This window comes from Vigna angularis, chromosome 11, assembly GCF_016808095.1.
Source record: "Vigna angularis cultivar LongXiaoDou No.4 chromosome 11, ASM1680809v1, whole genome shotgun sequence".
In the NCBI taxonomy this organism is placed as follows: domain Eukaryota; kingdom Viridiplantae; phylum Streptophyta; class Magnoliopsida; order Fabales; family Fabaceae; genus Vigna; species Vigna angularis.
Window position 1 is genome coordinate 22974705 of NC_068980.1, and position 72089 is coordinate 23046793.

General features: G+C 31.4%; 2 protein-coding genes and 1 pseudogene across 5 annotated transcripts; 2 read left to right on the forward strand and 1 right to left on the reverse strand.

Annotated features, from left to right (window-relative positions):
• Positions 1–21990: 21990 nt before the first annotated feature.
• On the reverse strand, positions 21991–27726 carry LOC108332618 (protein argonaute 4-like; annotated as a pseudogene).
• Positions 27727–30013: 2287 nt separating this feature from the next.
• LOC108333228 (uncharacterized) lies at positions 30014–33705 on the forward strand. The gene is made up of 3 exons (XM_017568616.2): positions 30014–30539; positions 30936–31283; positions 32518–33705. Exons 1-3 carry the CDS (start codon positions 30225–30227, stop codon positions 33010–33012), a joined length of 1158 nt encoding a protein of 385 aa, XP_017424105.1. The 5' UTR covers positions 30014–30224; the 3' UTR covers positions 33013–33705.
• A 23872-nt stretch (positions 33706–57577) lies between these two features.
• On the forward strand, positions 57578–60321 carry LOC108333065 (myb family transcription factor IPN2). Of its 4 annotated transcripts, none has more exons than XM_017568391.2 (6): positions 57578–58095; positions 58275–58351; positions 58515–58581; positions 58695–58761; positions 58938–59007; positions 59215–60321. In XM_017568391.2, exons 1-6 carry the CDS (start codon positions 57918–57920, stop codon positions 59899–59901), a joined length of 1146 nt encoding a protein of 381 aa, XP_017423880.1. In that variant the 5' UTR covers positions 57578–57917; the 3' UTR covers positions 59902–60321. The 4 variants fall into 4 exon arrangements, with proteins under 4 accessions (XP_017423880.1, XP_017423883.1, XP_017423881.1 ...); XM_017568394.2 differs by having other exon boundaries at positions 58965–59007; XM_017568392.2 differs by having other exon boundaries at positions 58515–58572.
• The last annotated feature ends 11768 nt before the right edge of the window (positions 60322–72089 follow it).

Consider the following 72089-nt stretch of genomic DNA (forward strand, 5'->3'; position numbering starts at 1 on the left):
GTGATTCAATAAATTTAATATTGGATAGTACGAGATATACACATAAGCTTTGATATCACATTAAAAGATGAAGTTAAGTCTAATTTATTTTTACAAAACTAATTTGTAAATTAATTTTATCTCAAGTTGAAAACTACAATAGATTAAATGAAAATAAAATTGATTGTATGAGTTGAGTGATCGAGAATGAGGTCCCCAATCTAAACCCTAGTTCATTAGAACCCTTTTTGTTGTTTAATGCATCGTGCAAAGCAAGTTTCCTTAATCAGCGTTAGAGGAAATTGATGGGCGGAGGAGAATCTTCTAAGAGTTTTTGCAAAGAGAGTTTTAGTAAAAAGAACATAAAGTTTGACATGAGAAGAATGTGGCGATATCAGTGTTAGGGATGGAATTATTGCCCTGCCATAATGGGGGTGGACATAAGGAATTATAATGATAATGCTGAGGAATGGTTCTCCCTATATAACATGCTCCTCATAACTTTCTCCACATCATCATTGCCATATTTAAGACAATGTCCTTACAAAATAAAGTAACATTATTTTTACTTTTATAACTATATTTCTTGTCTTATATAATCATCTTTATCATACTCTTCTTTTGCATTCAACCTATTAATGCAATACTAATTTCTCCTATCAGATCTCTGTTTTGTTTATATATGCGAAAACGTAAAATAATTTTGATGTCCATTTGTTTGATGCTACTATCCATTCTCACAAGCTAAACAAAATTTGAAGATTGCAATCCATCTATCTGAAAAGTTCGATTAAATAATGATACGTATTTCTTCGATAACGGTATGTTTGAACCAATTTTTCTTAAGCGTTTAAAAGTAAGAAAATAAAAAGATAATTTATTTTTATTTGACTAAATAATTTTCTGAAGAGTTAGAATTTTATCATATTTGATTGAAGAAATTGAAAGAAGCGAGAAGCAAAAGTTAATCAATTGGAAGGATATTGAAATTGTTGAAAAAGACAATGTTATGGATTGATTGAGAATAAGATGTGATGTTATGTATGAGGAAGGACAGTAGAAAGAGAGAGAAAGAAAAAATTGTCTCAGTAAAAAAGAGGGTCTATGGGTAATATTACTTTTTTGTGCTTTTTTAAATTAATGGTCTGAAAGATTAAGACATGATAAATGAAAAGAAATAAATTACTGATCCACTATGGATCAAATTTCCAATGAAAAATCTAATTAATTAAATTATAACATATTTTTAATTTAATTTTAGTTAAAAAGTTCAATTTCTTTTGTAGTAAAATTAATTAAAAAAACTCATAGTCAATTTATAAATATTTTAATATTATAAGAGTATTAATATTTTAAAAATATAATTAATATTAAAATAAAAAATAAAATAAATAGAAGAAAAGATGGAATCTTATATAGGTTTGTCTATTTAAATAATTTAAATGATACATATTTTTTATAAAATTTAACTATTTTTTTTATTTAAGATTATTATTCGGTAGGATTAATAAAAACAAAAAAAATATTTAAACTAAAAATATATTAAAATTTAAATATCCAAAAATTATAAGTCAAGCTAAATCAAATATATAATAATATTAACTTAAATAATTTAAAATTATATATTTTTTTAATAAAACTTAACTAAAAAAGTCATTAAAGGTCCTTATTTGATAAGATTAATAAAAAATATTTAAACTGAAAATATTTAAATTTTAATATCCAAAATTATAAGTCAACTTTAACACATAATGTAAATAATTTAACATAATATAAATTTTAATAATCGTTATATTTAATAAGATTAGTAAAAACAAACAAAATATTTACACTGAAAATATTTAAATTTAAATATCCAAAATTATAAGTGAACTAAATCACATACATAATAATAGTGCTTTAAGCCATAAAAAATCCAAGTTCTTAAGCCTTGGTTTTACTTATTTCAGTTATAAAACCATATACCTTAAAGATAGATATAAAGATAATAAAATATAAATAGAAGTTATCTTTTATTTAAAATAATCTTTCCTAAATTAGAAAAAAAATGTTAATTAAATCCAAATGTCTAAGATTTGAGCTCATATCATGTATTAGGTGAAGGTGCGAGAAAACACTAGAAGGAAGTTGTATAATGTTTTTTTAACTTTTTCGCAACTTGCAATCTAATTATGATGTATGTAACACTTTGTGAGTTAGCATATCTTAATTAGTAAACGATATCTTAGAGATATCATTTACATGACTAACTCAATGTGTCTATATAGGTAGTAATCTTAAATGGGGTGAAGCTTATTGTTAGAGAGAGAACATAAGAAAGTTTTAACTAAACTACATTGTTTATCAGTAGACTAAACACACACAAAATGTTTTATACTGGTTCACCTATTAAGACTACATCTAGTTCTCTTCTAAGTTAACTTAGAGGGTTCCATTAGATATTCAATGAAGTAGAGTTGAGTGTTTTAAACCACTCTTGGTGTTCCTAGTCCTATCGAGTAACCATTGTTACTTTTGACTAGTTGAATTCAACTAACTCTTGATTGCATAGTATTATTCACCACTCCTGGTATCCCTAGACGCTTCTAGTATCATTATGATACATCATCTAGTTGAGTATCATCTATTTCTGATTTTGAAGTATTTTTCCCCACTCCTAATATCCCTGGTCAGTGAATAACATTTAGTTATCCTAGACCAATTGAGTATTCGCACCACTTCTAGTTTCTGAATCAATAAGTAGTTGTTAAATACCCTTGACTGGATGAGTATTCGCACCACTCCTAGTACTAAACTATCGCGCCTAGATTTTCCTTGAGTAGTACTAGACTACCGCGCCTAGATTTCCTTAAGTATTCTCACTGCTCCTGGTATCCCTAGGCATTATAGTATCCATTATACCTTCTAGTTATGTTTCACCCACTCCTGGTTGTGAAATATTTTTCACCACTCCTAATATCCATGATCAACGAATAACCTCTAGTTACCTTAGATCAGTTGAGTATTCACACTACTCATAGTACTAGACGACATTGCCTAGATTTCCTCAACTCAAAAAGAGTTCAGTTGTAAGTGTTTTTATTCTCTCCAGAATTGAAATCAAAGATTGCTTACAAGTCATTTAGATTATTACTCTCATAAAGAGGATATGATTACAGTACAAAATAATCTAAACACTCGTAGGTGTTTCTCTCATCATTCCCCCCCCCCCCCCCCCCCCCCCCCCCCCCCCCCCCCCTCTTACATAAGTAAGCAAATAATGCAATGACGCACTAGATGATGCCTTTCTTTGCTTCTCTCTCTCTTCTCTCCTATTACAAATACAAGTAGATATTGCAATGAGACTTGAGAGATCTTTTTTCAGTGTTTGACTCTTTTACTCTCTCTTCTTTCTTCAAGTGGATATTCTAATGAAACTTGAAAGTATTCTTCTTTTCTTGAACTCTTTTCTTTTTCTCTTTCCTTTGATTTAAGGAATTTAGCTTTAATAGCTTAAAGAAATTGTCTTGCTCAACGGATTATGAAATATCTTCATATTTTCATGTTTTCATATTTTCTCTTTCCTTGCTCAAAACATTTCAAGAAACTCGTTTATGTTCATGAATAATCCTCTCCTAAAATTGCAAAGACTTTGGAAATATTTCGCTGTGTAAAAAAAAATACATCATGAGTTATATAGATTTAAATTGTCCATTTTAATAGATTAAAAGTTCATTTTTATATGTTTAATTTCACTTACTCACAAAATTAATAATTAAAACTAAGTTTTAACATATTAAAATAAAGTAGTCTAAAACCTCTAAAAGCACACAAATTTAAACTTTAATTTATTAAAAATTAGTTTTAACATATTATAAACTTTTCTTCAAAATTGATCATGGTTATAAGTAATTTTAATCCATTAAAATGTTCATTGTCAAACATCTAAAAACATTTTAATTGATTAAAATCATTTTTTAATCGCTTAAAATATTTTTATTACGTTAAGCTTAAAAACAATTTCAAGTGGTTATCTAAAGTTATTTACCCAATTAAATCATAAAAGTGAAACTTATAAAAGAAATACTTTATCTAAACAAAAATACATTATTTAAATATCTAAGTAGTTAGTCTTCACTCTTCAAGAAATATATGTTTTGACAAGGTTTGATTCATCAAATTTTCGTCGAATTAGCGTCGACTTAACCTACACTAATAAAGTCTACTTAATGTTAAATGCTAATAAAGTCAGTTAAGTTAACTCTAACACGACAAAAAAGGTTAACTTTAAAAAAAAGTTAAAAATTATAAAGTTATTTTTAAAATTTTTAATACATAAAGATTTGTGTTAGTATTAACTTAACAAATGTTAAGATAAATATGAAAAGTAAATAATATTAAGGCCGACTTAGAGAACTTTAACTAAAATAAACATTAAAAATAAATAATTAATGTCAATTTAGTAAACATAAACTAAAAGTAAATATTAAATATGAAGGTATTGTAGGAGAAATCCTTTTTTAAATTATTGTAATTAGTGTTAGTCAAAATGACACAAATTAAACTAATATTAAAATAAAATTTTGTTTAACATTAGCTTAAGCGATTTAATATAAATAAATTGTAAAATAAAATTACATTAATCTTATAATCAAGTTAACTCTAGACTACTTTAATTTAAAAATTAGTGATGGATCCACAATACTACTTAAACTTAGCCTTCAAAAGTCTGATACTTAATGTTGGCTTTCAAAAGTTGATGCTAACAAATTAATATCCACAAATCTAACTCTAATAACTATTTGGTGTTAATTTTTATTGGGAATTCAAGTGTGAGTCTAAGTCCCATATTAGATTCAAATGAGAAAGTAGAGCACCTTATAAAGGTGAAAGACCCATTAACTCATTGTCTTAAGGTTTTTGGTAAAGAGTGGTGTCGATCCCTTATATGATTGGGCTCAGATGTTATTGGTGTTTGTGTCTTCTTGGTGAAACTTTTCCTCGATAAAATCAACAATTTTTGCATGTTAAGATTGATTTTTAATATACGTTTTCTTATAGTGAATAACTGACAAGTTAGATATGCATTTATAATGATGTAATCAATATTTTAAAATGTTTGACACAATGAAATGAAGTTGACTATTAATAAAACTATTTTTATTTCGGGGTAATTTCACAATGAAATAAAGCTAACTAATAAATAAAAGTCATTTTTATTTTTTTTGTGTGATTTATCGTAAAACTTCTATTCTTAATCAAAATTCCAAGTCTAGCACGAACTGAAAAAAAAATCCATTGTAAAATGGAATGTGTAGATTAATTCTACTAAGCTCATGTTATTTCATGAATCCTTTGACAAAGTCATTGATATATTATTGTTATGGGGACATTTCTACAAGAAACTATAGTGGGGTCCTAGTTTAACTATTCCAATAGTTTCTTAATTACTATCTCCATATTAGGTGACCCAAGTTTGACATAAACCCTCTCCCACTACAGTCAATGCACTTATTATAACTATATGGCCATGGCCTTTCATGTTTTCTTGTCTGGCCGATCTTTTTTTTCTTGGGACAATCATTATCAAAGATGCTAAGTAATTCGCTTTCCGAAACCCATTCATGGATTCTTTTAATATTTTATGCAATTTCTTCTTCAATAAAATACGTGTTTGACTCTTTTTTATTGAAACTAAAGTCCAGAAGATTAAATAACATATACAATAAGCTAAAATTAGTGAAATTTAATGGGCAAGTTATCTAGTATTATTACCAGAGCAGTTGAAAGCTTCACATACACTATAGATATAGATTCAGAAAAGTTGAATAAAGAAACAGTTTTTTCAACCTTTAAAATAACTAGAAGGCTATGGATTAAGCTAGATGATGAAGTGCCCTACTGAATAACCAATCTTGCATATACAAAATAGTGATGGTATTCTAATTGGAGCACATAAATAAATAAATAAATAATATTAGAGTAAAATCTCAAAATTGACTTAAGCAAAACCCTAACTAATCCTTCTTATGTGTTCATGTCATGCCATGACTTTCGAGAATGTTGTCTCCAAGAATTCTCCACACTCACACCCCACGTCCCGCTTATATATTACTGTTTCATAACATGCACCAATATGAATAACTTGTGCTTATTTTTCATCCAAGCATTACTTATAAGTATTGGCATACATAAATTATTGAGATAAAAAATAATAAGAAAATTATATTTGTTTTACTAAAACTGAGAAAGTTTATTGCATTTATTTTTACATAAAAAAAACTCAATAAGGAAATAGAAAGAAATGTATGAACACTCTTTCTAACGGCAAAAAAATATATTAAAATGGGAAACATTTGAGTGTTTCAACTCTTTTACAAAAACATAGAAAAACTATTAAAATTAAAGAATAAATATGTTCTTGTTTCTAAACTTTGACACGAACATTTATATATTTACTTTTTAAATTTAAGGGTAAAAATATATATAATTTTAATTTTACGTCCAAATTCAGAAAACACAAATATATTTAATTCAAAAAAAAAATCGTGGTAAAAAGAATCGTGTTCCTCTCATGTTCTATCATGTTAACAAATTCCTACACAACTTCCTTAGTCACTCTTTAAAACCTCTTTAAACCTATAAAACTCAATATTTGAGCCACAACGTGTAAGGTTTTGTTGTCCCTGATGTGTTTTTGCTTGTTCTGTTTCTAAATTCAGACGGAAAGAAAAAATCAGGTTCAATATGTTCTACAATCTGTACACCAGTGGTGGATCTTCAACAACATATTTTAAAGATATAAAATTTTTATGTAGATGTATAGAATTTTAAGAAAGTGCCAAATATGTAAAATATATTAAAAATATATTAAAGTTTTAAGGTTTGAAGTTTAGTTGTCTACACTAACAATATATTTTGAGAGTGTCAAAATCTTTATATAAATATATAAATTTTTAAAAGAATCAAATATATAAAATATATTAAATTTTTCTAAAAAATATTGTAAATTATATATTGATTTATATTCTATAAATATATTTATTTATTTGGGATTCAGATCCCCTACTCAGCCATCATTATTGTTGTACATTACATTCTGACCTCATAAAAATTAAATATGTAATATAATTTTCTAACAGATTAGTTTTGTAAAAGATATTACTGTTATATATATATATATATATATATATATATATATATATATATATATATATATATATATATATATATATATATATATATATATATATATATATATATATATATTCGTAATTTTGTATAAATAGAATATTTTTTCTTACCTATAAGAAATCATTTTCCTTGTATATGCTTCTTGGAATACGCTTATATGGAATAAGTTGTCCCACACTATGCATGATTGGAACTGGTTACGTTTTCAAATGCCAAATTTAGTGGTCTTTTAGTTTCGCGTCTTCAAAATTCTTAGACCAAAAGGAAAATAAACAATTTAAATTTGCTGCACGTTTTTTCTTTCACACATCTTTTTACGGGTTATTTCAAGTTAGTTTTAAATTACACAACACTATCATTTCCAATCAAACAAGCCCTACCCTAACCCAGAGTCTATCCATGTTGTAGTACATTTAAGAGGGAATATTTTGAAGGACCACATCAATAATCATTTTCCTCATATTTCCACTCCAAATCTGACAATCCTTTATCGTCATGATCATGACATTTAACACTAACATTATCACGGTCATCATCACTGTCATAAAGACTTTCTACTTCTACTTCTACTTCCACATGACCATCTACATCACCATCTATATCACATTCAACACTCACATCTACTAGGCCCTCTAAGCACTCATTATTTCCATGTACATCACCTTCTTCAGTAGATGTACTCCAACTACAAAGATAAACTTCATCCTCCACAACTTCTTCACACACATTCAACTCTTGCTCTTTTTCAACCTCATGCAACTCTTGTACGTGACCATGACCTTCAACCTCTACTTCAACAGCACCACCATCTTCTTCACCCTCGTTCACCTCTTCTAAGTCACCATCAACTACACCATTTACTTCAACACCGTCACCATCTTCTTCACAAACATTCACCTCTTGTAAGTCACCATCACCTTCACCATTTACTTGAACAGAATCACCATCTTCTTCACCCTCTTTTTGTACTGTACCATTACCTTCAACTTCTCCTTCATCATTAGTAATGTCTTCAAGCATATGAATGACTTCGGGATCAGAAACTACATGGACAACGTATAAATGAACTTCACCATTAAGCCTAGCTAAGTTAGCCATATGCATGACACCTCTGTCATCAATCAATTGTTCCAACCTATTTTCCAACACTAAACCCCCTCCTAAACAGTACCATAAATCTTTAAAATTCTCATATCCTAAACTTTTCACTACACTGACAACCACAAAAAAACTCCACATGTCAGGGTCAAAGGACAAAGTTGTTGTCTCCCCTTCATACTTTAGGGTACTATCATTAATGAACTTTCCTCCATGGTGGAAAACACACACAATAGCGTCTTCCATTACGCACAACACAACATAAATATATCTACAGACCTATTATGAAAACATATGACGACAAAAAAATATATATTAAAACAGGCACAGAGATCAAATAACTTTAAACATACGCACTCAGACAAAGTCAAATAACTTTAAACATACATGGGGGACCGCCGAAATGCAATCAAAACCAGAGACCAAACCATACATCAATGGGGGACCACCATCGAATATTGTAGTTTCGATTCAATAAAAACAAAGACAATAAAGCACAAACACTGACCTTCCTTGAGATTAACCTCCACTCACCACGTGCTTCAGCTTCTTGCTTCCAACAACAAAAGGACGCACACCTGACCTACCGAGACACGAACCCCTGCATGCACTCTGTCGCGATTTTTCTTCCCTCATGCGAACCCTAATAATAAAAACCCCCAATTTGTTTCCCCAATCTCAGTTGCATTCCTCAATTAAAACGTCTTGCCCTTTAACTTTTTTCTTTTTTCCTACTATACCCTTACCTAAATCTGATTATACTTTTGTTCCTTCTTCTTTATTTAATACAAAATTGCTTTTAAATGCCACGTCTGATTAGTAACTGCACTGACCATGCCACGTAACCAATATTGTAATGGCCGTTTGTCCAATTTAACGGCAGGCCTGTAATTGATTCAATTTTACAAAAACAAGGACTCAATTGATATGCCGAAAAGAAAGAAGACCTATTTGAAATTCATGACCGAAATAGAGACCTACGGAGACATTAAACCTTTAATATTTTTATATTATTCTGGAAGTATTTTGGGTGTGTGTGTGTGTGAAGAAGTTAAAATGTGACAATCAAATTGGGCTTAATACCGCATGTCTACAAAAATAGATTGGGCCTAGAAAAAATAATTCCGTGAGCTAGTAAATATGGTTTGGATTATTATGTAACTAAAAACAATGTTTTTTCTATCTGCATTTCACAAAACTCCTAGACACTCATATTTATTTCGGAAAGGGCTTTTCAGTTCCAAAATAAATGGAAGATACTAATTTTTTTTTATGAAATGTAGGAAAAACACCAAAAGAATAGAACAGAAGCTTTGGACCATATGGGGACAAAACAAAACTATAACCATTAAAAACACAAAATGAGTTATCTCTTCCTACATCCTAGTAACATCAATTTATAAACTTTTAAAATTCAAATAAGGTAATCTGAAATGTAAAACTATTTTTCTAAAATAACGTTTCCTAGTAAAAGGAAGCGCATCTTGTAAATTCTGGATTAACATATTTTCGATTAAGAAATCCATAATGAAGATTTTACACTTTGAGTTAATCTTTTTGTAATGAAGAACGGTGGGCTTTTTCTTTCAGCACCCGATGATTAATAACTGCACCCTCATTCTTTAAACAGAAAGACTAAAATAACTTTCCTGCATCTAATTATCGATGTTGTCTGCATTTTTTGGGATAAAGAAGAGAGAGAGAGAGAGAGTAAAACGGAGGTTTTGGTTGGATGCTTGTTCAGGAAATTAGTTTTGAAAAGTGTCATATTAATACAACACAGTAACTTAAAGTTTCCTTTTATGAACCATACGTTTAGGCTCAATAAGGAAATTATTATATGTAATCAAGCTGTTTGGCCTAAGTTGTATCCCTATTTAGGATTGGTATCTTTATGAGATGAGAAAGATAGATATTTTAGCCATAAATATCCTGGATAATAGTGATAAAAATAATAAAACAGAATTAAATTGAAAAAAAAAAGAGAAAACAAAAAGTAAAAAAAATAAGTTTATTAATTTGAGGAAAAATATGTATTTATTTTTTATTACTTTATTTGAAGAAAAACGAAATTGAAATCAAGTTGGAAGAAAGAGGTCATTGAGAAACCTTTATGAAGGTAAAATGGTTGTTTTCAAAATCATGTGGGTGCGGTTAGAAATCGTGTGGTGCAGGAAGAAAAAAGCGATCGTTGTGAATGACATTTTACTGTGCATGTGGATTCTATATGAAGTAAAAAATGATGATAGGAAAAGATAGATAAGGTTACTATGTCCATAACATTTGATCTAACTTGAGGGTGATTGAGTAGCAACCTTCAGTCCCTTAAAACAAATATGACAAGTAGACATATATTTGTATGGAAGGACTCTTCAACCATTATGAAAATCTCCCTTCATCCATTAAAGCTAAGAGCTTAACTTTCAAGACCAGCTTCTCAGCAACACCATCTCTCACCAATCACCATATCACTTCATCATGATCTCTACCTACCACTCACTACTTCTCTACCTGCCTTAAATTGTATGAGTCAAGCTAAATATGTACCACTGCTCATCGAATTATGCATCCAAACGTAACCTATTAAAACATCAATAACACATTTTTGTCATAAAAGAATCAATAAGATACATACATTCTTTTTCAATTAGTAATGATATCATGACACACTTACACAAATGTAAAGATAAAATATTTATAAAAGTGTAAAATTTTATATTTTTTTAAGAAAAAAAAAGAATAAAAAATAAATAAAGATAATGTCAAATAAATGTAAAAAATTTAAGTATATAAGAAATATTTTTTATTTTTCAATTTATATTGTTGCGTCTTACCCAACTATTTTTAACAAGAAAAGTTAAATTTGTATTGGGATTTATAGAAATAAATAAGAGAGAGAAAGATAAGGGTTTTATATGATATGTCAAGAGTAAGCTGGATTTCCGTCCACTTTGTAAGATGGTGTTTTACACTTATTAAAAATTAGTGTTTTTATCTCTATCTTCTCCTTGCTACCGTTACAAATTTAATTGAATAAGATATGTAAAAAAGGTCATTTAAAGCAAAATAAAATAATAAAAAAACAAAAATGACTTGGCAAAAATGTATTGTGTCCATTATTCAATAAAAAAAATGCAAAAATCGATTAAGTACCATTTTTAATATGTTCAAAAGAGTTCTAATTCATTCTAATAATGAATACTTAATTCAATAAATAATTACTTTAGTGAAGTAGTTATTGTGAGAAAGTGAGTTTAAATATTACCCCCTCCCACATAGTGATGATCATTTTTACAAAGTGAGATCATTTTTACTTTTGTATTGTACTTATTTTATTTTTAATTAATGTGAGATTTTCAATGCATTCTTTTAATTCATATATATATATATATATATATATATATATATATATATATATATATATATTAATTTCATGTGTGAGACTATATATCTATGTGTAGTCCAATAATGATAAACATGATATATCCCATAAAATTTAGCTAAAATAGATTCCATTAGAAAACAAGATTAAGTATAACTTATTTCCTCATAAAACCAGGTTCTAATTACAATTCATTATAACCATAAATACTTAATTCTGTGTTTCAATGACACTATATGTATTTATCTCTTGTCTATTTTCTTTTTGTTTTAGGTCTAAATTGTTTTAGAGAATTCTAATCAAAATTTTGTCCAATTTTAATATATGAAAACTTTTTCCACAAAGATTTGGTTCTGAAGTAGCGATGATTAATAATACCATTAATAGGCCAATAACTTAATAAATTAGGCTGGAGTGTAATTAGAATTATCCATCTATATTTAGTTTAATGGATAAACGCAAATTACTAATTACGAATAAATTGATTAGACTTCAAAAAAATGTAACCTAAATATAAAAAATAATGCATCTTGAATAGTTATTCTGTGTTGTTGTTGGGAGTGTGGTCGCGTTGTTCTTAGGAAAACAAGTAAAATAAAAAATATAAAACCTAATAATTTTATAATTTTCCTCGCGTTTAAAGAGTTTGTTTGAATTAAAAATGCTAGAAAATAAAATCCATTGAAATTTTGATTGGAGATTCAATAAAAGTAAAAAAGAAAAAAGTTTCAGATGAAAAAATATTAATATTTTATTTCTTTATTGTTGGTGCATTTTTACTTGATACGAAACATTAGTACAAATTACTTTTAGAAAATACAATGATATTGTAATGATGATGTGTAATAAAAGAGATAGTTAGAATCGAGGAGGAGTAAGAAGAATGGTGATGAAAAGAAGATGATTACGCAGGAGTGATCCTTGGGATTAGATGGGATGTTTTAGCAAAATCTTGGTTGGATTAGGTCAATCAAAAAGAAGATACGGTAACAGATTTGTCCTACGTACATGGAATCAGGTGCAGGCGTGCACTTCTCACTGTCTCTGCTGCAACTGCACTCACACTTCAATAATCCTGCACTTAACACTCATACGTGGAACACTGTTCCCGATTACAACCTTCTCTTTCTCTTTCCTTCATACAAAAGTACGCTTCTCTCATTCACCTCAATTTATTAATATTTAATCACTGCTTTTCCATCTCATCTCTGAATTAAAATCATCTTTGCCATAGGCATAGCAGTTTTCAAAATTGGATCATTACTGATTTCACCCTGTTCAGATTAATGGGGTTGAATAACTTTTCGGATATAATTCTCAAGTTTATTTCCAAGACTTTTATTCAACTTTAAATAAATTTTATTACACATTATATTGTTTTTAAGATTCTTTTTTCAACTTTTATTTTAATGCAAGGGTAATATGAAATTCGCATTTTATAATTTTTTATTAATATTTTAAATTTTTATAACCTAAATTTAATTAATATTATTTTTTATAAAAATAAAAAAAAATGATAAGATTTATTAAATATATTCATCATTTAATTTCTCATGAGAATCTAGAGCATGAACATGTCAATCAGGCTTAAAAGATGGAGAATCAAAGTTAGTCCATATGCTAAAACAATTTCTTTTCAATTCAATGCAACAATGAAGACTGGGCAAGACAAAATCACAACAATAACAAACATGACTAAGACAACAAAGACGAACTTACTCGACAGTTCGACAGACTCATAACATGACTAAACAAGGCAATATTCAACAGTTTGGCAGACTGACAGCTGGTAGGTCGGGTTATAAATCTTAAACAAAACTAAGAAAAACAGGAAATAAAAATGGAACCCCTTTATGACTCTCATTACCTAAATCCATTGATAAAAGGAGCTCCAAATTTCGTACCAAGTTTAGTGAAATTTTCTTATAGATTAAGTGGAGATATATGAGAAGAAGAAGAGAAAAGATGAAGAAAAAGGAGGAGGAGAAGCCAGAGCTAGTGAGGATGGAAATGGCAAAAGCACGAAAACAACGAACAATATTTTGCAATGGCAGAGTAGGGGTAGAGGCCACAACAATAGTGATAGTCAAAGGTAGAGAAGGAGGAAGAGGGAGACAAAGAAGAAGAAGAGGATAAGGAGGAAAAAGAGAAGGACTTGACCACAATAACAATAGAGGAGGAAAAAGAAGAGGAATAATAAGAAGACAAAAGGAAAAAGAAGACGTAATCGTGATATTTTTGGACGAATTTTATTGATAAATGTTTGGCTGTCAGTAATCTATTAGCACTACAAGAAATTGGCAAATTACTAAAGGGTTTTTACGGACGGCCTCTCAGCCTTCGGTAAAAGTGCGTTACCGACGATCAAAAAGATAATTACCGAAGGTCATGATGAAATAGCATTACAGACCGCCAAGAAGAGATTACCGAGGGGTGTGTGGCCTTCGGTAAGAGGCTCGACCCATTAAACTAAGTGATTGGAGGTATTCGTCGAGGTCGTCCCCAATTTCGTCAAACAGAAAACCCTACCCTACCTCTCTCTCGTCCTATCGAGCTTCCCATTCTCTCCTTCTCCCTTCTGTTTCGCTTGCTCTCATTCGATCGTGCTTTCATTTTGTCCCTCTCCCTCTCCTTGTCCGTTCTGTCCGGTGGCATTAAGTTCTTCATGCCGTTGTCGGTGTTGTTGCTGGGGTGGTGGTTTTTGGCTATGCGCGTGAGGCTTATGCGACGACAGAGGTGGTGATTCGTGGTCATTAGCTGTCGTTGCGTTCAGACTGTGAGCACAAGGAGGAGACCAGATAGGCTAGTACCTTCCATGTTTTATGTTGAATTCCTATATGTCATTTTGTGTATTAGAACTTGTTCTGGTATGGTTGACCTGTTAGTTTTGATTCCTCTTCATTTTGTTTTGAGCTTGGAATAAGTTTTGGGGGTTGTTTTGGTATTGCTGTAAGCATAGCGAAAATTGGTAAATCAAGAGTATAAGAAAAATATGTCCTGAGTAGGTTAAGGCTTTGTCATTTTTTTTTCCAGTTGCTATAAGGTCTATATCATATGTTCCAATTCCTATAAGGTCTATGCCAATTATTTAGTTGCTATAGAGTCCCTAACATTTTTGTTCAGTTGCTATAGCTATAAGAGAAAGTTTCAGTAGTTCCGTTATTATTATGCTTTAATCCAGTGCCTAGTTATTATGGTGTTGTTGTCAAGTGTTTAAAGTATGTTACAGTTGCTATAAGGTTCCTAATCCAATGCTTGGTGGTCAAAGTGTTTAGACCAGTGTTCCAGTTGCTGTAAGGACCAATTTTAGTTGCTTAGTTGCTAAGAACCAATGTCTTTTTGCTAATTGAGTTATTTCCAACATGCCTTAATTGTTATAGGACCTAAGTCAGCAAATTCAGTTGTTGTAAGGCTTTGTACAATAGTTCAGTTCCTGTAAGACCTCCATCTATTTGTTTTAGTTCATTAAATTTAACCATTGTCTTCATTGGTATCTGCCTCATCCTTCCCCTTAGATTGGTTTCCTTGTACATCTCCTTCCTCCCCTTCGACCAACAGTAAAACATGTACATGTTTGTTGGCACACATGGCCTGAACTGAGCTTTTCATCACACCTAAAACATAACCCCTTCTGAGATTTCTCTTAGAGTTATTAATTATTGGAATTTCAGTGCGGAATAGCTGTAGGTAATGGCAAGAACTTATACTCATTTGATGTAAATTTGGCACCTGTTGAAGTATTCGAATAGAAAAATTAGGCTTGTCATTCTCATGAACATCAAATGGCAGATAAATAGAATTTAAATCCTCAAAGCAGTCCTTCGGAACTCCTTTGATTTTCGGTTTATGCTTTTTCTGTGCTATTGGAAAGCTTGAACAAGTTTAAATTGGTGTTTAAAAGTTGCTATTACTGTTCATTTGGTCATAGTTTGGTTTATATGAAGATTTTCTTTCTAAACCATCACTTTTTGAGTTAAAATGGAAGTGGAGTAGTGATTTTGAGTTGCAGGTTGTTTATAACTCATTTTAGAGTTTAAACACAATTAAGATCATCAACAAAGTTGCTTGAACATTGAGTTGTGTGTTTAAATCTCTTCCATACGTTTTTTAGTATCAAACCACCCCACTAGGGACTTTCTCTAGTCCAGAATTTTTTTTTGAGTTACTGTTTGATTCTTTTCTTTGGCCAAAAGTTGTCAAAATTCAAAGAAATTGGTTTATTGAATTCTGGTGCAGTATGATACATTTGTTTGGTGATGTTTTAATTGGTTATTGCTATTCCTTTTTGGATACTATTAGGTAATGCTTAAATTGTTGCTATGCTTATTAAATTAATGGAACAAAATCTAATGAATAAACCTAAATACAATTCTATTTGATGTCTTAGGGTGAGTTTTTAAAGGAGTTATAATTGTGGCCAGAAGGGGAGGAAGAGAGTCTATAGAGAAGACTTGATCAGGAAAGGAAAACAAAGGTGAAGGTATGGTTACCTAAACTGAAATTGCATGATTGTATGTGGTATGTTCAATTATTTTCATTCTTGTTTCATGAATTTTATCTTGTTCTAAAATGTTGTGAATGTACAGTTTGAATGTTAAGTTATGTTGATTAGAGTTTTATGATATTGTATACATTGAGTTTTGTCAAACTTTGTTTTGAATGGTTTGAAACTGATTGTCAAATATGTAAGAGATTTTAGACTTAGAACCTAGTATGCAAACCTCAAAACCTCAAAAGGTATACTATAAATGCACTAGAATGGTCAAAATTTGCAAACTACACTAAACTTGACTAAGAAATAACAAATAAATTGTCCTAACAAGTTTAGAATGGTAAACCTAGCTAATTAGAAACTCATACTACGAAAACAACCTAGAACTCAAAAATTGGCTATAGAAGTTGCCAATTTTCACATTTTTGCTTGTTGGACAGCCCCTTTGAATTCACAAACTCTGCTCCTTCTCCACTTCCTAAGATGCCACCTTAGTTGGAAAAGGTTTCTAAAACTGGACTGCACCACAAAGTCTTCACAACACCACAATTTCACACAAAAATTACCACCAAACCAGATCAAAAACTATACCAAAAATGGTCACTGGAAAACACCAAAATATGACTTGAATTGGACAATTTTAAGATGCCAAAAAGCTTAAAAGCAATACAAATAAGTGTAGAATAGAAGTAGGCACTCAAATGGATTATAGGAAAGGTTCATTTGGAGATATTTTAGCTTATATCCGGATTTTGTCATTAAACCATCACTTTTTGAGTTAAAATGGAAGTAGAGTGGTGATTTTGAATTGCAAGTTGTTTATAACTCATTTCAGAGTTTAAACACAATTAAAATAATCAAATAAAGTTGTTTGAACTTTCAGTTGAGTGTTTAAAACACTTTCATACATTTTTGGGTATCAAACCACCAAATCAATAACTTTTTCTGGTGCAGTATTCATTTTAAGCTATTGTTTGATTATAATTTTTGCCTAATGGTGTAATTTGCTACATAAATTGGTTATAACAACGGTGATTATCGAATTTTTCTGTTTTTATGCTATTGGACAACTTCAAGCAGCGTAAATTGGTGTTCTAAAGTTGATAGCACTGTTCATTTGGTCATATTTTAGCTTATATGCAGATTTGATCTTTAAACCATCACTTTTTGAGTTAAAATGGAACTGGAGTGATGATTTTAAATTTCAAGCTGTTTATAACTCATTTTAGAGTTTAAACACAATTAAAATAATCAAATAAAGTTGTTTGAACTTTTAGTTGAGTGTTTATCATGCTTTGTGCTTATGTGTAGGGTGTGATTATTTGACATGCTTTAGAGTTTGATATGTGGGTCATTACTGATTTGAGAGCAGAGTTTAGAAACTTTAAGGCCCTGGTCATGAGAGTGTTGCCTGAAACTTCACAGGATCATTTCATTATCCCTCCGACATAGCCACGACCCTCCATGTCACCCGCCGTCCCTCAGCAACCCACATTAGTCCAGCCGACATCAGTCCAGCCCACACCAGTTGATGAGCGGGTCGCACCGCTCACAAAATTTGTGCATTAAAATATTAATGTAGTACAGTGCTAGGATTTGACTCCTAGGTCGTCTCTCAAGGACCAATTATGTGTGGTTCAGTTTTAGATCTTTACACAAAAGAGGGGGGTTTTTAAGATTGTTTGTGCAGAAAAAAATGTAAATGTTGAAAGCAGTAAAATTAACAATCCGTAAAATAAAACAGTAAACAGTAAAAACGAAATTAAACGGTAAAAACAAAATCACAGTGAAAATAAAATGCGGAACTGTAAATGTGCAAAAATCGTAAATTTAGAAAACGGTAAATTCGGAACACAATAAATCCAGAAAACAGTTTGCATAAAATGTAAATTCAGATTTCAAAAGCAGTAGATTGCAAATCAGTAAAAACAGAAACAGAAAATTTGTAACAGAAAGCAGAAAACGAAATTTACAGTACATGAGAGAAAACGAAATAATCAACAGCAAAGTAAAACATCATCAGAAATTTAAAACGCAGAAAGCTCAGAATGAAATCATCAGTAGAAATTTAATTCGCAGAAATCATGAGAGTGGCAGAATTTAAAGTGCAGCAGAAATTAAACGAAAACAGTAAAACAGACCTTGAATTTGAGTAGTGGAAATTGAGATTGAACTGGAAAATTAAATTACAATCCATTACAAAAATTACAGTACACAAATAAACATCACAGACCGAAAATTCAACACTGGAAATAAAGAACAACAAACCCCAAACCTCCCAAGGGGGAGGGGGAAAAATTGAAAGCCAGAACACAGAATTAGAAAGCCTCTACCTTACTCCTACTCCTACTGTCTACTAGACTCCCTCTACTATCTACTGGAATCCCCTTTAAAGGAAAGAAGAACCGTGTGCTGATGATGTGTGCTGATGATGTGTGCATACCACTTAAATTTCAATGAGGGGTCCTCCATAAATTTGTCTCCATACGTATTCTCCTCCCTGGATCGTCCCCTCCTTGCTATATTCATTCTTCACTTCAAAAGATGATTGTCTGGTGTGCCCAACTTCTTCCACCCTTCTTCAATCCAAACAAGAACAAGAAGGGTCCTCCATTTTCCTTGCTTTACCTTGGCTCTTTCTTCTTTCCAGCTCAACAAGTGATGGAAATTCTTGCTGTATCTTGGATGCTTCTGGACGGTGTGGAGCTCGTGAAGAATGGATGTCCGTGAGCTGCTTCAAAGAATCCGTGACTTCCATGTGTGTGGTTCCCACTTCCCATCAAAGAGTTGGCCGTGAATATGGAGCTATGCTTCAGTAAATTGAAATGAAAGTGTGTGTTTCCAGTAGGCTTTGCTGACTTTACTTATTTTCCAAACCGTGACAAACAACTTTGGTGTGCAAGGACCTTGCATCTTTCTTTCTTTTACTAATGTCCACATACATACTTCCTTGTCAGCAAATTGGTTTGGGCGTTTCCTCTTTTCCATTTGCACAATTTTTAAAGAAACCAAATTGCTTTTGGCTTGCTGACCATACCTTCCCACGTGAAGCTTTAGTGTACCATTCTCTTAGTGCTTAAGTGTGTGGACAGCTTACATGAATTAAGTAAGTGGTTGCCCTTCTTCTAGGAATGTGTGGAGTGTAAAATTCTGAAAGACAGCTTCCTTTTGCACGTGAAAGCCATCTTTCCTCTTCATACTTTGAGTGCATGTGGGACAGGGTGTCCCCATATTTCTCCAACGAAATATTCCTCTCCAAAGGTGCTGCTGCCCATACCTTATTCCTTACACATTCATGTAAATTCCACTTTCCATTTTGACATTTCCGAGACATGTGCATGAGTGGAGGTCATTGCTGCCAATTAACTATATGACGTCGTAGTGCACTCTTTGCTGGACGTTAACTTCTGAAGTCTGGCCGTGACACCTTCTGCTGACAACACTCCACTTCTTCTTGCTTCTTCATGTGCGTGACTTAGTGAGTGCATGTGACAGCCTTCATCATTCAGTACCGTGGAGAACCATTCCATCTTCAACGTGCACCTCTCCTTTTTCTTTTCTTCTTCTCTTCTCCAAGGTGGCTGGACCGTGACTGGTGGTCTCTCATTCATGTTCTTCATTCCAGCACCTTCTCCAGCCGGCTGCTCCATTTTGCTACATGCTTCAACGTTTGCTGCTTTGCTTGAACGCTGGATGCTTCTCTTTTCAAGGTGTGGCAGCTGCTGGATTGTGTATGTGGTTGCTGGAATCCAACTTCATTCAAAACATGTATGAACTAAACTGAAAACAGCTAATGTGAGGGATGTAGCAGCAGTTCTAAATGAGATGGTCGTGTGCATGTTCTTTCCTTCCAGCCTTGTGACTTGAGCTTTGACCATTCATGATTAAGAACCAGATGAAATATCATTTCCCAGAAGCAATTAAAGAGGACATCAATTTTCTTAAAAAAAAATGGAAAATAAATTGATCTAAAATTTTGCTCTCGGGATGCAGCAGCCATATGCCCTCCAAATATGACAAATTATTATCCAATAATTTTCCTAGAATTAATAAGTAAATAATTAATCATAGATAATTCAAATTTAATCAAAATAAGAATTATCTATCAAATTAAGCACAATTATGAAAAACGGGAAAATACTGGACAATTAAGAACAATTTCCTGATTAAATCCGGTACAATAGACTAAATGTAGTGAACCAAATATTGACTCATCACCAGTCCAACCATCTACAGAGGAGCAGGATGATGAAGATCATTCTGATGATAACTATGTAGATTATTAGTTTTATTTTGTTATTGAACACAGTTGTTACAGAAACATTTGGATATTAGAAAGTTTTGATGTTAGATCATTTGGATGTTAGATCAATTGGATGATTTAGATGTTAGAACATTATGTTAGATTGTTTTATGTTTCATTTATAAATACATGTTCTATTAATGATTGGATGATTCAGATGTTATATTATTTTTCTGATCAATGATTGCATGATTGAGATGCACAATATGCAAGTTTGTATGTGGTTGGAAAATGTTATGCAGGTCTGTTTATGTTGTGAACAATTTATGCAGGTTTGTTTGGTTGCATAAGAAATACGAATGTGACTGAGATTTGCCTGGATCTTACCAAAGGCTTTACCGAAGGCTATTGCCCTTTGGTAATTACCGATGGCCTATGTCATTCGGTAATTACCGATGGCCTATGTCATTCGGTAATTACCGAAAGCTTCTGCCCTTTGGTAATTACCGTCGACCTCTTCTCCTTCGGTAATTACCGAAGGCTTTTGACCTACGGTAATTACCGAAGGCCAGAAGCCGTTGGTAATTGTTAGCAATAAGAGATTTACCGATGGTATCATAGCCGTCACTAAGCCGTCGGTAATGAGTCATTACTGAAGGCTTTTGGCTTTTTTCGAAGGATTATGGCTTTCGGTAATGCCCTATTTTTTTGTAGTAGTAAACTCAAATTATCGATAATTTTTCACTATTGCTAATAGATTTTGCTCTTGGAAGATTAAGATATTTTTAATCCTTGAACTTTTCCTAACCATTCACACGGTGTCAGTTGTCCTCTTCAAGTGCTCGTTCGTTCATTCTTCTTGTCTCCACCAACCAGTTACCTACAAAAGGTACTTTGATCCTAGGTAAGTGTAAGACTTGAAGGGTGCAATAAATGTAGGTAGTTGAAAAGTATAAAATATTTCACCTACATGCCTTATTTATAGTGTTTTAGATGGACTTTTATCTTTTGAGAGGCCTAATCACAGTTCAATAAGAATTCAACCTTAATTATTGTGATAATCCATGAATAAGTGTTGTAATCCTAATATTGTATGGTTTGGTCAATTTAAAGAACCAACCTCGACAATATTTTGATAGACTAAATAGGTATCTTGTTGGTACATATAGATTTCACTACTAAAATACTAAATTTTACCAACGGTTTTGAATTACATTACCGACGGTTTTAACCCCTGGTAAACACCTTTTCCGAGGTTGGAAAAACTACTGGAAAAACCACCTTCGAGAAATATTTTCGACAGTTTTGTGTATAATCGCCACTACTTACGAAGGACTAAAGAAGGGTCTAAGCCTACCATTTCCGTTGTATTTGCAAAGTGCTTCAACTTGAACCAACTTTCTTCCTATTCATATCACACATCAAGTGCTAAAGTGTTGGCAAGCCTTAAAAAGTATATATCCACATTACTATCCAAAAGTTTTAAAAATTCATTTAAAGCTTATGGAATACGCACCTCTATAATTTGATCGAGCTCCATGTTTAAAACTTGATTTAACTAGGACTCACTGACTCCATCCCTAAATAGAGAAAAAATATAGAAAGTACTAAAAAGAATAAAATCTAATCCAACAAAAGAACAATAGAAATAACAAAATCATAATTGCTTTGACTCAAAGCCTAAAAGAGTATAAAAACATCAGCTTCATCGATAAATATTTGCATCATAGCAATTGGTCAAAATAAATTACAAAGAAACTAACATCTGTCAACACTCTCATCCTCTCTGGCGGCTTCTGCCTAGACTTTTCCATCAATGATGATCTTTGGAGTGTGGTTAGAGCTTTAGTATATTGTTGAAGGGATACCAAAGAGCAAAGCTAAGCAAAAAATAAGTAAACAATCTTAATCAGTGATGTTAGATTTCAATTTCATATTGTCTACTAAACAAAAACAAATCAACACATTATACCTCAAGGGGAATATATGTTGGTCAGTTCGACTTTCCAACATTAATACATGGTAGATCACCTGAGTAGCGGAGATCTATGTTTTGACGATTAACAAAATAATCATACACGGTCACCTCCTCAGTATCATCACAGTCCACCCTTTCTCTTTAATGTAACCTAAAATATCCACACCACTAAAATCCTAACTTGCAAGATACAATATAACTCTACCAAAAGTAATAACATAAATGTAGAAAATTAATGAACAATGACAAAAAAGGATAATGAAATACAGTTGGTCTTTGCACGGGAGGTCACTAAGCCCAGTAATTTTATACTCTTGATTGGATGGACTTGCTTTAATCCTCAAATTTTTCAGTGTTCTCTTGGCCTGTCCAAAATAATTAAATAAAAATGCTATTACTGAAAATAAAAACTAATGAAACAACACAATGTAGATTTGTCAAAGAATTTTCTTACCTTTACATAACTAGAGAAAACAAATATTTTACATTCTGATTGGAAATGAGGAAGTCCACGACATGCCCAGGGGTAACTATCATTATGGTGTAGACATTTGGAATTTGTTTTGAATAAGTTAAACCCAATTATGAAGATTGAATTCCCTGTAAAAGAAATCACCAGAAGGAAGCAAGTCCAACCAACAGATGATACCTATGTTAAGTGACCAATCACCAGAAGGAAGCAAGAATTTGGTATAAATCACACATTATTTAGTAGCATGCTGCCTCAGAATGATATTAAGAACTCTTATTACTTCCTGATAATTATTAGAATCCTGTCCACATAGAGCATTGACAATGGCTTGCAATGGAATCTTTGAAGAAAAATTAATCTCAACTTTAAAAGTTTTCGATTTATTTGGGCGCCTCATTCTCTTCTTATTGTTCTAACTGATTTCTCCATGTCCATCAGGGATGACATTTCTATTATTTCTACCCATACATGTTCATAGAATTTTACAGAAAAAGTTATACAGCAAAAACATTTGCATATAAGCTAGTATTCAAAATGAAAAAACAAAACATGTGAACATGCCAATAGAGAAAAGATCTTCGAGAACAATAGTAAACTCAAGACGATTATGGGCAAGAGAGCCAAGGTAAAAAGAGTTTTCTCGCCATCATAAGCAAAATCCTTCCTGTTTAGTTCAAAATTATATGTCTCCTGAACCGTGTTAAGGACCTTTCTCCCTACACCCTTACCCTCTACAAGGCGTCCATCTTCATATGAAAGAGATACCTGGTCAAACATAGAGACTAAATACACCATCCATAGACAGAAAATTAATAATACAGAAGAAGCAAAAGGGCATACACTATACTAAAAAAAGTGACCATTAGTGTTTCCAACATTCACTCTGAAGTGATTAGTGAGAAGTGGCAACTTCATCCCTTTAGAAGCAAGGCCATGCCTGGCTATTGGAAGCCTCACAACATTCTGGTGAGGGAAGAATCGAAGGAAGAAAGGGAGGGAGCTCAACAGATGGAAAAATCAAAGGAAGAAAGGGAGGAAGCTCACATTGGTGCTGGTGAGGTCACAAGCAACAACAATCGTCGATGATGTGCTTTCGAAGTAAGAATTGGGTAGTGGCGGTTTCAACTGTTTTTTGGAGGTGAAGAAAGACCTTGGCTCAAATTTTATACTATTTGATAAAATTTCAAAATTGTTTGTGAAAATGCCTCAAAGAACTTCAGATTTTTATTTTTGGTTTTGAAGCCCTTTAATATGGATTGTACATGTTCTAATTGTTTTTTAATCACTGATATAGCTTCTTATTCGGTTTGTTTTCCATTTAAATCATAGAACCTAGCTTTTGCTACAATCCAAATCAATTAGAATGCACAATTTTGAAAAATAGATTTGAACTTTCAACTTTGCACCAGAAAAGTGACCTGAAATGAGTGGTTTGGTAATCAAAATTGTATGGAAGTAGCTTAAGTTTGAAATTGCAGTTTGGAACAACTTTGTGTTGTGATTTTAGATGTGTCTAAACTCTAAAATGAGTCAAAAACATCTTGCAGTACAAATTCACTACTTCACTTCCAATTTTGACTAAAAATATGATGGTTTAAGAAACAATTCTGCATATAGGCTCATATATGACTAAATGAACAGTGCTAGCAAGTTTTAAACATCATTTTGAACTTGTTCAACCTTTTAAACAGCACAAATCGAAATCACACCTTGGTATGGCCAATTATGCAATAAAACAATTCATCACACTACCAAAATTAGTTAGAATGCATAATTTTGAAAAATAGATTTGAACTTTCAACTTTCTACCAGAAAAGTGACCTGAAATGAGTGGTTTGGTAATCAAAATTTTATGGAAGTAGCTTAAGTTCGAAATTGCAGTTTGGAACAACTTTGTGTTGTGATTTTAGATGTGTCTAAACTCTAAAATGAGTCTAAAACATCTTGCAGTACATATTCACTACTTCACTTACAATTTTTGACTAAAAATGTAATGGTTTAAGAAGCAATTCTGCATATAGGCTCATATATGACCAAATGAACAGTGCTAGCAAGTTTTAAACATCATTTTGAACTTGTTCAACCTTTAAACATCACAAAAACTGCACAAACCGAAATCACACCTTGGTATGGCCAATTATGCAGTAAAACACTTCATCACACTACCAAAATCAGTTAGAATGCACAATTTTGAAAAATAGATTTGAACTTTCAACTTTGCACCAGAAAAGTGACCTAAAATGAGTGGTTTGGTAATCAAAATTTTATGGAAATAGCTTAAGTTCGAAATTACAGTTTGGAACAACTTCGTGTTGTGATTTTAGATGTGTCTTAACTCTAAAATGAGTCAAAAACATCTTGCAGTAAAAATTCACTACTTCACTTCCAATTTTGACTATAAATGTGATGGTTTAAGAAGCAATTCTGCATATAGGCTCATATATGACGAAATGAACAGTGCTAGCAAGTTTTAAACATAATTTTGAACTTGTTCAACCTTTTAAACAACACAAAAACTGCACAAACCGAAATCACACCTTGGTATGGCCAATTATGCAGTAAAACACTTCATCACACTACCAAAAATAGTTAGAATGCACAATTTTGAAAAACATATTTGAATTTTCAATTTCACACCAGAAAATTGACCTGAATGAGTGACCTGAAATGAAACATATTTGTCAAAGAATTTGCTTACCTTTACCCAGTCCAGAGAAAACGCATCTTTTACATTTTGATTGGAAATAAGGAAGTCCACCACAGGCCTTGAGGTAACTATCATTCTGGTTGAGACATTTGGAATTTGTTTTCAATAAGTTAAACCCAATTATAAGAAATCACCACAAGGAAGCAAGTCCAACCAACAAATGATACCTATGTTAAGAGTGGCAAGCCACTCTAGGTGGTTCTAAAACTAGAATGAAATCCCTGACAACCAAGAACACCTCTTCTTACATCATCATAATTCTTCGAATCATTATGGAAGAATGACTGGCGCACAAGCAAACAGCCTCTGCAGATAAAAATTATTGTTATTTAATAATAACAGGCACACACAAAAAAAAATGAACCAAACTATTATCAAAATTCAATAATGATATTTATTCATGGAATAATAAGAATTTGGTATAAATCACACAGTATTTAGCAGCATGCTACCTCAAAATGATATCAAGAACTCTTATTGCTTCTTGTTAATTATCATAATCATGTCCACGGAGAGCATTGACAATGACTTGTAGTGGAATCTTTGAAGAAAAAATAATCTCAACTTTAAAATTTTTCGCTCTATTTAGGCGCCTCATTCTCTTCTTGTCGTTCTAACTGATTTCTCCATGTCCATCAGGGATGACATTTCTATTATTTCTATCCATACATGTTCACAAAATTTTACAGAAAAAGTTACATAGCAAAGACATTCACACATAAGCCAGTATTCAAAATGAAAAAACAAAACATGTGAACCTGCGAGCAGAGACAACATCCTAAAGAACAAGAGTAAACTCAAGACGATTACAGGCAAAAGAGCCAAGGTAAAAAGAGTTTTCTTGCCATCATATGCAAAATCCTTCCCGTTTAGTTCAAAATTATATGTCTCTTGAACCTTGTCGAGGACCTTTTTCCCCACACCCTTACCCTGTACAAGGCGTCCATCTTTATACGAAAGAGATACCTACTCAAATATAGAGACTGAATACACCATCCAAATAGACAAAAAATTAATAATACAAAAGAAACAAAAGGACATACATTATACTGAAAAAAGTGACCATTAGTGTTTCCAACATTCACTCTGAAGTGATTAGTGAGAAGTCTCAACTTTATGCCTTTAGAAGCAAGGCCACACCTGGTTATTGGAAGCCTCAAGACCTTTTTGTGAGGGAAGATCCGAAAGAAGAAAGGGAGGGAGCTCACAATGGTGTTGGTGAGGTCACAAGTAACGAAAATCGTTGTTGATGTGCTTTCGAAGGGAGATCTAGGCAGTGGCGGCTTCAACCGTTTGATGGAGGTGAAGAAAGACCTTGGTTCTCTGTTTCACGAGCGAAGAAGAAGGAGAGGGGAGTGGACTTGGCCGCACAAGTGACATGGCCGGACATCATACTCGTGAGTAGTTATTCTTATTGGAGGAGATGTGATGACTGAGGGTCGTGAACGGGTGGAAGATGAAGTGTGGGATCTCTTTTAAGAGGAGGAAGAAATGATTTAGGTTAAATAAAAAATAGGCTTAAATGCTTACTTCGTCCACATGTTAAGAGGTGAATTTCTGTTTAGTATCCAATTTTAAAAATGCATCTATTAACTCCGCGCTGACATGGCTGCATTTTTTTTTCTCTCTCCTATGCTTTTCCTGCCATCTTTTTCTCTCTCTTCTTGTCTATCTTTTTTTCTCTCTTTTTCTCACATCCATATCTTTACCGCCGCTGCTGCCTTTTCTTCTCTCACTTCTTCTCCTTCCGGTGCTTTATTTCAGAAACCCCAAACACAGCCTCTCGTACCAACCATTGCTCGCTAAGGGTTTTCCTTTTGGTTAAGATTGAAACCAAAACCAAAAGCTTCTTCACTATCAATAATCCTAACCACCACTCTCATTCTTCTCGTATTCTTCTTCTTCTCGATAAACCCTCCTTCTCCCAGTGTCACAGTGTCACAGTGAAATTCTCTTTCTTTCTTTCTCTTTGGTTTGATATCACAAGATCGTTGGTTACTTGGAGTCCAAACTTGTAACGTCTTTCGCCGAAATATTCCTCCTGGAAATGGGGTTTCTCAATAGCCACTGAGGATTAACAAAGATGGGTGATGAATAAGAATTTGCCGGAGCTTCGGCTCTACGGCGAGCGGTGGAGCTCATCCTTGCCGTGTTTTCTCTGTCGCACTCGATTCGTGTCTTCGCGGGAAAATAGCAGCTCATTTGTAACAAGTTGGAGGAGCTTCATGGAGGTTTAGTTGTCGCCGAGAACTGTGACTCCGGGGAGATCCCGTCGCTTTCAAGGCTGGTGGCGGCCACCACGATGGAATGCCACGATCTGTGTCGGTGCTGTGTAGATGTTTCCTACAGCGGGAAACTTCTAATGCAGAGCGATTTGGACATGGCGTTCGCGAAGCTCGATGCGCACGCGAGGAAGCTCTCTGAGATATACAAAAAGGGGATTTTAACAAATGGTTTCGCGCTGGTTGAAGATTGGGGATTTTAACAAATGAAACGACAGTTCCGAAGCCTCCTAGAAGTTGTGCTGGAGGATGAAAAGTATGTGAAGGTGGTTGTTGACGTGGTTCATTTGTTGGTGGGGTTTTTGGGTTCTAATGAGGCGAAAATTCAGGAGGAGAGTGTTAAGGTGGTTTCTGTGGTTGCTGGTTTTGATTCTTACAAAGGGGTTTTTATTGGGGCGGGGGTGATTGCTCCTTTGGTTAAGGTTCTGGATAGTGGAAGTGATTCAGAGAAGGTTGCAACAGCGAGGTGTTTGGTGAAGTTGACTAAAAATTCAGACAATGCTTGGTGTGTTTCGGCTCATGGGGGGGTCAGTGTGTTATTTAAGAACCTTGACTAACTAGTCAAGTTCAAGCCCTACTGGTTTATTATTTATAAAATTTGTTGGGTATGTCATCTGATATTTCTAAGAACCTTGACTAACTATAGATCAATAAAGTGCCTCAAACAATGACGACATAATTACTTGAAGGAACAACATGAAATTGGTTGTTGATATAAGGCTCGAGAGTCATTGGCATTGACATACTCGAGCGTTGGAATTTTCGTACAACCTTGAAAGCTTCATTCCAACTTCAAAGAAATAACAATAACTTCAATCCTATACATTAATTCATGACACTTTCTCTTTAAACTGTCACAGAAGGCTTCAAGGCATATGCTACAGGCATCATCACAAACGTCCTGAATTCCACCCTCCACAAAAGCAGCGGCGGAAGTCAAATGCGCCTCAGACTTATTACTGTCATCACTGATATTATTCCCTTCCATCCCAGCACCATACAAAACAATAGCCCGCTAAAATCAACACAAACATACAACAACAAGAACTATGGACATAAAATTCCAATCGAATTGACAACCCACGCCGCCATGCTACAAGATTCAGAACTGTAGGAGCAAGAGGTTGGCGCTGATCAGATTCAAAAACATCCATTCAACAAGTCAGAGCTGGGCATTGCAGGAAGAACAGTAGAGGAAAGAGAAAAAAAAGTCAAATTTTATAGCCACGTCAGCGCGGAGTTAACTCTGTTTAAACCAATATAATGGAGGGGACTTCATTTATACAATTTTTACAACTTTGGGACTCAATAGATGCATTTTTAAAACTGAATACTAAATAGAAATTCACCTTTTAACATGGGGACGAAGTAAACATTTAAGCCTAAAAAATATGATGCCATGCAAAAATGAGAGGAAAAACGAAATATTTTCACATATAGACGGTTTTGTTTTTCAAGGAAATTTCTTTAATAAAAAAATATTTTTAATTTATTTGTGGTTTTAATGAAACCGCTAGGTTTTAATAAAACTGTAAGAAAATTATAAAGGTTTTAAAACCGTCGAAAATAAACTCCTACTAAAATACATTATTAGTGTTTTATTCATTGATAATTAGTAACTTTCTTATTATATTTCTTACTATTTTTTTTATTGTGATTATTATTCTTAAATGTCATTACATATTTGAATACAAAGTGTTTTAGTAAACTCATACTAAATGTAATTTCTTTAGTCAATAGTGGAAATGTTGTTACCATAATTCATCTTAAGAAAAAATTATTTTTCCGCATGGCACTTCATTCTACAACACTCCTCAACTAGATAACAATAAACACCGTACGCATACAAATCCAACTCATAACAAAAGAATACAGGTATAGTACACATGACTCATCATCTAGTACTACCAAAGAATCACCAAACATATATTTTGACAAGTTATGAAGATATTCCTAGAACTCAAATATCGAAAAAATGAAAAAACTTTAGTGATGGAAAGAGATAGTAATTGATCAAAGGTGGTAGGCCAATCCCCATGGGACCTATACGGTGGCATGGGGAATAGGTTAGCTCGAGAGAACAAAAAAAAAGTAAACAGTATAAAAATGTAACGACAAGAGTGAGTCCCAAAGCAAGTGGAATAAAGCAAATAGACAACCCAACATTCGAGTTTGTATTATATAATAATGTCATTTCTCTGCCGTTGAACAGATAATCTGTCGCTTTTGTCTCTTCCCCATTACTTCTTCCTCTCTCACATACACAAACACAAGCACACTGTCTTTTTAACTCCCAAACCACATTCACATTGATACCTCTTCTTTTTCCTCCTTCTGTTTGAATATTTCTCTCAGCATCTTCTCCTTCATTCACTTCCATTCCTTCTTCCTAATAATCATTACTCTCGAGACTCTTACATGCCCCAAATGGGTTCTAGAGCCCGTTGGCGACAGAGTTGGGCTCCACAGCCTTTGACACCCTTAATCGAAGGTCCTGGTCCTGAAATGCAAGAGGAGGGCACCAAGAAAGAGAGTTCATGGGAAGTCATTAGGGAATGGTTCAGAACTCAGAAGATATCTCCAGCTGGAAGCTTCTCACAATCATTCTATGGAACCATTCATGCCAAGACCCAAGATTTAAGGCTTTTGCTTGGTGTCTTGGGATGCCCTTTGGCCCCTATTCCCTCAGCTCATGATCCCACCCTTAGCATTCACATCAAAGACACTCCATTTGTATGCCCTCCCTCTCTCTCTCTACACTTCAATATGTTACCTTTGTTGTTTGGACAGAATTTAATGTAGTTTCTTTGGTGCTTTTAATGTTTTTGTCCTATCATGATTAACGTTCACTCATTTATCATGATCTTTTAATAAGTAAACTATCAGAAAGTAACCTAAGAAACACCCAACACAAGCTACTGTATCTAAGTTTTGTCCTTTTTTTTCTTTGGTACACAAGTAAAGGTTTTAACTTGAATGTTTTGGTAGCTGCATTGTGGCTAATTTTGCAACCACATCAACTACTTGTATATATCAATATTCCTTTTTCTACACATGATTAAGAGTTTAGTGTTTAGTACTATTGATTTCAGTCCATGATGCATTTTCCATTAATGTGACATCACACAGGAAACTTCAACTGCCAAGTACATTATCCAACAGTATTTGGCTGCAACTGGGTGCCTCAAGCAGCAAAAGGACACCAAGAACATGTATGCCACTGGGATGGTGAAGATGATATGTTGTGAGACAGAGATTTCATCTGGGAAGAATGTTAAGTGCTTGGGAACAAGAAGCAGTGAAAATGGTTGCTTCGTACTTTGGCAGATGTTACCTGGTATGTGGTCACTTGAATTGGTGGTTGGTGATCACAAGGTGGTTGCAGGAAGCAATGGCAAAACTGTGTGGCGGCACACACCATGGCTAGGCACACATGCAGCTAAAGGACCCCAAAGACCCTTGCGCCGAATCATTCAGGTATAACAAAGAATCAAAATCATTAATTATAAGGACTAAAGAAAATGCATAGCACAATATTATAAATTTTTTAGTTTTTCTGTTGATTTGGTGGGTGGCTCATTAACTTGATTTGGTAGAGTGAACATTGAGATTGAATCCTAATTTGCTAAATATGTTAGAACTTGTCTTAGTACAGAGAGAAAGAGAGATTTGAAAAGAAAAAGTGATTTTGTTCACTGTTTTCTTCGGCATGATGCCAAACAAAAATTGAGCAAGTTGTGTTGATCTTATTGGTGATTTGTTTGGTGGGTAGACTTTATTTGTTGGAATTGGGAGATGGGGGGAACATAGGCTAGGAATAAAAGCATGTTGTGTAGCAAACAAATATAAAGATTGAAAAACAAAATTGAAATCCCAATGAATGAAGTGTATATATCGAGCTGACAATGATGGAGAAACTGTCCCATGCTTTACCCTACAATGTGGACTGGTTTTCTTCAAGAATTAGTATACTTCTATGCCACGTGACTGTCAATCTGACGTCATCTATGATTATTTTTATGGCTCATGAGTCATGATCTTGGGATTGCCACTTATTGCAGGTGCTAAGGCTACCTTGGATTATCCTTTTGCTTTAACTTTTCCTTTTAATTCTGCACTTTATTCAACAGTGCTTCCTCCACTGCATTATTGCCCCTGCTTTCATGCCTAAATATTCCCTTTTTCATTTTGTACTTCTCTCACTCTTCACCTATTGTTTGTCATTGCATAGGATAACGCATCACATCCCTTTCCTTCCTTTATCAACACCAAGTTTTTCTTCTTTCAAAAACATCGTAAAATCACAAAATAAATTCAATTTTTCATTTTTCGGACTGTTATAGATCTTGTCTTGTAGTATCCCTAAACGAAAATTCCTTCCTTATACTACATTCGTCATGGATGGTAAAGAAATCATAGGTCCATATCTATCTTAGAATTTTAAGTGATGTCAATACAACTTATACATTAAAGATGGTTAATCATAAACATTCAAATAAAATAAGTAAATTTGTACTCTTTTTTAATGTATTGAACTAATATTTTAAAAATAAGTAGAGTTTTCGTTTTTAAGAAACTAAATGAATTGTATTTACTCTACAAATAAATATCAATTTGAAAATTATTTCTTATGATTAACTAAGGTTACCCAATAATAATATCATGTAGCAATTGCAATTTTCTAAATACAATACTTTGGTGTACATTGCAGGGTTTGGATCCGAAGACCACAGCGAGTTTATTCACGAACGCGCAATGCTTGGGCGAGAACCGAATCGGGACCGTCGATTGCTTTGTTCTGAAGGTTTCCGCGGATCGTGCGGCGGTAGTTGAACGGAGCGAGGGTCCCGCAGAAGTGATAAGGCACATTCTCTATGGTTACTTTTGTCAAAAGAGTGGGCTCCTCATATACCTCGAAGACTCTCACCTCACGCGGGTCCCAACGCAGGACAATGATACAGTGTTCTGGGAGACCACCACAGGCAGCAGCATCGGCGACTACAGAGACGTTGATGGCGTCCTCATCGCCCATCAAGGGCGCTCCATCGCGACCGTATTCCGGTTCGGCGAGCTCTCAATGCAGCACAGCCGAACCCGGATGGAAGAGATTTGGACCATTGATGATGTGATGTTCAACGTGCCTGGACTCTCCATGGACCATTTCATTCCTCCGTCAGATATCTTTAACAACATAAGTTCTCCATAATAACCTAACTTTATTAGAGGGGTTTGGTTTACTTTTTTTTTTTAATTATGGTTTTCTCATTTTAAGAATTTAAAATAATTTTGATTTTGGTCTCCCAAATTCAAAAAGAAGTTTTAATCCCTCAAAATATAAAAAAAATGATTTTAGTCCTTAAATAATAAGTTTAAAAAGTTAAAATGAGTTTTTTTTATGATTTATTGGTTAGGGTACATGGTTTCAACTTGGGGTTCAAGGGTTAAAAACTATTTTTAATTACTTAAATTTAATGCTTAATGGCTAAAATTATGTTTTTTTTTTCTAAATTTTAGGGACTAATTTTTCTTTTTAATTTGGGAGACAAAATCAGAATTATCTCAAATTTTAAAATTAAAAATCATAATTAAACCTTTTTTTTTCTTCTTTTTCTTGAGCAATGTGAATTGTAGTATTACTTAATTTTGGGGGTGGTATAATGAAAAGAATTGGTGGGAGAAGGTGTAATTTTACTTTTGGCTTTGTTGATGTTTGGTAATGTAAGGTTTTAGTGGGCACTAGTTAGCATGTGTCAAGTCATTAAGCTGAAATGACAAATTGAAGGTGGGGTGGAATAAGTTGGTATAAGATAATGATGGCACATAATTATGTACTTCATTTGGAGAAAATTGTGGGATATTGAACAATTATGCCATTTAACAAAGTTTTTATGTTTAAGTATGCCTTTATAGTACTTTCCCATCATATACTATTCAGTACATTTCATAATATTTGAATCCAAAAGTGAATGCCAAACACTGAATCAAGAAGGTTTAACTCAGTTTGTTAAACAGTATATGAGTTATTAGAGATTTTGTATACTTAATTTTAACAATTTTCTATGAATGAAAAACAAAAACTTTCTACCACGCTTTTTTTTTCCACCATTTTTGTTCTTCTAAGTTCAATTTTATTTTATAATAAATTTCCTTTATCTTGATTTATCTAACATTTACAAATTGAATATGACATCAATTATAGTTTAATTATTTTTAACAATATGATAACGTTGTAATTGAAGTGATTAAAGTAATACTATTAATATAGATAAGATAATTCAAAATTATTTCCCAACGAATAAAAATTGACTTTTAACAAATTTATTCTTAAAATATATCTACTCTAAAATGGTTAATCAAATAAAATAGTAACAGTACAAGAAAATAAAGATAAATAAAAAATTAAATAACAAAACAATAACAGAAAGAAAAAAAATTCAAAGAGATAAAAATGATTAAAACAATAATAAAGAAAATATGATGACTTCATTACCTTTTCAAAATAGGTTTCATTATTAGTTTTCTGAAGATTTTTGTCTAAAATTTTAAACTAATTAATGTAATTTGTTACTGTTTTCACTTCTTTTAACCAAAGTAACTTTTTAATCAAAAAGAATAACTTTTTAATTAATAAAAAAAATAACTAAAGTAACTTTCATTTGAAGTAAAAACCTAATTACCAAAGTAACTTTTTAATTTATTTTAATTACAGTTTTCACCTTTAATCAAAGTAACTTATCAATTATTGGCAAAAACTCATTCAATAAAATTAAAGTTTCTAACTTTAAGTCAAGGTAACTTCTCAACTAAAAGGAAAACCTTCTAGTGATATGATTACTATGTTATGTAGATTTAACATTGTGTTAACTTGCTACAATGTAAAAGTCATTATTTTTACTTGATTAAGAGACATAATGCATAGATAAAAATAAATTAGAACAATAATAAAAATAACAAATAAATTTATTCCATCTAACCTTATAATTGTTAAAGACAAAATCGTCTATGTACCCAAAAACTCTTATGTTTTGAAATTTTATCAAATAACATTAAAATAGGATAATAATCAAAAAACAACTTAGGGTGAGAACACAAGACTTAGAGCCTAAACCCCAAATATACACAACCTAGAACCAGAATCCCAATCATAAAAAAACATAGGAAAAAACATAAGTTCTAGGAAATAGAAAAACATCTAGGCTAAAACATCGAGATGCATACCTAAACGATGTTCTGCCTAAAAGCGTCCAAGAGAGATTGAGTTAAACGTCCAATGCTTATAATACCTTGAATAAGTATTCAGCGTCTCTCAAAAACAAAATAGGTTGAGATAATGTCTCTGACAAAACATATTAAAAGACTTAAGGATGAAAATGTGTAGAAAGCTTAAGCAAGCTAAACATTATCTGTTTAAAAAAGACAAAAGCTAAAGAAAATTTTACTTAACTAAATGTTGTCATGAGCTTAACAAATACCTCATCTTATGATGAAGTATATAACTATGCTTGGTATCCTTAGAGAAAAGAGCTTAATCAAAAAATGTTACCTAACGGTAGAAAATCAAAAAATACTTTGTTGTTTTGAACAAACATTAAATGACTTTAAATGCTTAACGTTCAAAAACAACAAAAGTGATAAGAAAAGACGTATCTGTTGCATGCACAATTTACTCTATTTTTGCAGATAAGCTATTTACAGAATGTTAGAGACATTAGAGACAAAGAAGATATTCAAAGAATGTTCCTCACTTGAACCAAAGTCTAAAAAGATCGTACAACCTACTTCAAGCAAAGGACTGAAAAAGCATACTTGCTCTGACAAAATTGACATACGCAATGGCTGCTACGAAAAGAAGAAAGAGAAAGCACAAGTATTAAGACTATAAATTACAAACTCAATCTAATGAATATATACCTATAAAGCCTATAAATAGAAGATCTCTCAAGAAGAAAATAAAGAGGATAACTTAAGAGCATAAGAAAAGAAAAGTTTATAACGACATATTCATCCTGAAAAGAAGAAGAGAAAGAGCTTAAGAAAAATAATACATATGAGTTAAAGAGAAGAGAAGAGAAAAAGATAAAGAGATACTCTCAAGCTTCATTGTCATATTGCTTATGATTGTAAGAGAAAAGATAGAAAATACCTACGAGTGTTTAAACTACTTTGTATTGTAATTAAATCCTCTCTGTGAGAGATATAGTCTGAACTAGTTGTAAGCAATCATTGATTGGAATTTTGAAGAGAATTAAAATACTTACAACTGAACTTTGTTTGAATTGAGGAATCTTAGCAAGGTTGTTGAGTACAAGGAGTGGTGCAAATACTCAAAGGAAATCCTAGCGGAGGTTGTTAATTAATACTCAAAGGAGTGGTGCTAATTAATACTCAAAGGAAATCTCGGCTAAAGTTATTGAGTACTATGAGTGGTGCTAATACGCAAAGGAAATCTCGATAGGGTTCTTGAGTACCAGGAGTGATGTTAATACTCATTTGTAATCGGATAAAGATTATAGTGAAAACCCTCTGTGGAAAAGACTTGATGTAGCTTAGTTGGAGCGAACCCGTATAAACTCTCTTGTGCAATTATTTTTTCTTTTACCTAAACAATCCTCTTGTAAAAACCTGCAGTCGTGCTTTATTTTCAAACACATGAATCTTTCAAGCTAAACGATTTATTTCATAATTAAAGAAAGTTCTTAACAAAAGTTGTAGTATATATATATTCTAAATAGCATATTAAAAGCAGTTATTGTAAAATTCTATTAAGTCGAGCCTACGATTATTTAAAAGAAGATTTTAAGAGTTCGATAATGTGCTATATTAGAAGTGTTGCGAAAAGTTTTTCATTAACACCATTGAATACCTCCCACCCTTCTAGTGTTTTTTGGGTACTTCACCAAAGCTTCACATAGCCTCTTCAAGTGTGATATAATCATTTCTTGTACTCAAAGAACTTACTAGGTCTCCATAGAACAATAGACGAGAGGCTAGCAAAATCATCATTGTATCTTCATCTACCTAACGTTTATATTTTGAAGTTCCATCAAAATAGAATTAAGCTCGACAAGGTGAATTTTGATTGACACAACATCCTTTAGCTTGAAGCGTTATATGTTCAACAATAACTTATTATAGACAAACTTCATCATGAAATGCTTCTCCATCCTTAACCAAACAATGTTAAAGTCTTCTCTTTCATAACCTGACATGTCTTTCTATGTAGAAGATATATATTCCGTAAAAGTGGTGTGCACATAGCTTAGCAAAACTCTTATCTTAATTTGCTAAAGATTGAAAATTTCTTCTTGATTAAGTTCTTGTTCTTGAAATTAAAACCTATTTACTTACAAAACTCATCATTAATGTAAATAAAGATAAGAAATACCAGCAAGAATATATCGTTGAGGTAAAAAGAAAAAGAAATACTAACTTTGTAACTAGTTTGTCGAGTACTAAATAAAAGATCCAAAAACAATAAAAGAATTGTCAAACTAATAAACAAATAAAAAATATTAGAGTTAAAAGTGAAATAAGTAATAAAAAATGAAATAAAGAACAAAATACAAATAACAAAATAAATAAAATATCTTATATATTAAACAAAATAATTGTTAAATTATTTATAAATAGTAAATTTTACATGCTTTTTACAATGAGTGGTGTAACACATCCATCTTTATATGAAGTCACAATACAGTTATACATGAACTGTAATTACAACAAAAAGGCAGTTAACTCAAATAAACTTATATGCAAAACTTTGTGTACAAGATGATATAACACTCCGAATCATGATACAACTTTTCTTTATTTATTTTTGTGAGTACTTTGTTTAGGGGCAAACGTTTATCAATGATTTTCTTTTAAGTGGAGATGTTCATATTGTGATCCTAGTTCTACACATAGCTTCTATCTCGGAGACAAAGTTACGAAAATTGATGTGAAAAAGATTTGAAAAATAGATTTGAATGTCTTGTCATCATACTTTTCCTATAGGTAATGTACTAAAGTCATATGGTTATTTTTGAATGACGAATCCTAAGTTAAAGTAGTTAAAATCCCACGTATAGAACAATAAGAAATAAAACTATTTTTATTATTTATTTATTATGATCAAAATTAATCTCTCAATTCGTACATCCTCCTACCACCTTCCTAAAAATCGCTCTTAATTTTTTTAAAATTAAAAAAATCTAAAGGTTATTACGAGAAATTAAATGATTACCTTTTATAATACAATGAATAATCAAGAAATCCCTCTAATTTTGATCTCATGAATCTTATTACTTTATGATAAAAAGTATTTCATCTATGATCTGCTCTCTGTAACGTTCAAAAAGTTCCTAGATCGAAATCAAAATTGAAAAAGTAAATCATTTGATCATTAAGAAGTTATTCACTCACTTTGATAAAGTATTTCTTTATATGATTTCTCATAAAAAGTCACTCACTTGCAAAACATCCCAAATCTAAAAAGAAGAATAAGAAGTGTTGCTTCTTATACATTTTACTTCAATTATTTTTCGCAGTCTGTTGAAACGAACACTTTATAAAGAAACAAACATGTTAAACAATTTAATGATAATCAATTACCCAGCATATATAGCAATCTGATAGTTGAAAATCTATTTTCTGAATTCAAGTTTTCCGAACATACACTACGCATACGGTATATAATATGTTATAGAGAAATTGATCGTAACATGTGAAGCAATCTTTATAATTTGGTGTATAGTAGATAATATACCTTTAAAAAAGTTAAAGTCAAGAATACAAGTAAAGTTGTTGAAATGAGGGAAAGCTGGGAATACATATATAGGGTTTAAATGTAAGTAATGTATTAGATCCAAACCATGTTCAAAAGCTTATAGAGTTACGTATATTATAAAGTATTTCATTAAAATCTTTTGAGCCAGTAACTTTTGCTTTGTCGGAAAAATTATGAATTATTGTAGATATCTCCAAAAGACGTAGACCCTTTAGGTAAAGAATGGATTAAAGTTTGGAACCAAATGAACCATGTTACTTTGAATATCGGGACTTCTCTTCTTGCACGGTTGTAAATCAAAATATGAGTCTAAGTTTCACGTTGTATAAAAATAAGAAAATAGAGCATTATATAAAGATTAGAGATTCATTAATTCATTGTCTTAAAGTTTTAAATAAATATTGATGTCAATCCCTTATATAGTTGGTGTGATAGCGTGCTTTAATCAGCCGCTCGATTTCTTGATTTTGCTTTGCTTTATTCAGTTTCATTTTCTTCTTCATTTTATATTTTTCATCTTCTAGATATAATTTAAGTTTGAAATGTATACTTAAATTTCAAAATTCAAAAAATACTAAATTTTAAATTTCATTTAAAAGATTGTAAAATTTCGAAACTTAAATTTTAAACTATAATTAAGAAATTTACTAAATTTTGATGAAAAACCTCATCAAATTTTAAAATTTACTGAACATTTCTTTCAAAACTCAGAATAAAATATTTACTTTTACCAAATTTTAAATTTTAGTGAACATCTCTTTATTTGAATTAACAAAAAAAAAATATTTTATTTGGATAAATTCTAATATAATAAAAATTTAAATAAAATTGATTAAATATTTTAATATTTTACCATATAATTTATTAAAACAAAATAAGTAGAACACATTTCAAAACGATAAAAACAATAGAATTAAAAAAACAAATTTAAACATATATTTCCATATGAAATCCGATTAACATATATGAAATCCGGTTATTCAAATTTTTATTAATAAAATTTCAAAATCCGTTAACATCGTTTAATTTTTTTTAAATTAAAATTTATAAATATTTTAATTATATAATTTTATTTTAAATATTTATTTGAATTAAAATAAAAATAAAAATTATTTTGTTTGGATCCAATTTAATTTAATAAAAATTTTAATAATTTATTAAATATTTTAATTAGTTTAATTTAATATTGTAATATAATTTAATATATTTTAATATTGTAACATATAATTTATTAAAGAAAAAATAAAACACATTAAAAATATAAAAAAAAAAGGAATTTTAAAAAACTAATAAAACAAATTTTCACATGTATTTCCATCTGAAATCCAGTTATTCAATTTTTTATTCTTAAAACTTCATAATCCGGTTAAATTTTTTTAATTTTTTTTTAAAATTCAAATTTAATAAATATATTAATTATATAATTTCCTTTTAAATATTTATTTGAATTATAATAAAAATAAAAATTTATTTTATTTGAATCAATTTTAATTTAAATAAAATTTATTAAATATTTAATTATTTTAATTTAATATTTAATATTTAACATATAATTTATTAAAAAAACAAGTAAAACACATCTCAAAAAATTAAAAAAACAAAGAAAAAATAATCAAAATAAAATTAAAATAAACAAACCAATACAATATTTTGAAATCTGGAAGAAGTGATAACTAGATCTCAAAATTTGAGTGAAATGAATATCGTATTTCAAAATTCAGAAGAAGTATTTGTCAAATTTCAAAATTTAGGAGATATGTTCACCGGTTTTCTCAATCCAACTAAGAGAAGGAAGGTGCGGCGCTAGGTTTAGATTAAGAAAAAGTAAGAGTAAAAGTGGGTGGTGCGTGGGTGGGGTAATTATGGGAGTAAAAAAAAACTATCCTTTTCATTAAGGAAAAGTTTAAAGATTGTCTAATTTGGTATGCATTTTTACATGTCAAATTAGAGAAGGTATAATATGTATTAGTTTGTTTAAGTGAAATTTATTGTGTTAATTTTAACTTAATTTACATAAATTATTGGAGTGATATATCAGAAGAAGTAGATTAGTTGTTTGAGATGGAAGAGTCTAAGATAATAAGGTATTGGGAAAGTAAAGATGAATTGGTTGGAAAAGGTTGCCTTTTTCTTTTCACAACTGGTGAGGTTAGTTGAAATTAATTTGTGTGTGAAAAAATAGTGACAGGAAATGTACTGATGTTGTAATGTATATACAAGTATGTGAGACCCGAGATGATTTACTTGAATGAGTGTGTAAGGTTGCATTTGGTTTTGGGTTTTTAATAATAATGTTAAGGTCTGATACAACAGATGGACAACAAGGAAGGAAGAGTTATGTGTTGTCATGTCACGATGGATGCAAGTGCCCCATGGGATGAATACTGAGAACATGAAGATCACCTCAAATGGTTGACTCGGACAATGACCATCATAAGGAATCCATATCACCCAAGTGGGCATTAGAGTGTCTAACTGCACATATACAACACTAAGAGTGGATATATGTCATCCAACCACATACCTTGTTATTTGTGGTTGAGCTTCGTCATATATGACATTGGCATCCTTCCTTCCCATGAGTGGAAAGTGCTCATATATCCACACTTATTCTAAATTAAATATTCACAATCATATTTATACATAAATAACCAAATAAAAACTTACCCAAATAATGTATACTTTATATGTGTAATAGCTCGCATAACCACGTAACCACTTCGTTTGGACAAAGCTAGCATCCCCTAATTGGTCATGCATAAGGGTAACTTTTATTGCTCCCCATGATTGGCCACCACACATCCACAGATTGTAGAACAACTGAAAGTAGGACACACTAATTGATGTTGCACTTTTATATACAAATATGGTGCGTTTCACTAGGTGTAATAAGTAAGCTCTTACTGCACATTCCTATCTCTGATGGACACAGCTCTCTTCATATACCTCTCAAAGCCCACTCAATCTGAAACTGCAAACATGATAGTGTTTAATCTCTGAACTCGTATCACTCAATCTGACGTTACACATGCCTACCTCGAGTGGACACAACTATCTTCATATACATCTTAAAGCCCACTCAATCTGACACTGCAAACATGATAGTGTCTAATCTTTGTACTCGCATCACCAATATCTACCTCGAGCAACTTCACCAACTTAAGCTTAAGGCACTACCAAAATCCAATACGCCATATAAACATAACTACCTCACAATAGAGATATGCAATAATGCGACATATCATCTAAAGTGATGATCATCTTGCCTAATGGAAGGTGTAATGTCTTTGTATCATGTCAACTCTCCAAAATGATGAAATCAAACCTTTATCCACAACTTCATAACTAATGTTGTTAACGACAACAATCCAATATTAACAAGTAAACCCCCAATTTGTGGTTGAGGTTTCCTTAGTTTATTCAACTTGCAGCCATGATAGACTACTTTCAATTCTCCGTGATCCTTTAAGAAAATGTTTATTTGTTGTAATAATTGATTAACAGTAACAAATATACAACTTAAATATAGGGGTTTTGGTACTCACCTCACCCTCTTATAGTTTGACGACAACATGATATGCAAAGCTCACTGATAAGGGACACTCAATAGGTCCAGTTGGGAATTCATGTTATACATAAACTCTAGTTGCACTTAATCATAGTCTCAATCACATTAGCATTAGCCCAAACTTCTTCATGATCCCCTTTACGAATATATGTCGTTGGACTCTGTCTCCTATCTCTTTGATATAAACATCCTCTTGTCCTCACCATTTGTATATTACAAAACCGAGTTACTAATAAAATCATATAATTGCTTAATTAGTTTGATCAAATATGAAATAGTTTAATGTTTAAAAAAACAAATCTAAACCATAATACATTACTAAATGTATATTTTGTAACAATTTTTCGAATTAGAAATACATTCGAGATCTTCAATTCCATAACGTATTTTGAGATATTTAACATACTAGATTTCGTAGCTCGTAAATAGGATTTTGAATATAGAAGCATTTCTGATTGTACAATCTAACATGTAAAAATACATTTCAGATTGTACACTTAAAAATGCTTCTAGATCTAAAATCTTGTTGCGAACCGTAAAATCTAATATGTTACCTAAGATTACATATATTATAGATTTGAAAATTTGGATTATATACCTAATCCAAAAAAAAAAATCACATTATTACAAACATTTCTTCCCACAAATACACCCGAGTTAGCTGGTGAATGACAAAAACACCAAAACTCATGCCTAATTAACTCGCGCTCGCGATACACTATGCAACAAGGTGGAACCACTTTTTTCTCCACAAGCTTTGACTGATGGAGGTGCATAGTGTTGAAGCTATAGAGGTGTAGAAGGTTGAAACTACAAACAATGAAAGTGCATGGAGTTTTGATTTCCACCAATGAAGATGTAGGTTGTGGTAGCCTTCCGACAATGGAGGTGTGACTTTCAACAATGGTGGTGCAAATGTTGTATGGAAATGCGGTGGCTTGGGTTAGAAACCCTCGAATTGGGTCATTTTTCATATTAAAGTTTTTAATAATTTTTAAATTAAGGGTAGCCAGGTAGTTTCCTTTGGGCTAGGGGTGCAGGAAGAAAATATAAGGATGCAGGAAGAAACCGTCCCATTTTTGTGTTAATTTCTGGGTCTAAATGGTGATGAAAAGGCCCAATGTTCTTCCATTTTTGTGTAAATTTCAGGGCTTAAACGTATTTTCAGTTCGTTCAAGTGGTTTTTTTTACCGCTTTCAAAGTCCAAATTATCTTTCCATTGAAATAATTTCAAATTACACAATTTAAAGATTTATTTTAGATTAGAAACTTCAAACTTTAAAAATATATTTTAGAATATATAATTCAAACATATATCATAAATTTTATTATCTGAAATAAATTTTTAAATTTAAGAACTGTATAATTAAAAAGGCACCATAAATTACATAATCTTAGAATTCATAAATTTAGATTACGTAATTTGAAAATATATTTTTGAATATATAATTCCGAAATATGAAAATGTATTTTAAATTATGTAATAAAAATACATTTCTAAATTATGCAATAAAAAAAATTAGAAATATATCTATGGATTTTGAAATGTATTTTTAAATTAAACAATGTAATTTAGAATATTTTTAAATTATATAATTTAAAATATATTTCCAAATTACGTAATCTAATATATTTATGTAATTTGATCAAGTCGACTAAAATCAGCATAACAGTAAAAGTAAATTCTGGTTATTAAATTTTTTCAGATTATTGAAACCCTAAAATTCTGGTTATATAATTCTGCATGTTACTTTTATTTTTGGTTTGCCCTATCTGTAGCAGTTTCTTCAATTGTTTGATACATATTTATTTTATGTATTTATATTATTCAAAAAGTATATATTAGTGTAAGGGAACGTTTGGTAGAAAAATAAATAAGGAATTCCAAGTTAAAAATATTACTTTTATTCATGTTTGATTTATTTTTCAAAAGAATCTTTTTAAAAATTTATTCAAAATTTGTTTCTTATATTTTTTTTTATAAAAGAAGAAAACTATTTTTTTTAAAATTGGAACAAGTTTTATTAGATAAAATTTTAGAGTAATCAAAATACTCAAAATAATTGAGCCAATCCAAATGGGCTTTAACTATTTGAGGTTAGAAAGAGGGGGTTTCACCCTACATCTTCAAAGGTTTCATCTTGCATCTCCAAAATTTTTTAAAATACTTGTAATTCCTTCATTAAGATGTAATTAATTTTTAATAATTGCAGAAATTTTTTTTGACCAAATGGCTTTCTCTCATATCTCAAGCTATCTCTTCTTTTCATAAAGTTTCCTCTTGTTTTCTTTCATCTTCTTCGTTTTCTCCATCTTTCTCCTCAGATTCACAGATCACGTTGTGCTTGTTCGAGATCAACTTTTTCTTCTTGATGGAGATCACGTTCTGGTTGTTGGATGCTATTGCATCTATTCAGCTTCTTCTTCGTTGATCTTCGTTGTTGTATAAGGATTTGTATGTAGAAGGTTTGTTTAAGAGAAAGGAGAGAGATTTGTATATACAAGTTGTGAAAATAGTGAATCAGATGTGGAAACGCGAGACAACACAACTCGGATTTCGAAAACCAATTTAGCCTTCATCAGATTTCGACATTCGATGTACATGTTTTTGGATTTTGATATCCGATCGAATTTCGATATTCGAGGGGATATGTGTTGGATTGCTAAATCCGATTAAGACCTAGAGCTTTTAAATAGACTCATGCACTTGTTTGACGCGAGTAACTTCAAACAAAATCACTCTCCCAACTCCAATGTCAACCACGAAAACAACAACACCACAGCAGCACCTTTACCACACTTCTCTAACGTAAAATCTCTCTCAAATGTCTCTCAAAACTCATTCAATATAATGAGAATGGAAGACCAAGAGGTGAAGGGGTGCAAGGACAAGTAACTATGAAACTTGGTCTAGTTATTAAGTAAGTTGGTCAACCACCTCATTTAAGTTCATTTAATTTAATCAGAAGACAAATCTGAAACTTAGAGATGTAGGATGAAACCCTTGGAAGTGTAGGGTGAAAATCCCCCGAGAAATAGCTTACCCAATGCCCATTAGAATAAACCAATTAAATATATAAAATTCTTTTAATTTAGAAAATTTATTGAAAGTGAGATATATTCTTTCTACTTTTTTACAGCTATATTCTTTATACGTTTACCTTTATTTTACTTTTCTATTTTTTATATTAGTACAGGAAATATTTGTAATAATTAAGGAAAATGGGTTAATTTTTTTTAAAATAAATTTATAAACCTTCGGATCGATATATCATTGATCCAACTTAGATAAATTGGGTCTTAAGTGGATTGGGACCAAATTTAAATAATTGAGGTGGGTTAATTTTAATCAAATTTAATCCATTTTAACAACTTTACTAATAGATTTTAGATTAGTTTTATTAGATTATTTAATGCAATAAATTATTTTTTATAAACAAATATAGTTAATTATAATTTTTTTAATAAACATATCACATTTCTCTTATTTTCCAAAACATTTAAATGAATATTCCAAAAATATTTGTGGGTCAACTAAATATATCTTAATAAGCAAATAGGAAGCATGTTTCTTAATATGTAGAACTTTCTTAATATGTAGAACTTTTGAACGTAACTTTGTAGAAGATAAGTTGTATAATTTGAAAATATGGATGTCTCAGTCAAAAAGAGAGATTTAACTTGTTTCGTATATTGATAGGTATGTGTTACTGATTGTAAAATTTTATGAAAATTTACTTAATTAATCGACTAACTATTTATGATTCATGATAGAGTCCATTAGCAACTGATGGTCATCATACCAAGACAATGCATAGTTGTATGGTTTTGTTCCCTGCACAAGAAGATAAAACTTGACTTGAAATCCTTATTACAAATGTAAGTGTTACATTTTTTTCATATCAATTAATTAGTTATATTAATATATAACCTATGTTTCAAATGTAATTAGAGTTGTGGGTAGGTCCAAAGCACAACAAATTCAAATACTATATCGAAAGGTTGAAACTCATTGATATTTAAGTTATTAATTTTCGTATTTCAACTTATGACTTGGATATCTGTTTATTTTCTTTGTCATATGTAGTGTAACAAGCAGTTAGATTCATGGGTATGTGGTTATAATGTCATGTCTTGGATCAAAAACCATCATTCAAGCAAGAATCAGAGATGATTGGACTAAGGTAATAATACATATCTTTCACATATTACAAATCACATTCAACTTTAAACATTAGAATACAAACATAATGAAGTTGTGTTATTTTTGCAACGCTTCAAGAATCTATCACCAATAACGGAGGACACAATGAAGAAGATACGACAAGAGTGAGCAGCGTATTTTTTGGAGTGATGGAGTTAGACATACCCACTATAGCAACCATTTTTTTTTCTTGGAGACATACATTAGTTTAGTTTTAATACTTTTAGTTTTGATAGCTTTAGTTTTTAGTTTTAGTTTTGATTACTTCATACTTTAAAATTGAAATTATGTTTTGAAAACACTCAATACTCAAATTGTGTTGGTTTTATGCATTTCAAATTTTGTAAAATTATAAAAACAAATAAATTGTTTAAAAGAAAAAGAAGAAAATCTACAATTGATGTCTGTTAATGCATTAATAGGCGTCAATTGATGTCAGCTATGGTAAGGCCCGACGTCAATCCCTCCTTTTTTTCATTCGCAGAAATTCTCGCTCAGTTGTGGAGGTCCTACAGCTCAATGCACTTGGACGTCGAGTCCCCTTATGGTTGTCGTCAATGAATGTCGATTGGCTTGAGGACAAATGTTATTCAAAGTCATTTTTTAAATCCGACATCAAATTGACATTTTCGACTAAGTCGTCGGAGTTTAAACTGACGTCAAAGTAAAAAATAACTAACATCAAAAATAACAAATTTCAAAACTAGTTTTTGTAGTAGTATCTCATGGAAAATCAACATGGAACCTATAACTAACCTACATCATTTAAGATCTTCCTTTATAACTTATCAAACCTCTGCTCTTATGATACTCAATATATGTCATTCAAATTGCAACCAAGTGTTTCACAAATAAACTAAACACATAAAGATTAATGATCATATCGTATGAGAAAAAGCTCAACAATAGGTTAATCAAACTACTTCATATTTCTTTCTTTTTAAGTTATAAATCTCTTTACCAAGCTTGCTTCATCTATCTTCAAAAACCTTCATTCAAAATTAGGATGGAAAAACATCTATTGTCAATAATTTGAGGAGAGATAAACTTAAGTTTTTTACTTGGTTGCTCAACGCATGCATATGTCACTCGACTGCTTTTGGGTTTATATGTTTTTTTCTTTTAACTTAACCCTAATTGATTTGTTTGTTTGTGTACTTTCTTGTTTTTTATTTATCTTCTCTTTTTTTTTCTTTCTTCTTGTCTCAATTACTCTTTATCTTCTTTACATAACCTGATGCACACTTGTATTTTTTCCTAAACATGCATGAATCATAATAGTCTCATGTTACTCATTGAAAAAAAATGATATTTTATATAGACTAGTAAATATTAATGTTTTCAGTTTTTATCTCACCATCAATAAGATTTTGATATTATTCTGTTTAAAATATCTTACATCTAAAATCTTAAAATTGAAAAATATCAAATAATGTCTGAATTCGAGAGACATCAAAATAATGCCGTGGTACACATTATAATAAAAATAAGAAAAGGTATGGGACGAATTTTCCTATTTGTTTCTTCTTAAAGGGATGCTTATTTTATTTTATTTTTTATTTTGCCTTGATGATAGGATCGTGGCGGATCCAAAAAGGGAGTACAAAATTTGTTTATTGTCACGTCTATTCGCAATGAGTGATATATTTTTATATAAGAAAGAGGTTAAAAGAAAAGGGAATCGTTTTTGATGATTTGTCAAACATTGATTTCAAATCATAGTATTTGTTAATAATTTCAGTGGCCTTAGTATTTTGTTTTATGGATTTTGAAGTGGTAACACATTGTCTCTTGTGACAATGACTAGATGCATCTTACTCTTATAACCCCACCACGTGGTTCTGTCTTATTTGGGATACCATTCACCATCCAATCTAATTTCATTTGACTACTTTGTAGGTTTAAAAGTGGTGATTATGACAATGGAATTAATGTAATACGGTGTTTTCTTTTCTCTTCCTCACTTTTATATAGTCTTAATAACATAAACAATGCATTAATTCCCATATTCACCCTTCCCCCTATTTTCTTTCTTTCTTTCATCATCAATTAATCATACCCATCAAAGGAAGTCAAGCATACAAAGATTTGAATCCTTTTAAGTGATCATATATATTTTAAAAAACAATTTTTTGTCTCACAATTGTTTATTAAACTTGTAATATATATATATATATATATATAGACACATACATGACAAATTTTAAAATGAAGATTTAAAACATTTTTTTTAATTCATAATTTTAGTATTCTTTGTTTCTAAATAGAGAGATTTGGTATCCTATTTTAGAAAATCTATAATTTTAATTTAATTATCAATTTTTATACTTTTTTTATCTCTTTTAGTTTTGTTCAAGACCTAACATGTTTATTTTAAAGTATCATAAAAAAATATGTAATTAATTATAACAAAATAAATAAATAAAATATAAACAAAAATGAAAATTGAAACAAAATGACAATTTTTTTAAAATGGGTAATCAAATATGTGTATTTTGGATATGAAAATTATGGATTGAGCAAAATAAATAATTGAAATTGTATTTTTCCCTAATATATATTAATTATAATACTACATTTTCCTTTTTCATTAATGATCATTATTGTATTACTTATTTCCCTTATTCTTTGAAGTGTCAAATTAATTAATAATTTAGCCTTTACAATTTATGTGTGGTGTTAATGCCTTCCACCATTTGTTCATACAACACATCTTTAATCGTACGCAAGACACTTCTAAATTAGTTTCAAGTAGTCTTATTGTACACAAGAGAGCCTACAAAGAGTAAAAGTTGACAATGGAAGCTTGTGTTGTAAGCTAGTTTGATCAATCATGTTTGTGAAAATGGACTTTAATTATATCAGAACTCTTATAAGGGACTGATTTGAAGCCTCAACAAACAAATAAGACGATAAAAGAAAAGTTCAAGAGATTTACATAATTTACTCACCTTATTATTTTATGAATTTAATTATGACCGTATATTTATATTGAGATGTGTTACAATTTACTTTTTTAAAATATTATATTTTGAAGTAAATCAAATAGTAGTGTCTTTTATTTTAATTATCTTATCATTCAGAATAAATCTCTCACCTACTCATTTAATATTATTTATTCCAAAAATAAACCATATTTAAAAGTAGTTAGTACAACTTTCAAAGTATAACCAAATTTTGAAGTTGTGGATATAATTTCTTGAGTTGTTTGTAATAGTTTAATATTAATTGTTTTGAAATGTATTATAATTATACGATGATAAAAGAAGGAAAGATAAGATTAGACTTGATTAAGGAAGTTTGGAGTTTCCACATTCCATGGTAATTATTTTATTTAAACTTCAACTCCAATTAATGAGTTGAACGTTGAATTTTCTCCTAAATATTAATAAATCTTCATTATTTTCTAAGTTATGTGTAACATAACTTAACAAAAGATACACAATGTATTTTTATTTATGTATTTTTTTTAATTTAGTCTAATAATGAAACTAACAAGAAAGTTAATTCACTCAAATAGCTATGATAAGAAAAAAGCTTTTGATTGAACCAAAAGTAAAGTAGCATTAAATATGTATTCTACATTACGACATTGACATATATGTAGCTCTCAAAAGTACATAATTAAAGTGCTTGATAAATGAAGTTCTAAAGATAAAAGTTTAATATTTATAGTTATTTTACATTACTCATATATTTATGGTATTGGAGTCATCCGACCAAGTGAAATGGACAGTAACGATAACGTAAGTATTTGGTTTCACCTATTGTATGAGTTACAAACGAAAGCAGTTTGTTGGCAACAAAGTCCAATGATTCAGTAATTAAAAAGAGTAATATTATAATTTAACCGTAGCTTATAATATTGTTTTCTTCACTCTCAGAAAGACACTTTATGGAATTTCATTAAATCTTTACATATAAATAACTACGAGTATGTTTAGAGAAATTTCACTCTAAAAAAAAAGAAACAAACATCTTCTTAACTTAGCATTAGCTTATATACAATTGAAATAAAATAAAAAATTTAAAAATCAAATAGGATTCTTTTACAATATCGTTTATATTCATTCGTGTTGTAGAGAGTTTGTTTTATATTTTCTAAACATAGATTTGGTTCAGTCTACATGTTTTTTCGTATGTAAAAAATCATATAATTTTTGTTATATATTAGTTTATACATTTGTTTGGGATTGTGTAAGAGTTTGCTTTTATTTTATAAACATGGATCTTGTTTAGTATTCATGTTTTTGAACATGTTCTCTTTTAATGATGTAAATCATATGATGATAGGTGATAAATAAACTTTAACTTGTGAGTTTAACTAAGATATTTAAAATGATATTTATTTAGATGAAAAATGAATTTTAGAATTATATAAAAATTCATAATCATCATACGGAACATAGTTTCCAACACGAGTTTCATAAAAAAGATAATAATTTTAATATAGTTGTTAGGTTAAATGATTTGATGTGTGTGAGAATAGAGAATAGAGAATTGAAGAAGCAGGAGAGTGAGAGATAGAGAGAGTTTGGAAAAGCATTGGAATTTCACATAAAGATGGGGCCCATAAGTTCACCTTAGGAGAGAATATATTCATATAGAGAATATATTCATTTGTAGCCCATAAGGATGCTTGAAACTCAAGCAAACACCAAACACAACAAGCCGAAAGTGATGGCCCCTTCCTTTGCTTCGTTAAATCACAAAAGCATAAATTTCTATTCACCAAAACAAATCCTTAATTACATCTTTCAAAAACCTAAAAGAGCAAAAGGTTTTTCCTGAGTCTCTTGTTCGAGTTGAGTTCACACAGTTAAAAGATCAACCATATGTCTCAGGTTTTATGTACTTCACTCAAATCTAACACAACTCGTATAACCAAGCTGTCCACTGTCTGCTTTGACAGTTACACAAGTTTTACTACGCATATTATTAATAAATAACTTTTTTTTTATAATTTATGTGCATTTGAGAATTCTACATTAAAACAAAAACGAATATATATGAGAAAAAAATATTCAAACTTATTATTTTGAGGTTTCATGTTGAAAATTATTTCAAATCTCTTATATGAATTGATTTTTAACTCATCAAATTTGAATTATCCTAGTTTTATATAGACTCTATTCCATATATTTAGTCGAAGAAAATTTTGACATTATTTATTATGGTATGTATATATAACCGAAAAAGAAAATAAAATCAGCTTTTTGTTATTTCCACAGACTATATATTATATCTAAGTGTCAACTACTGCCATCATTCATGTGATAATAAGAGGCACGTTTATTTACCTATTATACTAAGAACAACTTAACTAAATAATAATCATTTAAAAGTGAATTTAATTAGGGTCTAATCAATTCGCACATGGTGTTAGTTACCAAATAGTGTTTTAAACAATGGCAAATGAAGTGAGCATAAATGATTATAAGCATACGATTCGGTTTTCCTTATATTTTACATTTCTTGAACGTATTCTTTCTATTAAGAAAACATTAACAAAGCCCTTTCATTTTATAAATATAATACACTTGGACTAATAATATAGAGAATGTATAGTAGGATTAAAATTAGTTAGGCTAACACATATATCAGAAGATGTTGTATCTTAACTATCTTAACAAATTTAGACATTCAATGTATATTACCTAGAATTAAATTATAAAATTAAATTGAATGCCTATATAACAGTAAAAAGTTGAAATGTTAATATTACAATGTTAAATAATTTTAAGATAATATTAAAATAAAAAAGTAAAACAAAAATGAAAAAAAGTCTTGATAAAGAAATATGACAAGGGTCATTTTAAACTTATCATAGTGAAAAGTCATTAAAACATAATCATGTAAACTATTAAAATAAATAAATAAAATAATATTATTATTATTTTCATATAATTCTTTTTAGTTGCCTCACATATTCTAGAACTTGCCATTTAATAATTTTAAATTCTTACGGTATAGATGATGTTTTTAGTGTATTTAAAATCCAGACAAAATAATAAGGATTGTTTATAATGAGACTAAGTTATCGTAAGATTTTGTTTTTGTTCATTTTCTAAAAGATATTTTGGATTTAAAGGTAGCAAACTCTTATAAAATATGGGAAATTTTTTTGTAAGTTTAAAAATAGAGGGATTTTTTATTAAAAAGGCAAAATACAAGAGGTTGAAGAATTACCCTAGCAACTATTGTGTAAATGCAAGTGGAAAATGTGATTTCAAAAATTCAAATCTTACCTTAATTAATACCACAAGTAAATTGTTACTTAACTAACATGCTATTTCCTTGATGATAAAGCTTCATTTATAGTATTATAGAGATGAATGGACAGTTGCCAAATTACAAATGAATTAAATTTGGAATATTATAAAGTATGAGGGAGAAGAATAGAAGGCATTGTAGAGTCTTCATCATCTAGATTTCACTTGTCTCATATAAGATTTACTATCCACTTGTGAATAATGGATTGGTATTTGGGTTGAGGCATTGTTAATTGAGGCTTAGTCAAAGTTTAGTAATGGTGGGACCAACTATGCAAGATTTGACAATTTTCAATAAAGTGGGCATTGAGAAATTATGTATCGTGGAGAATGTATGTAATTTACACATTTTGGGCAGGAATCTTCCTTTGATTAGTCAAATAACAAAGCATTTATTCTCCTTTCATATGGATGAATAGAATGCATCATTAACTTTTTTATATTATAAATAAAGCACTAGAAAACTCAAACAATGGGCAGTAGGTTATTGTTTTGATTAGCAATACGTTTTAATATATAATGGAATCAATAAGAAGTTTCATTCCATATTTTTTATATACATGTTAATTATGAAATAAACTCAAAGCTCTTTCGTGTGTGTATATATATTTGAGTTGATTTATCCATATTGATTGGCCTGACTATGTTTAGACCAATCAGTGATATCATATTCAATCATCCAGATTAGTTAGTAATAAGGTTTAATAGAACTGAATTGAAATTAGATCGTTTTTAATTACTGTAAAAAAAACCTATAAAAACAAGTTAAATATATGATTGTTAAAAATTTTGTAACATATTTATTAAAGAATTAAGTGTTAACCCATTTGAATAACAAACTAATTTAAGCTTTTTTTTCTAACACAAAAAAACATTGTTAAATAAGTTATGATAACACATAGAAATATTGTTAGATAAGTTGTTATAAAAGTAAAATCTTTTTTGTTCAAGTATTGAAGAAAGGTTTTATTCACAAAAGATTCTTTCGCATTCAAGTTGATAAATAATCTTTGTATATTATATATTATGTCTTTTTAATGTTATTTTTTATTAATAATAATGTAAAATAAAATAATTCTTTCTTGAGAATAATTTAAATATAAGTTTAAATTTCATATTGAATAAAAACGAAAAAGATAAACATAGTAACTTTACAATATTACAATAACTACAAAACAAATCAAGTGTACAACATTACAATAACTACAAAAATCAAGTGTAGTTAAAAAATCTACTTTGACAATTTACACGTTGATGTGTGGGTTTGTATGTAAAAGTGTAATATTTATAACTAAATGATTTTAATGGTATTAAATGAAATTATTAGTAAATAATGTTATGTTTTTTTCATGAAATTGATCAATATTAATTTAAACTACATTAATACTTGTGTTTTTTTTTTTCAAAATTTTAAATATTATTTTATATTAAAAATTGAATTATTAAATGTTATTAAGTTTTAAAAATTGTTGAGAAAGAGAGAGGGAGAGAGACTCACGGATACTCTAATCCCTATATTATCTATACAATGTTTCTTATCATAAGATCGTTAAGACCATTACATTTGATAATTTAAATTTGAATAATTTTTTTGTGAAATTTATTCTTAAAATTTATATATTAAAATAAATACTTTCAAAATGAAAATTTATCATAAAAAAATAATTATTTTATTTAAATAAAAAAAATTAAAGTCTAAAATATTTGAAGTATTATCCAAACAATCTATTTAAAATATAAAAATAATTAAATTATAAATAGGTTAAATTTAAATTTTTAAAAATTGTTGAAATCCTTCTTCCAAATATGATTGGTATGAACTCTATAAGGAATTAGAAACTGAGGTCCCCACTTCCCTTCAGAAGCTCCACTTAGCATTGATGTTTACGTCCTCATATATAACAAACCACGGACCCTAAAGTTTGGTTCCATATTACGTTGTTTGTTTCTGCTTTCTCATCGTGGTAAAAACACCCAAATTTTCCTGTTATTATTTTTACTTCATTCTCTTTATTTTGAAAATCAATATGAACACATACCTTCAGTGAATATATATTAAATTTACCTAGAAATTAAATATCTAACATTTATCTTTTGTCATGTTTTATGGATAATATACTAGTTTGAATTACCGATCATATTTTTAAAAAAGAAAATATTTACATCTTGAAATAATAAAAAAACCATCTGTTGCCCAAATTTAAATCAGGAGGCAGTTATCAAATTGAAGTTTGAAAAATTATCGCTTTAATATTTGTGGAAGTGCATAGCTAAAAGCTATATTCTACATTCAAAAGGCCATGCACGCTTATGGAAAAGAACATAGATACAAATGTATACTCATCATCACTTCCAAGTCTTCTTTTAGAATCTGTTTTTTATTTTTCTCGGTAAATTTTTGTTTTTTATGTCAATTTGGATAAGGATGGAACAGTTAAGGAAACTGTAGACTTGTTCATAGAGAAAATAGATTTCAATGCACTATAATAATTTGATTATTTACATTTTATGGTTAAATACGTATTAGAAAAATTCACAGAAAATTTTCTGTCTGGTAGAACACAACAATAAGCGATATTATCGTTCTCAGGTTTTATACATGTAATGAGTTTACAGTTTGATGCCGAAAGAAAAGCTAGATGAAGGAAAATAAAGTGAAAGCTGTCACCTTTTGCTACTAACATTTCAAAGAACATAATTCCATATTTACAAGTGAAAAATCAAATTACATTTTATAAGTTTATTAAAATTTCAATGTCAATAAATTACATGTCATTACATTTTTGTGAATTTAACGGTTTCATATTATAATGATTACTCATATTAAATTTTTATTATAATTGAATGATAATACTAAATATTAAATAATTTATATTTTAATATATTTTAGAAACTATAAACAAATTATTTTTAATCTATATAATAAGATAATAAATAATTTAATATTTATAAATAGTAAATTTGAAGAAATGCAGTTCAATTGAAATTTATTAAAGAAAAACAATATTTAATACTAATACGCGATGTAATTTGATTATATATAGTGGGTATGTTTTAACGAACTTATTCGTCATTTATAAATTAGAATTAATTAATTAATAAATTAATTTGCAAAGGTTATTATATGTAACTTATTTAAATTCTAATTTTCAACCTTTTACAATCGAAGATAGTTTGTCAAAAGAAGTTTATAATTTCCTCTATAAAATCACTTACATAGAAACGTATCGAAATGTCGAATCTGAAGTTGTAATCAACATATAATAATTATAATAGGATAAAATTTTAGTTTAGCACGTGCTAATTTGAATGTGGACATTTATTTTGTAAATTATGTCTTATAAATTTGAGTTTCGATCTAAGTAAATTCTTGTGGCTGTAAATTTCAAATCGAGATTTAAATTTTACTTATATATTAGTTTTGTAAAACTAAGAGTTAGATTTATAAACAACATGTAGCTAAATAATTAAATTTTAGTAATTCGAAATTGCGATACAATATAATATTTCTTACATTTTCTTATTTCTATGTTTGATGCACACAAAAAAAATTGCAAATCAATTTATTGTACAATAAATATAAAGTTTCTTGAGTTAGGTAAGAATAATTCAAACGATGTTAGGCTGATTAACATGAATTTTAAATTTTGAATCACGTACGGTGTACAAAAGCGAAAAGTTAAAATAGTTTTTACTGTCTTTGCATTTTCATTCTTTTTCTTTCTTTACTTTTATAAGGAATTCCATTAGCTAGCATAGAAGAGTACCTGTCAAACAAAATAGTTTACGAATCCTTTCCAAATATTAACGACAGAATGAGTAATCGTGGCTTCAATTCTGAGCATCTTCATCCACGATCCGATCTTAAGCTTTTAGAATCAATTTAAAAATTCACATAAAAAAGAAACGAATGTCTTCAATGGAAGTGGGTAGTAAAGGTTAGATTATTATTAATAAAAAAATATATTATACATTCTTTTTTAAGTATTATTCATTACTATATAGGATATGTCTCACCAAATTTTTCCAAAAACTTTTCCAAACAAAAATGAAATAAACATTTCATTTAACAGTTTCAACACAATCAATATTTGGTGTGCATTAATACAATTCCATGACCTTTCACACTATCCTAATTATGCTGGATGTATATTACAATTTAGATGGTTTTATTAGTTTTAGGCTTAATATTTTTTTTCCAATATTTGAAAGATTTATTCAATGTGATTCTTTAATATTTTTTTCTTGTTTTTCTATCTCAATTTAGTCTCCATTTTATTTAAAAAAAGTTAATGTGATCCTTTATGTTAAATTGTTGTTAACATATAGTTTAAAAATAATTGCATGTCCATGATTCTAAGCTTATCAAATGCATTCTTTGTGTTTATAATATTAAATAAACTCCTCCAATATTGAAATAAAAAAAACTATTAAAGCTTATTTTTTAATTGCAAGATTAATTAGAAAACATGATGTTAATTAGATTTTTAGATAAAGAGTTGTTTATGAGGTAACTGATCCCGGTGAACCTTATTCCAATGTGCTTACTACGAAGATGAAACCTAAAATAGAGAAAATTCTGTGAAATATATGATTGAGAACTTTTCCTTGGTAATGACATAAAGCCAATGCTTTCTATTATTACCAATGTAGCTGATAGGCCATAGATGGGTTCGTACTAATTATTATGCTAAAAAGGGTGTCGTACCACGAAATGCCCCATGCATACATAAACAGCCAAATGTGAGATTATGTGCATAATAATGCATGGAACAAAAAACATAGTTGAATTCATAGAGTATAAGAGATAGTGGACCAAAATTTCAGTTCATAATATTGTCCATCATTATCATTGCATGATCAAGGTCTCTCTCTCTCTCCCTCATGATGTCCCCAAAAGCTCTCTATCCATGCATACACATAATTTAATAAAGGGTATCTCTCTTTGGAATGTAATAAACTATGTGTGCTCAAAATATTGTAATGAAGGTTGGAGAATGTTAAAGAGAGAGGGAGTGAGGTGTCTTTTGACAAAGGAAGGTGTGCATGTTGGAATTATAGGGTAGCTTTATCATATTTTATAAAGAAATTTCACATATTGAATACATATTCTTTTAAGTAATGCTAGCTCCTTCCATTGTGCTTTATACCTGGGGAGGTAACCAAAGCCGTTCACACCCTTCTCTCTTCTTCAAAACGCACCCTATTCTCCCCTATTTTGCATCGCATTTGTTCTTGAATCTCTTCAGTATTCCTTCTCAGAGCCTCTCATCACAGAGAGAGAGAGAGAAAGTGAGAGATGGAGAGAATGTTCCCTCCAAAGAAGCCCTCAACTATGAATTCTCATGACAGACCCATGTGTGTTCAAGGAGACTCGGGTCTTGTCCTCACCACTGACCCAAAACCTCGCCTCCGTTGGACTGTTGAACTCCATGAACGTTTTGTCGATGCTGTTACTCAGCTTGGAGGCCCTGACAGTACTCTTCTCTCCCTTTCTCATCACACCTTCCCTCTCAAACATCTTTCTTTTCCTTCTTTCTTTAATACAACTTTGGTTTCTTATAATATCATATATCAACATCTATGTTTCGATGATGATAATATGATCTCAATCATAATTTCAGTAATCATCCTTTTGTGTGTTTTTAATTTGCAGAGGCTACTCCTAAAACCATCATGAGGGTTATGGGTGTGAAGGGTCTCACCCTTTACCACCTCAAGAGCCATCTTCAGGTTTGATCAATACAAAACCATATTTCGTGCTTTTGATTTTGCTTTATGTTTTGGAACGCTTTTACGAGACTGCCAATGTCTCGTGCTGGCTCCATGTTTCTCTTTCTTTTTTCGTTTTTTCTTTATCTTTAATTTTTTTTTTTCGTTTGTTGTCTGCATTTAGAAATTTAGGCTTGGCAAGCAGCCCCACAAGGAATTCAATGATCACTCGATTAAGGATGGTATGAGAGGTGACTCTTCTTTCTAGGGTTCCTCAATGTTTTTTGGGTCTGAACTTTTCTGATCTTTACACTTCATGATAGTTCTTTTTATATTGACTAGATCTTTTTGCACTGACATGCAGCTTCGGCTTTAGAACTGCAACGAAATACTGCTTCCTCTTCTGCCATGATTGGCCGCAACATGAATGAGTATGCCTCACTTCTTTCATCTAAATCTGTTGACTCAACTTGCATGCAAAAAGATTTTTGAACAAAATAATTTTCCAACTTCTATCGCCTGAGTCTTTTTCTCTTGATTCTTTGCTGGGTCGTGGGGGGATTCGGGTTTTCTTGTGGAATGTGTGTGTGAACACTGTATGAAACAGTAACTCACACATGGTTGATGCGATTAGGATGCAAATAGAGGTGCAGAGAAGATTGCACGAACAACTTGAGGTAACTATAACTCTATTATACCCTTGCAGAATGCTTAAATTAGTGCATATTTGGTTCAACTTGTTCTGAGGAAATAATGGTTTACTTTTACTTACAAGTATTTTTGAAAGTAAATCATCATTCCCTCTAAACATGCACTGATTGGGTCTCCAAATCTGTATTATATATATATGTCTGTACATGGATTTAGGTGTATCTATCTGGCAGGTTCAAAAACACCTTCAGCTGAGGATTGAGGCTCAAGGGAAATACATGCAGAGCATATTGGAGAAGGCTTATCAAACACTTGCTGGTGAAAACATGGCATCTGCGGCCAGTAACTTAAAGGGTGGTATCGTACCTCCTCAAAGCATTCCTGACATGGGGGTGTTGAAGGAGTTTGAATCCCCTCTTGCTTTTTCTTCTTTTCAAGATCTTGAGAATATTTATGGTGGTGACCAAATTGAGCTTCAGCACAACATGGAGAAGCCATCCCTTGATCATGGATTTATGTCGATGAATGAGAATTTGTGTTTGGGGAAGAAGAGGTCGAATCCTTACAGTGGGAGTGGGAAGAGCCCTTTGATTTGGAGTGATGATCTCAGGCTGCAAGACCTGGGAGGACCAGCCTCATCTTGCCTTGGCCCTCAAGATGACCCTTTCAAAGGGGACCATATTCAGATTACACCACCAGGATCATTGGATAGAGGCAGCACCGACATTGATCCCATGTCAGACATCTATGACTCAAAGCCTGTGCTTCAGTGTGAAGCTGTTGTCGGGGAGAAAAAGTTTGATGCATCTATGAAGCTTGAAAGGCCATCACCAAGAAGAGCTCCTCTTCAAGCTGAAAGGATGAGTCCAATGATCAGCACCGGTACAATGGCACAAGGTAGAGGCTCACCATTTGGGTGAGTAAGAATCATAGTTTTACTTAGATCATTTGGTTATGTTATGTGTAATTCATGACTTGATGTGAAACTCTCTTAAATAGTACCATAGGGTTTTTGAATTTGGTCTTGGAAATCAGCAGTTCTTACGAGGGTTATTTCCTCCCTTCAAGCACTGTTGTCTGGTATAATGCCTTTTGCATGGCAAATCAAACCAAAGTCTTATTCTGACAAATATAATTAAAGCACGCATGAATGTGCTTGAATGTGAGCATTCTCACTTGTAGCTTTTACATTGATGCTTAGTAACTGGTTTAGTGTTGAGTTTTGTTAACATTTTTATCAATATTCATCTTCTTCTGCTGATGATCAATTGTTAGATCTGCATGTGTTGTTGGGATGGATGAGATTGGAAGCAAGCAATAAACTTTTCTTCTTTTTATCACATTCATGGTTTCTCTTTGTATCTTATTCCTTCCTGGACCCACTTTTATTTTTTTTAGTCTGACATCATATGTGAAACATTCTATGCGTCACTATTAAGCAATTTTTTTCCTAGAATACTTTTTCTTTGTCTTGAGAGGTGACACGTGGTACGTCGATATTCACGTAGAAAAGTTTCATCAAAGTTACTTCCGGTTCCTGTAATTATCAACTGTGCCAAACAGATCATATCAAGCGGTTCACTAATAAAATAAATAAAATCTAAATAAAAAAAAAATTAGAATAGGAATGCCAGCAACACTATTGATATAATAAAACCAATAATTTTCTTATCATATAAAGATAAAATCTTTGTAAGATTCATGTCTATTTGGAAATATTTGGGGTTTTAGGCGACTTTTGTGTGTGTAAGTTTATAAATCATCACTTAACCTTTTTAACGGTTACTAAATAAGTTTAAGTTAGTTGATACGAGTTAGTTAGTTAGCTAATGATTGAAGGAAATCTCTCGGGAAAAATGCGAAAGAAGGGAAACATGTTTTGTTGTAATTTATTTTTAATGAAAGAAAGAGAAATGTTGGTCTCCCGGCATATATAACAGGGAATTTAGAAAGATGGAGCAGTGAAGGAGAAAGGTAAAAGAGAGAATAATGAACTTTAAAATGCTAAGTCATTTTCAAGTGTATGGAGGTACACTGCTGCCAGATGATCCTTTCTCTTGAAGTTCCTAAGGCGATGAGTTGAAGCCGACAGAGAGTATCTGTCTTTCGTTATCTTTCCTCTTCTTTACTGCTCTATATTCCCTCAGAATAAGATGATCAAGACAACAAGGCTACATCTTATCTCACAAGATTTCTCTTGGACACTTCTACCTTTTTTTTCCAAGAATTTTTACCTTTATTATTAGTTATACAAACAAATTTAATTTTGAATGTCAAGTTAAGACACATACATTTTGAACATGAAGTTAAACGTATATATATATTTAGATGTAAAATTAAAACCCTATATATTTTAAACGTAAAATAGGTGATAATATTGGTTTTACGAAAAAAGAAATGATAGCAGTGAACAAATATATGCTCACTTCTATGCTACAAATATATCATTATGTCTAGTTGAGGTAGGATTTTCGAAAGTCGTGAACAAATTCATAAAATATTAAGATAACATGTGCAATCCAGAACCTTAATTAATATACGAAGTTTATAGATTTTTCTAGCTATATATTGTTTACTAATACGAGTGTTTTAACTCACCTTAAATTCCTACCAAGTTTTAAAATAAGGGTTACAGAAGCCATGACAACCCTATAGGATGGTGATGCAGTGGCAATACAGGCACAGAAAAAAAAGCTTGAAAACCTAAAAAACTAGCAGAGTTGATATGAGTGGTTATTGAAAGCAAGTGTGTATTTTGGAGGTTAATTTTACCAAGTCAGTAATTCTTATGTAACCAAAAGAGGAAAGAGAAAAAAGAGAGACAATCCTTTTGGTGGTGTTGGTGCTTTAGACGATGTGTAGTAATCTTTTGGTACATTTTATTGATAGATATATGAAGAGGCTATATGTAGCCATACCCTCCAGAGTGTTAAATGTTGCTTTAGAAGAAATATATATAATCCATATATACACAAGCAAAGACACATGCAGAAACCTTCTCCCTGTTGTGTGTCTCTCTTTATCTGATATTTAGAATGTGAGTATGTGAAAATAGATCCATCATCACCATGAAGCTTCCCTTTCCCAAGGATTAAAAAAAGGGTGGCGCCACAACCTTTATTGGTTGCAGAGAAATTTTATGCACCTGCAAGTTGGCAAGAAAGCTCCCTTACTCCACTAGTGTAGTACTCAGAGAGAGAGAGAGAGAGAGAGAGAGAGAGAGAGAAGGAAAGAAGAAAAGCTAATAAAGCCTAAAGGGTAGGAAGAATACAACGCACTTCCATGCGTGCACATATCGAGGAAGCTTCTATCTTTATGTGAGTCTTAACATTTAAAGCTGAAAGATGATGCATCACCAATTCTACCCCACCTTCATTTTTTTTAAACATTGTTTTCTACATCATTTATTATCTTCAAATAGTTAGGAATTATGAGTTCAAATTTTACATTAAATGAAAAATGAAAAATTTAGTAACATATTAAAAAATAAAATTAAATATGTTTTTTTGTCATTCATCTATTTTAAAATAATGTAATTTTTTCTTAAACTCAATTACATTTTTTTTATTTGATACATAAAAAATACTCTGCACATTGTTTGCTAATAAGGATGTTTTAAATTATTTTCATAAAGTGAAACAAAATATAAATTTAATTTACGGATCAAACAATTTTTAATAATAGTTTAAGGACAAAAATTATAACTTTAAAAAAACTCATCAACCCTAAATTAGATTTTAATTTTAAAAGTAATTTTTTTTATTAACAAATATTAGTTGTTAATATTTTAATTAGTGAAGAGAGTTAAAAATAGTTTCGTGGTTTCTTATAAAAACAACTCTTATCTTACTGGAAATAAATCTTTCTCTATCAATCTTAATGTATTTTCGCAAACAGAATTCCAACAATATATGTAAAACAAGTTACTTTTAAGAATATCTTTGTACAGAAACAAAAGTATGAAAATTAATGTTTTGACATTCTTTAAAAAAAATACTATCACTTTACAATCTATTTTAATAATACAATAATTTGTTAGAATTAAAAAATAAATAAAATATTATTATTTTGAATATTATTAAGTGTGCATTTTTTTAATTTGGTGGTGTGAACATACTATAAATGTATATTTTTTAGCATTTTAATAAACGAAGCTGTTTTGACGCAAAGTTATGATATATCATTAGTTTTTGAACATGTATGTATGATTCAGAGTGGATATTAGTGTTATTCGGAAGCATGAAGAACAAATATAATGTAACTGAGAGAGTGTTTTCTTTGTAATAAGGTAGTTGAGCAGTCAAGGGTGCACGTTCTTCCATGCAGATGTAAATCATTAGGAGTTCAATTGAAGCACTTTGTGTTCAGTTTACTATCCCATTCACAGCTTTGGGTGTCGTAAAAAATTCCCTATCCCTCTCTAACAAAGTAATAAAGCACAGAAGCTTCTTTTGTCCCCACACCTCTTCCCTTCAACCTCACCAACACTCAATAGTTTCCAAGAAAACCAGTCATGGGATAAGCAGGCAACAGACATTCACTCTTTTCTGCTCTTTATTTTTTAGTGGAAGACAAACCAAACACATATTATCTTGCCCTAGCTAGATCTACCAAACATTACTTATTCAAGTGCTTTGTCTCACCCCAAACATTGCCTACTTACAATCTTCATGTTATTCAATTGAAAATGATACATGTTGTGGGAATTTATATGTAAATATTGATATATATATATATATATATATATATTATATCTATATATATATGCTTTAGTGAAAAGCAAAAGGAACAAGACAAGGAAACAACTTTTGATTAAGTGCATTTATTATCTTAATCATTTGCTTCAAGATTTTCTTTTCTTCACCTTATATTTTCCCCCTTTTTATCCTCACTCTTCTTTCGGTCAAGTTGGCTTTTTAAGTTTCTTCATTTTTCAAGTACGGTCCAACGTGACTTCGTTTTTAGGGACCAGAAACCTTAATACATGCATGCTAAGTACATTTGTCAAATTAAGAAAGGAATTTGGAGAAAGCTTGCTCCGAGATTGTTGTTTCGTGTTCAGTGTGTGATGGTGAATAGATTGATTAATTAAGTAATTAATTAATTAACTAATTAATTAATTCCAATGCTGATTACCATTGCCTTTATATGCCTTTACTTTGTTCTCAAGCAATGTAGGGCTTTTCTTCCAAGGAGGTAAAACCAGGAAGAAGCGTCAATTCCCGCATACTTGGAAAGTTTAGGAAACCTTGTCAAGTTTACACAATTCGACACCATTAATGCATTTAAGATGTTTTCATACACTAGAGATCCATTACAAAATTGACCGTGTATTATTTTATGTTATTACTATAACATGTTTTCTCATCCATGATCTCGTAAATTTTGGATGACAAAACATTAACGTATGTGTAACTAATATGTAGTAAGTTTTTATTTCAGTTTCTTTTTTTGTTTTTTCTTTTCAATTCAGATATGATTCTATAATATATAATTGTACTTAAGAGAAGGCACATTTGAGTGTGACCACTTACAAATGATGAAGTTTAATTTTGTTCGCCTTTTTATTTAACACTTCTATCTCCTAGAATCGTAGAACCTAATTAGGTAACTTTATTTTGAAAAGAAAAAATGAATTCTTAGTACAAGAAAAACTTTTATAAAATAAGTTATTCTCATACAGAAATAATTTAGAACTAAAAACCTAATATATGTTATTAGAATATTTTTAATTATGGTTAATTAATTAAAAAAGAACAATTAATTGAAATAATGACTGACATTAATTAGTTATTCATTAAGTAGATTTTAATAATAATATGTTTAGAGAAGTTTCTTCACAATAAAAGTTAGGAAAGAAAAATAAGAAGAAATTTCTCCATTAGGAGATAAAATTTTCTACATAACTTCTCCAACTTTTTATATATAACATAAAATAAACTTTAACTTATAAAAAATTAAATTTTTTATTTTACATTATTGTTTTCTAAAAGTTATAATGGAGAACAGTTTTAAATATATTTAATTAACTACATGCAGCGTTATTTAACGGTAAATAATGAAATTCACTACAATATTGTACTTGTCTAAATAAAATTGAATTGTCATTATCATAATATGAACATTTTACTTTTGGATGTAAAGAAAGAAATAGACGAAATATGACTCTAATGCAAGGTCGCTCTCTGTAGTAAAATGATTTTTTCATAGAAACCCATTAAAGTAAATTTATTCAAATAATGGATATAGTTGCTACATGACCTTCAAATCACCTTATGGAAACAATAGGAAGTTTTCACTAGTAAAAAATTGGGTTTTTACAGCGAACATTATGCCGCGGTTCATCGGAAACCGCAGCATAATGGTGCGCGGTGGCAGTTTTGTAAATAAATCGAACACATATGCCGCGGTTCAGATCAGAACCGCGGCATATACGCCAGACAACCATCCCATTTGACGCCACGTGTGAATAAAAAATTAAATAACAGCGTATATGCCGCGGTTGTCCAGAGAACCGCGGCATATACCCCTGCCAATTTATTGCAGGGGCTGACTGGGTCAGAGAATTTCAAAAGTTACAAGGGTATATGCCGCGGTTGTCCATAGAACCGCGGCATATACCGCAGTAACTTCTCAACTTCTCTGCCAGTCAGAGAATTTCAGAAGTTACAGGGGTATATGCCGCGGTTGCTCTGCGAAACCGCGGCATATACCCCTATCATCTACTGAAATTCCCCAAAAGGCAGCTGGGGAGACAGTCGTCTTCAGCACGTTACAGGGGTATAGGCCGCGGTTCTTCGAGCAACCGCGACCTATTCTCCTACCTAAAATAAATTTAAAATAATTTTAAATATTTTCGAGGAATATACCGCGGTTGCCCGCTGAACCGCTGCATATAGTTTGAAAATAATTTCAAAAATGCCATTTAGGTTAATTTTTTTAATCAGTATAGGCCGCGGTTGCTTGTGAAACCACGGCATATAGCCCTTTTATACCGCGGTTAAGTAGGGAACCGCGGTAGATGCCCCCGTTCAGAGTTAAAAAACAAAACTTGGAACAATGATCGTCTTTTTCGCGCTGCTCACTGTTTTCGCGTTTTCTTCTCCCTCCGAACCACCCAACATCTCAGATACCTCGTTTTTCACCGTTTAAACTCAAAATCGTTCGGTCATTTCTCATTTGTGACGATAAAAAACAGTTTTAGCCGATCAAAATCGTTTGAAACGCGTCATTCCCTCTCCGCTGCGATTTCGTTTTTTTTGCACCAAGCGTTTTCGCCGTTCCTCTTCCAGGTATTTATGCCCTTTTGCATTCTTAACATGATTTCTTCATTAGTTTTTGCATAATGCTATAGTTTTGGTAATGTATGAAGTTTCTATAGTTTTGGTAATGTATGGTATAGTTTTTGCTTTAATTTTGGTAATGCATGAAATTGCTATAGTTTTGGTAATGTATGGTATGATTTTTGCTATAGTTTTGGTAATGTGGCATGTAGTTCTTGTATGAAATTGCAAGTTTGATTTTTAGTAGCTTATCTTTTTATGTAATATTTAGGAATATGGATCGAAATTGGATTAATTTATCACGTATTAGTGCTGAGTACGAGAGAGGTGTAGAGGAATTTATACAATTTGCGCAACGTAATGAGGGGAGAAGTGATGATGAAGTGAAGTTTAGATGTCCTTGTGTGAACTGTTTGAATGGGAGAAAGTTGAACGCAACTCAAATTAGAGAACATCTTATATGTGATGGTTTTCTAAGATGCTATACAACATGGATATGGCACGGCGAAGAAATGCATTTTCCCACTGACTCTCAAAGTGTAAATGTTACTGATTCCACCATCGAAGAAGATCGACCGGATGAAGACAAATTGGAGGACATGATCCGCGATGTTGGAGCAGAAAATTTTGCCAAAGCTCATGTGTATGAGACGATGTCGACTGATGCGGAAACACCTTTGTATGTCGGTTCAACTAAGTTCACACGTTTGTCAGCGGTGTTAAGGCTCATGAATTTGAAGGCGAGCAATGGATGGACTGATAAGAGTTTTACAGAACTGTTGACGTTGTTGAATGAAATGTTGCCAGATGGAAATACACTGCCCACTCGTAATTATGATGCGAAGAAAATTCTTTGTCCAATGGGTATGGAGTATAAAAGGATACATGCTTGTCCCAATGACTGCATTTTGTATAGGAAAGAGTTTGAATTTTTGACAAAGTGTCCAAAATGTGGCTTATCACGATACAAGTCAAAAAACAATAGTGAAGATAATGGTCAGATAGAAAAAAATGGATATGCTTTGAAAGTAGTTTGGTACCTTCCAATAGTGCCCAGACTTAAGCGTTTGTTTGCGAATCCCAAAGATGCTAAAAATCTTAGATGGCATGCAGATGAGAGAAAAATTGACGGGCTGCTTCGTCATCCAGCTGATTCAAAGCAATGGAAAAATATTGATCGACAATTCCCCGAATTTGGTAAAGAGTGTAGAAATCTTAGGCTTGGTTTAGCCACTGATGGAATGAACCCATTTGGTAATCTGAGTACCAATCACAGTTGTTGGCCAGTTATATTGATAATTTACAACTTATCTCCTGCATTGTGCATGAAGAGGAAGTACATGATGTTGTCTATGATGATATCTGGTCCAAAGCAGCCTGGAAATGACATAGATGTTTATCTAAGCCCACTAGTTGAAGACTTGATGGTTTTGTGGGTTGATGGGGTTGAAATATTTGATGCATTCGCTTCAGAGACTTTTATGATGCGTGCAATGTTATTTTACACCATTAATGACTTTCCTGCTTATGGTAATTTGTCAGGATACAGTGTCAAGGGTCATAAAGCGTGTCCTATATGTGAAGAAAACACTACAGCTCATCAATTGAAACATGGAAGAAAGACGGTGTATCTACGTCATCGGAGATTTCTAGAACGTAATCATCCATATCGAAGGTTAAAAAAAGCATTCAATGGAGATCAAGAGAGGGACGAAGCACCAAATCCACTTACTGGCCTTCAAGTTCTTGAAAAAGTTAATAAAATACATCGTGTATTTGGGAAAACATCGAAGAAGTCATCTGTAACGACCCCTTGGAAGAAGAAATCAATATTCTTTGATCTTCCATATTGGTCAAAGTTAGATGTTCGACATTGCATAGATGTGATGCATGTAGAAAAGAATGTGTGTGATAGCTTGATTGGTACATTACTCAACATTCAGGGAAAGACAAAAGATGGAGTGAATGCTCGTTTGGATTTGGTTGACATGAATATCCGAGAAGAGTTGGCACCCAAGGAGATTGGTAAACGTACTTATTTGCCCCCTGCATGTTACACAATGTCTAGACAAGAGAAGATAAGTTTTTGTGTATGTTTAAAGAGTATCAAAGTACCACAAGGATACTCTTCAAATATGAAGAGTTTAGTGTCAATGCAGGACTTAAAGCTTGTTGGCATGAAGTCTCACGATTGTCACGTCTTAATGCAACAGTTGTTACCGGTGGCTATTCGTGGAATTTTGCCCAAAAATGTTAGGCACACCATAAACAGGTTGTGTTCATGGTTCTCGTCAATATGTAGTAAAGCCATCGATCCTACAAAGTTAGATGAACTTCAAGGCGAGATAGTTATCATCTTGTGTCAACTAGAGATGTTTTTCCCTCCATCTTTTTTTGACATCATGGTACATTTACTTGTTCATTTGGTTAGAGAAATCAAGTTGTGCGGACCGGTATACTTAAGATGGATGTATCCTATTGAGCGTTATATGAAGATTTTGAAAGGGTACGTTAAAAATCCATATCGTCCTGAAGGTTCGATGATTGAAAGGTATATTGCTGAAGAAAGTATCGAGTTTTGTTCAGATTACATGACATCAACGAATCCAGTAGGAGTTCCTCGCACAGCATGGTTGAATAAATTTTCTACAAGTAAAAGCATCTGAGGTGTCAATGTGGTGACAAAAGATCGCGAAGAATTGTTGCAAGCGCATATTTATATATTGAACAACACAAATAAGGTGATCCCTTTTTTGGAAGTACACAAAGCCATTGTTAAGAATAAAAATCCAAGACAATCAGAGAAATGGCAATTGATGGAGCATAACAAAACATTTATGTCTTGGTTCAAATCTGAAATTGACAAAGAGCCACATTCTTCTGAAACTTTATTGTGGCTTGCAAATGGTTTGAAGTTTGATGTCGTGTGTTGTACAGGTTATGAAGTCAATAATTGCACATTCTATACGAAGACTTTGGATGATAAAAGCACAGTACAAAATAGTGGAGTCAGTTTAGAAGCTGAGTCACTTCAATTTTTCACATCAAAAGATCAATCTCCTGTACTTGGATCAATGAGATATTATGGTATAATAGAAGAGATATGGGAGGTTGATTACACCAAGTTTTTTGTTCCATTGTTCAAGTGTAAGTGGTTTGACAATAAGAGTGGTGTGAAAATAGATGACTCGGGTATGACACTGGTTGATTTTCGCAAGGTGGGTTACCGAGACGAACCGTTTATCATGGTACATCAAGCATCTCAAGTTTTTTATGTCAAAGATACTGCGTCTGACCATTGGTATGTTGCTCTTCAAGGCAAAAAACAAATTGAAGTTAACGAAGACAATCTGATTAATATTTATATTGCTGACAACCATTCATTTCAAACTACAACAAATTTGGATGACCAATCTCTAGTTGACGATGATTTACATGCAATTCGGTCAGATCATGATGAGGGAATATACATATGATGAATCCATATCTTTATGTATGAATTTTCAATTTCTGTATAAGTATTTTATTAATATAACATAAGTTTTCCTTTTATACATTTCCTATGATTACTATTACATGTTTTGTTAATTTATATGATATTACATAAGTCTTGAAATAAAATTTAATGTTGTTATTTATTTTGACAGATATATGGCTGATCATCCACATTCTTCAGGGGATGAGGCTCCCCCAACCAAAATCACTAGAGGACCCACTAGGATGAAACAACTATTGATCAGGAAAAATAGTGGTGAAAGAACTCCGGTGAATGTGAATGTCACCACGGGTGTGGCAACTGGCCCCTATGCAGATGACTTCCGATCATACCTTGGAGTAGTGGCACGTGATAAGATTAGCATTCTCATTCCATCTTTTGATCATGTGTCCGAGGTTGATCGGAACATTATTTGGAAAGATATATTGGTAAGTTAGTTAATAGCATTTGAATTAAAATTTGTTTATATTGATAATTTTGTACTAATACAACTTTATTATGTTTTTTTCAGATGACATTTGACATTCCAAATGTCACATCACTTAGAAATAAGTGTTTGTCAACTGTTGCAGAAAATTTCAGAAACTTTAAAAGCAAGTTGACATCAAGATACATCTTTGGACACCTTAAACATAAAAGTCCATGTAGTGCATATAAGTTCATTGATGAGGAGACTTGGCGGCTTTTTAAAGAGAGTCGGATGTCAGAGGAATGGCAGGTTTGTGTAGTTCATATTATTCAATTCCTCATTAACAAATATATATCATATGAACTAATTAATTAATGTGTATGTGACAGGCAATTAGAAGCAAAGCACAAGGAACAAGTGCTCACAACAAAAACCCCCACCTATTATCTCGTGGTGAGTATAGGAAGCTTGAGGAGAAAATCCTCAAGCAAAAGACAGATGCTATACCACCATCTCAGGGTGGTAGCCCTCCTCAGCCTCCTTCTCCACCGTCTAGACATGAGAAATGGAAGTTGGCCCGTATGCGACCATCGGGCACCTACTCTTCCGACACTGCACGAGAGATTTCTGAAAGAATTGTAAGTTATCACTGTTCCTAAAATAATAAGTATTGTCATTATACATACTACATTAAACTATTTAAAGAATAGTGGTGTTTTGTAATGTTACAGGACACCTTGGTTGAGCATAGCTCCCAAGGTCAATTCACTCCAGAGGGTCGCCAGGATATTCTTGCTGCTGCGATTGGACGACCTGAGCACCCTGGACGTGTACGTGCTGCAGGTCCTGGAGTAGGAATTACAGATTATTTTGGGAGCTCTTCTCGTCAGCCTTCATATTCATACAGCGATACACAAAGGATGACAGAAGAGATCACAAAAAAGGTCCGACAAGACCTTAGAGAGGAGATCAGGGCCGAGGTGAGGGCTGAATTCCAGATGCTATACCAGCAGCAGTTTCAGAGCATGCGCCCGGTGCCGCCTCCTATAGAGGAACATGTTATCCCTCCCCCTCCCACAGGTAAACTTAAAAAACATTTATGTGCAATTATTTCTATCTTTTGTATAATCTAACATTTACTCTGACAGGGAGAAGCGCGAAAGGAAGTTGTTCCGCATCAGCCATCCCAGAGGATGACATGGACGATGGTAGTCCATGTCTGCTATACATTTTAGAGGATACTGAGATGGTGCTGGTAGCTCGTGGAACAGAGTTTAGATCAGCGACTGTATGTCATGGTATGCAACTATTAGAGGATGAGGTGAAGGTCTCAGTGGATGAAATGATCATACCAGATGCCTCGGTTCCTCTGTCCACGGAAGAGATTTTCACTGTGGAACAAGCATATAAGTCGTTTATCAGTTGGCCTAAATTTTTGGTTAAACCAGTTTCTGACCCCTCGGTATGAAATTCCTCTTTACACTTCTCAATTTTAAAGGTTTTTGATGTCAAAACTTATCTTATCTTTTCATGTAACAACAGACGCAGGCACAAGAGAAGATTCCTCTATCTGAGGATGACCCTCTTTCTTCATTGCATCTACTTGCTGACATCCTTGATGATAAGCCTTTGGAGGTTGAGTATGATGCTAATGTATTTGGGGCAGGCTCTGAGGTCCCAATATACCTTAATAGCCAAGATGTCCGTGAGCTTGCGTCGGGAACACAAGAGTTGAATATTTCAATTATTCAACTATGAACGATGTAAGTCTATGACCAATTATTTATATATAAAATTCATTTGTATATCAAGTATCCTTATATCAAAGTTAATTTTTGATTTCAGGTATATGTCTGGGGTCACTAATAAGTTGGGGCGTTCTGATGATTATGGATTCATTGATCCCCAATCAATTCATGA

Coding starts and splice junctions, on each gene's coding strand:
- LOC108333065 (XM_017568391.2), top strand. CDS start 57,918: ATGGAGAGAATGTTCCCTCCAAAGAAGCCCTCAACTATGAATTCTCAT. Junction 58,096..58,274: donor TCAGCTTGGAGGCCCTGACA/GTACTCTTCTCT, acceptor TTTAATTTGCAG/AGGCTACTCCTAAAACCATC. Junction 59,008..59,214: donor GATTGCACGAACAACTTGAG/GTAACTATAACT, acceptor TCTATCTGGCAG/GTTCAAAAACACCTTCAGCT.
- LOC108333228 (XM_017568616.2), top strand. CDS start 30,225: ATGCCCCAAATGGGTTCTAGAGCCCGTTGGCGACAGAGTTGGGCTCCA. Junction 30,540..30,935: donor ACATCAAAGACACTCCATTT/GTATGCCCTCCC, acceptor GACATCACACAG/GAAACTTCAACTGCCAAGTA. Junction 31,284..32,517: donor CCTTGCGCCGAATCATTCAG/GTATAACAAAGA, acceptor TGTACATTGCAG/GGTTTGGATCCGAAGACCAC.